The sequence below is a fragment of the Oncorhynchus mykiss genome, chromosome 2 (assembly GCF_057628025.1).
Source record: "Oncorhynchus mykiss isolate SJ-2025 chromosome 2, ASM5762802v1, whole genome shotgun sequence".
Lineage (NCBI taxonomy): Eukaryota > Metazoa > Chordata > Actinopteri > Salmoniformes > Salmonidae > Oncorhynchus > Oncorhynchus mykiss.
In genome coordinates, this window is record NC_143023.1 from 71,373,863 (window position 1) to 71,445,951 (window position 72,089).

Consider the following 72,089-nt stretch of genomic DNA (forward strand, 5'->3'; position numbering starts at 1 on the left):
AACAAAATTGTGCCAGTCAGAGATTTAAAAGGAGATTTATTGAACGATTTTGAGAGAAGGGGATAAATGTTCTAAAATAAAAAACATCTGTAATAACATTGTGAGTATTCTTGTCTTTGTCTTTCAGCTCGTGGGGTTGGAGCATTGTGTTCCAATTTCCATGTGTGAATATTACTGCTGAGTTGATCGATGAAAATAATGACAAATGTTCAGCAGATTGAAAGAGAAAAATCTGAGGATGCTATAATGTCACCCAGGCAGCATTACAAAAGAATTCTGATCAAAATATCAATATTAAGTCACATGCTATGACAAGGGTCAGGGTCCATGTCTCCATCTTTACATCTGGCATGATAGGTCCTGCCAAGAGACTCCTACTAGTGTAATGGGCCTCCGGGCCTGTCATCTTCTAATAGACCTGTCAACCAATGCCACTTCCTCTTGTTGGGGCATATTTGGTGTGTCGAGGGCGTATTATAGCCAGTATCATATAGGCCTGTAAACTATTTGGAGAACGAAAAAAGGAGCATGGTATTTCCTTTTTCGAACTGCTATTTGAATTGTAATAATATGATAATTATTCAACTCTTAACGATATGTAATCATGTAGACTACAACATTCATAAAACGTTAAATGCTTATAACAGTGTCATGTCGAGAGCATTGTCTTGGGAATGTTTAGATATAGGACCTGTAACTGTCTAATAATTTCACTGCTAATTCAAGTAACATGGCGCTTTGGCTAATCGTTTTTCCAAATATGTATTTATTTCTGTGACAACGCAATAGTTTGTCCCGTTATCATATGAAAACGCAATTTACAATTGGTAATTAATTTTAAGTAAAGAGGCGGCTGATTTTCCTCTGTTATCAATATGTTGAAATTAACTTTAGGCCTAACCGTTTTGGGAAACAGCGTTAATGTATCCCTTTGTTGTGAAATGACATAGGCTACAATCAAATTAATAGGTACTCAAAACAATTACAATCGGAAAACATTTGAGTTTTGAGATTGCTTCATGGTTGTATCTCCCAAAAGTTCACTAGAAGAGGTTATAGAACTGCATATTGTTAATTTATCTTGTAGACGTGATTATACTGTTATTGTCGCATTATTACAATCTTTTGATATTAAACTTAATTTGAGTTAACTATTACAGGCATGTCCTGGTCTTAGAGGGGAAAAAATAACTCCAATGCGGACAATATAATACATTTACTTCGTTTTGGTTCTTCGAATTGTTTTCCAGATAATATTAATAAAAGTGATGAAAGACTAATGGCAACGCCAGAAGCTGGTCATAAATCAAAGAAAGAGGTGTACTAGTACCACTCGCGTCTCCTAATCTCCCTCAATTCTAACTGATGCTAAACTAAATTACAGGGTTCTGAAATTTCACTGATATGTCTTACGGCTTTTGGTTCCATTAAAACATTTTTGGAACATTAACCTACACAATATGTTTCCTTACATATATAACTATTTATTAGTTAAAAATGCTGAATATGTACACAAAGATAGAACTATGAATTGGTTGGAAATGGGTTATTCAATTGGTTGATATTAACTGGAATGCAGAACATCTTTTGTGTACCAGAGTACTGCTAACGGATGTGTAATGTGCCATTCAAGTAGTAGGCCTATACAGTAGCCTGTTAATTACTGAGCCTCTTGTGGTCTTAGTTCTTGCTTGATGATCGTATTGCAAATCTATGCTTTTGAAACATTTATCCACAATAATTCAGTTAATAAACTATTGGTTTCGGTGTGAATCATTATTTAATTCTTAGGTACATGCCTCTTAGGAGGTATATAGAGCTGATTTTTCACACATTAAACACTCATACAGACACAAAGAGACATCATTAGAGACAGTGTAGATTTAATTGTGTGATCCATGTTTAAAAAGTAACAATGGTATCTTCTGTTCCACGCCTTCCTCTGAGGGATCAGGTAAAGGCTTGTCTGCTGTCTTCCCAAATCACTCTTCCCATGGCCATCCCAACATCACAATTCTCCAACCCCTGTTCTTTTTTTGTGATTCCACTCATCTGAGCTTGAAATGCGAAGGCAGCAAAGCACTAAGCCTTCAAACGTGTGATTTTTTCAAAAGATTTCTGGAAGCAATCTCAGCCTGGCTGACCCCTGACTGCTGTAGATCTCTTTATTTCTCTCTCTGCCGGCACTTCATTTGGTAGAAAAGCTCTCAGATTCACACCTCTGGCAGACAGCACAAGTGTTTATTATGTGCATACACACAGAATACCCCATAGTGCACACCACAAAACAAAAAAAACATGCAGCATGCAATCTTTAAATCATATCTATACTATGCTGTTTCACGATTCAACTGTACTACCCACCATCTCCTTGGATGCTCTCTTTTCTGTTACTGTCCTGTATTTTTCAAACGAATTCACCAATATTTCCATATAAACTGACTGTACGTGTATTCTGTGTGTGTCAAAGAAACTGCATGGAGACTCATACTTACTATTCTGTTCAGCCACCTTTAAGTAGACCTCTGATGCCGGCAATCCAGAAAGGGCAAGGAAATCTGGCCTCTCACTTTTTAGTGAACCATGAAGGAGAAAAGATGTAAGCATTGTTTTGCATTTTACACCCATATTTCTCACGCGAACTCCTGGGAAATAAAGAAAAAAAACTCAGCAGTTCCTCGTGGTGTCTTTTATTGAAAATCACATTGTTAATTTGTCAAAGATCTGAAAATCTACAAAGCATCACTGTTCCTCCACCAGTTAGACATTTGTTTTTAATGGCACTGTCATTTTTCCTTTGACTCACAAAAATGCACACAGGAAAGTATTTTGGTTTTAGGCCAATTGAAATGCACATGCTCACACTTACACTCAGAAAATACTGAGAAAGACACAAACACATAAACACTAACACACAACTCATTAACAATGAGATACTTGTTAATTTGCAGTTTGCCTTGATTTTATTTGAATGTCACTTTTCCCTCCCTCATTCTAGTAGTGTACGTGCTGTTAGTCCCTCCAGCTCTTGAAATGAGACTGCAGGCTCTATCATTAGATCGGATGGCAAGTCTTTATACAAAGTGTTTTGCATAATTACATACCAAAGCCAGAATAGCCACCCTCAAATTTTATGGGTCACAAAGCATCAACAATTGCCACATTATTGTCCACCAAAGTCCAGCCCCACCAATGACAAGGAATAAAAAAAAAAATCTACGTTTGGGAGATTGAATTTTCATTCCAATAAAAAGCAAAGAAGATTATTTCCAAACTGACAACTTGTTTACATATAGTTGTAGAGTTCAGAGGACTAGCTGAGACTTCAGGGGACACGATTAGAGGCTGCACACTCAGTCCTGCACATAATAAAGGAAGCATATAAAAGGCTAGATTTAAGTCCTCTTTGTCAGACCAGAGTCCAGTCTCTACCTTTGTGTCTAGGTAATTAAGATATTCTAGAATGGATAGAGTGCTTGTCTGGTAACTGAATCATATTATATTTGTACTGCATGTGATGATACACATTATATTTATGGTACCTCTAGACAATTTGTAAAACATAAACATGTCCAAAACTCCTATATATTGCATTGAAAGCATTGTAATATCAATAATCTGGCATTATTATTATTATTATTATTATTATTACAAAAACACATTTTCTAACTATGTATAGAAATTGCCATATATTTTGGAAATACATTTTTTCATCCATGAGTTCTAATTTAAATATTAAATTACATTTACAAAGTTTGAAATAGGTATCGTTGTTTATGCACATTAACTAAGCGTAAGTCGTTTTTATAATTTCAACTGCAACTTCTGTATCCCCATACTGTCGTCACTTTCCTTATTGAATTAACAATAATTTGTCTCAAGGCGAGTTCAATATTCAAATATTCAAAATTGCAGCAATGTTATAGAGATGTAGGTGACCGTTTCCTTTAATCAATTTTGACAGCTTTAAATTGGTGTACGTTTGGTCAAAGAAAGTTCTTATCGACTTGTGCACACAGGGAAGAACAGGTTTTTATATGAAAACAATGCTCCTCACATTTCCCTCTCAGCAAATGGACCTCTGGCTAAGAAATACAACTGCAGTGAAGTTTATTTGCTAGATTGTATGCATATATATATACCAAAGTTATGTAGTTTCCAGTCTCCTCCCAAAAAAATATATTCGTTCGATTGAAGTCCTTCAACTCCTAGAAAAAAAATACTTTATAGTCTACATACAGAAAAAACAAGCATGTGAAGAAAACCTATTGTTTTCGGATTTTAGATGCTATAGAATGTAATTCACTGTCACAGTTAGAGAATGGGGCATAAATACATATAAATAAATATAGGCCAGTATATTATTATTATTATTTAAATAAAAAGAGAATCCCAATCTTAGAATACGAAGATAATAAGAAAGACAAAATTACAAAAGTTCGTGTGATGATGCTCTTCAAACTACATGAACCCTGAAGAGATCATGCAAACCATTCTATGGCAATAAGAAGAGAAACGCGCTGCTTTGAATCAACGATGATGTTGCCTAATACGTGGAACTTTGAGGTACAGTATATATAAAGATGTGTGTCTGTGTCTTTGTGTGCGTGTATTTGGCACCGACAGGGAAATCGTGTTTGATTTACTTATTGGCATTTACTTTTTATTTCAAATACTAATATGGCTATGGGAACAATAAAGTATTACCTAGAAACAGGTTAGAATGAAACTTAAAAATGACTTAGGCCTATGCCACAATTTGAGCTGAATTGTCTTTCATTTTAATCCCCAAATAAAATACAACATAACATTGATTTTTGTAGGCTAATGTTGGACCACCACACAGACATTGTAGCCTATATAGAATATTTGAAATGAATAAAACATACAATTCTTAGCCTTCTAGTTAGTAGTAGTAGGGTAGTATTATAAGACATTATTCAAAATGCTGTCCTGGACTCTTCTGCTCCATAGTCTAAAATGTGTTGCCTTCGACACGAAAAGCGTTCGACAGTCCATATAATTTTTCTCAGGAGTAATGAATAGACAGTATTTTGAAAGTAGGCTACAGTGTATTATATCAACAACATTTAAGAAGTTATATTTCTATGTCATATTAACCTTTACTTAGATATTTAATTAGTATACATTTAAATATAAACGCATAATGACTTTGATCATCTTAGAAACAAAGAATTGGATTGGGATATGAAGTCCCCACCTACATGCATTGAGGTGGTTGGTGTGCAAAATAGCGCCATCTCGCTTTTGAAGTGAGAAATTCACTACAGTTTTGTGCTCAGTCCTTCATTGAAAACCCACCCCGTATGGTTTTAATATATACTCCATCTAAGGTTGGACAATAACCAACCCCTGTGATTGTATGCATTACACATTTGATGATACATAGTTTGGTTGAAATATGTGTGTATTTGAAAGGATGGTCGTTTATATCAAGGACCTAAGATAATTCAAATAAATGTTTTCAACAAATGCAGCTCAAGTTGTGTTCTTTTCATCTGTCTAAGTTTACCAATTTTACGTGTCATATATCCTAAAGCTGTAATTCCGATTTATTTTCACTTTATTTGCTGTATTCCCCTGGTCATTAAATATTCAATGTACAATGTACTGTAGGGCAATATACATTATTTACTACATTCACAGGACGTATAATTAAACATCTAGCCATTAGTTTACAAGCAGTTGCTTTCGACTTCACAGATGTCGGTGTGTAACTTTTCCGCAGCACTTGATAAGATTGGGCGGTGGCTAGTGAAGGAGCCTACCATAATCATCAGCATAACCACCTCAACATGTAGGCCTATGGCACGGAGGTTTGGGGGGAGAGTAGGGGGGCATCAGAGCGAACAACCATGTAAAGATGCTGAACATGTTGCTCGAGGGGCCTGCTAATGATTGCAGGATAAGAAAGGAGGAACCAACTGGGCTCAGATTTCAAATTCAACATCTATTTTACATTTGGTTGAGTTGTCAACTAACTTGAATTTAACGTGAAATTAATAAAACGTTCCACAATTTCATTGGATTTGGGTGAAAAAATACAAAATGCCCTTATGTTGATGTCTTTTTGCAAATCCAATTCGTTTTACACGTTGATTCAACATCATCACATGGATTTTAGGGTTGAAATGACCTAGAAACAACGTTGATTTGACCAGTTTTTGCATCCCTCGCTATCATTAAAGCAAATGCTTACTCCTTCAAAGTAGGCCATCAAACTGTACAACTCTCTGATGTTCAGGTACACTAGGGATATTATGTGTTGCTGTCGACATGGCTCTGCCCTCACGGAGCTGCCTCTTTGTTATCACAAAAGGGGATACAAGTCCTTCAGGGAATACTAGTTTTTTTTACCACTACAACTTGACCACTATACCAACACCACCACCACCAATAACTGCTACGTCATTATTATTATTACTAGTAGCAGTACTGGTAGGAGGAGGAGGCTACGATAAAGGTCCGTACAGTCAGGATGCTCACACTTCTCTAGGTTTTGCTTGAGTTTAACCCATTATATTTGGTTCCAAAGTTGTGAAACTGTCCTCCAAGTAAGTATTTAAATGTTCTTTGTCAAAAACAAATAGGCCTACATTAATTTGTGATATCTTTTTTTGTGTCTAAGAGATGCCGGGCATTACGTTTATTATAGCGTTTTTAATTGCCTTCTTACAGAATTAAACACATAGGCTACTCTATTTTAAGTTATGATAGGCCAATAAAATAACTAATAAAATATGTAGGGATAAAACGTGTAGACCTATAACCCTTCAAAAACCTTCACCACCATATTTTCTAAATAATAATGTATTAATCAATTAACTTGTCTTACCATCAATAATATAGCTACTATCAATGACATGTCATGGCATTCCTTATCTAAAACTAAAATAGCAATGTAACATACCTAATATAACCTAAATACTATTATTTGCACCATGCCTGACTAGTGTGCAGTGGATATGAAGGAGCATTGCCAAGTGCGCGTTTGACATCTCATGGTCGCGCGAAAGGTGTTCTTCAACCTCCGGGTTGTGGTGCGTATCTCAAGGAGGGGCCTAAATCGGCTTTGAGAGAGAGATGGAAAAACAACAGTTCGATCACAAGCAGTTGGGGACAAAGCTGTGTGTATTGGTGACGCCTCCATAAGAATACACGACGTTGAGCTGATCCGGTATAGGCCTACATGGCATTCCATCCGGTCTTTCTGAAAATAGGCTAATGAATAAGCGACAAGTGTTGAATTAGGCCTAGTTGATAACTGTTTATATGGACTCATGAGCAGCAGTGAGCTAAATTAGCTAATTTTGTGAGGTATGTCACGATCATTAGCTTATGCCACTTGTTAGTTACATTATCATCAACCTATTATTATCCTTATCATCATTGCTAGCGCGTCAGGTTTCTTAAATCATGTCGCAATGAAATGTATTGAATTTCATGCTGTGTGTATTTTAACTTGTCTCTATTAGCAAGATAACTTCATGTGCCTTTTCCCCAAAATCCAACAGATACAGATACAGTTCAAGGTCATTTGCAATTTCTAGCCATTACAACAAAGCAACAGTGCTCAGCACGCCTTTAGAAAATAGCGAATTCGCATTACTTCAAGCCTATATTAAAAGGGTAGTTGTAGATAGAGACATGATGTCCAAAGCGTAATAAAATCGTGATATTACATATTAGCTTGATGTAGTATAATATAATTTTTCTCTAACTTATTCTCTCCCAGAGTTCTCTCTCCCCTCTCCCCCCCCCCCCCTCTCTCTCTCTCGCTCTCTCGCACGCGCGCGCGCACACACACACACACACACACACACAGTCAGCTGGTAGTCCAACCTTGCATTACTTTAATGACTTCAATTTTAACGGCGTAATAAAAAGTCCAGTACACTGAACAATAATCACGAATAATAACAACAACAAAAACACACACAAGACAAATAAAAAAATCTAATCCAATTTTAGACTCGACCTTATAAGAGTTTATGGTTATTTATTATTCTCCAAATGTTTCGGGAGTCTATATGCGCGCAACACGAAGTAATAGGCTACACATCCATACATTCTTGTTGCTATGCTTAATTACACATGCCACGTGTTGTAATTCAGTGTAATAGCCTACAACATTTAAGCTATAACTTCGAATGTGATACATAGTGATTATTAGTTTAATTAAGTATGTTACCTATATCAAACGTTTTTATAAACGAATACATATCAATACATTATCAATAAATAATCCATAAAATATCCATACACTTTTATTGTAAGACAATATAAAGAAGGTGAGCTAGTTTGAGGATGCTGTAGCCTATATGCTACATTTCGAACACCATAGATGTGACCTTTGCATTCTCTTTTTGTATGTTGATAAAATCGTCTCGGTCTGTTAACTTCATCTTACCACATGCCATTCCTCAGTGTAATCAGTGAGGCTCCAAGTCCCATCACTCTCCATTGGCTCCGCGCTAATTATACTTCATACTCAAATACTTTAGGAATGGTACATGCTTCGCTCTCTCCATAAAACGTTAAGGAAGTGCGTTTTCCGTCTTCTTGAAATAACAATATTCTGTGCTTACTTGTCCAGTTGTTTTCCGGTTTCCCGCACCCACTCTTGTTCCTACATTTGTTTGTTAGTCCTCTATTATATCAGTATAACGGCAAATAATGTTCTTGTGTTCAGTGTTCCATGTACAATAGCAAAGTTTCCCAGACCATGACCAAGAGCTTGTGCGTTGTCAGCACAAGCGCCTCAAATAACATCTTTAAAACACTCAAATATAGGCTATACAAAAAACACACTCTCACACTCCTACCTCAACTGCAGTTGTCGTTCTTTTCCCTCAATTCTATAATCACAAAGCCTTGTTCCCCTTTGTAAGTCGGTGCAGTTTTTTCGAGATGAACTTTGCCATTTTGGTGTCGACTGGCCCCTTTTTTTGCATTTGCTCTGAGAACTCACTTTTAGTGCGGGGAATAGGATTTCGTGCAGAAGTGAGTTTATAAAAAGTTCAGAGAAACACGTTTACAATATTACTAACAGGACTGATTTGCAACATAGCCTGCAACTATGTAATGTATCCTGGTGTTAGTACTGTATCCACGTCGTTGAAGGACAAGCTACATTGTCATTCAGCTATCAAGTGTAAATTAGGCATGTGTCACTTCACAGCTTACATTGGCAGTTAAAACTGGAGAATATGCCAGTGATTGTCAGGTAGACCTATAAGGTGCAGCACAGAGCTCGACGTACGTGTAAAATAAATGCGTAGAAATTAACCAATTCGTTAAACATGTTGGGTGTCAGTCAACATTGCGAGAAAGAGATAGTGTGAGAGAGATCTTATACATCAAGTCTGATAGCGTTAGAACAATAAAAACACTAGATGTTCAATGTTATTTAAAGTTGTTCATTGCAATCGAGGGGATGGTATAAAGCGAAGCCTCTCATCAGCCTCGTTGGTCTCTCTCTCCCTTTGTGTTAAAGTTGTCTCGAGGTCTCGGGAGGGCCTGGAAGTGACAGTTCTGTGAATAGCGGGTAGATGGCACAATTTTCTAACATTTAGAGCAGGAACGCAGGAAGCCGGGAGCACCAAGTCGATTTAAAAGCACTTTATTAAAAATAATAAAGATAGCTGAGAGGCAGTCGAAATACACAATTCTCTATGCAAGATTTTAGAGAATAAGCCTAATTATAGTTTTGTTTAGTACAAAAGTAAGTGCATGTTTAAAGCGGAGTTGATTTGGAACAAATATTATTTAGAAAAGAGCATAGGTATATACGTAATTGTAATCTCAATAGGCACAGGTCTGAAGATAAGACTATAATAATAATAATAACAATAATAATAATAATAATAGCCTAATACTTTCCATGTCTAACTGTATTAAAGTTTATTTGACATTTATTATATTAGCATAGGCCTACTATCAACAGGATGGTGACAGGTTTACCAAGGTTTGTATGTTCACCGCTTGAATGGAGACGATTTCAAATTTCTTTGGGCCGCACAGGCTCTGAATGACTGGGGATCAGTCCTAGGCTCAAATTCTGGATGGACGATAGCCCCTCAAATGGCCAGAGGAGCAGTATAGTAAATGACACAGTACTTACAGAAATGTAACAAACATTTTAGATGGACCTATTTGTCATCAAGGCCTATCTCTGAGCCTGATTCATAATCAAGTCAGTGGCAGATATAGGCTAGGTTACAAGCTCTCTCTCTGGGGGTCAAAATAGTGGGTTGCCGGTCGTGCCGGGCCACCACATTATGTATAGGCTACTTTATCAATTGGCCTGCAATCTAAAGAAAAGTCAAAACAAACAACAGTATAAAATAGAGGGACGAGCATGATTATGAAATCATCAGCTAACTATTGTCTCGACCTTTCACATTTTGTCCAGGAGCGTTTTGGAACTGGACCGTTGCTTTGTAGATGTGGACTAAGGTTTATGAGCAGCACATTGATAACACCGTGATAGTGATAATAATAGTACGAAACACAGTTAAGTCTATAAATCATGCTGTAATTTGACTTTAAGCGCGGTCATCATTTGGGTACTTTGCCTTTGACGTAGGCCTAATGTTCCCACGTTTTTCATCACAAACATGACATTTTTACATATAAACGATACACATGCACACGCCTTGCTCGCACGCAAGCACACAAGTACGCACAGCACGCACACATGCAAATACTTAGCTAGGCCTACACACAGCCTATGCAAACAGAGAAACATATAACATACAAACATACACATATGCTACATACATAGACTACAGGCATACATATACTGAAGAAGAAGAAAAAACGTTAGGAATCTCACAATCAATGAGATTACAAAGCAGTGTTGGTTGTTCGTTTGCAGAGCTCATGCAGTGTTTGCAGTGCTCGTGCAGGACACAGGCATATCACAGGCATATTGACTGACTTTCAGGAGACTGTTGTAGGCTTGGCCTACGTGGAGCCCACCGGAGTTGGATGTTGACCTGACGCCAGCCTCTGTTCAAGACCTTTGTTCAGCCCAATAACTATATATACATTGTTTTTTGTTTTGTTTTCAAGCGTCTTTGAGAATACATGTATAATGAAAGCGCTATATGAAATAAATATATTATTCTTAAATTCAAAATGTTTTGTTTTTTTCACGAGGAAATAAATAAAAGTGACATTGTACTGAGGGAGACCTCATTAGTTCGTTGTCCAACGCTAATAAATGAACAGAAGTGCAAATTATAGAGTTCAGCCTCAACACACGCTCTGTCAACTAAAATCAGTCCGGTGAAGCCATGATCCGAATTACTTAAAATGTATTCCTACCGGGCTATTATCGTAAAGCAATTCATTAAAAATCCAAAGAAAATAAGACAATTAATATTGCCCTTTTCATACGATTTCTGAGTTGTAGGCCTAATGACTTTAGACCTATTACATGTAGGCCTAAGATATTTAGTGACATAAAACGTGCAAGTACATACAGTATATTTCCTGTACTGTATCTAGGCCTATGGTCTCAGATCTCAAAAGGTTGCAAAGATACATTGACAGGTGGAATGTCTGCATCAAAAAAACGTAAAACATGTCGTATAAGGCCAATCATAAACAATCCTTTCATTGTAGTCACAATTTAGTAACACTAACAGGGACAAACACAAACTGCATGGAATTACAGCATAATTAGATTTAGTTCACTTTCACCATTAATTAGACAGAAGCATGGTGGGATGCCTTTGCAATCTGAGAAATAGTAAAGTCGTCTGAAATTTGATTTATTTACACAAATAAATCCTGACACTGTGTTGCACAGTGTGGTTTAGGCTACACTTTTATGTCCTTTATCTGGTGCTGTATATTTATTGTAGTAGTAATCTGTAGGCTAGTAGTAGTAGTAGTGGTAGTAGTAGGACTAGTGGTAGTAGTAGTGGTAGTAGTAGGTCTAGTGGTAGTAGTAGTGGTAGTAGTAGGTCTACTGGTGGTAGTAACACTACTAATAATAATCTCAAATGTAGTATTAATACAATAAAGAATAAAATATGATTTACCTATAGGCCATTTGTCTTGGATAATATGAAATAGCCTGTTGTTTACTATTTTTTCTTACAGAAATTGTACACAGAATAGGCATATTGAACTTAAAACGTATATATTTGAAGGTGCTGGGCATTAGTAAGTAATGAAATAATCATCAGGCTTTTGTCAAATTCTATCATGAAGACAACAATTCATAATTCACGATTTTGCAAGATACTCAGTGCTGGTTAGGCCTACTAATCATGGAAGATATAGTTGAATACCTCCGATAGTTTTATTGAGGCTCTGGGTCTCGATGAAGGGGGTCTATTTCTTAAGCAATGTGGTTTCTATTATGGAAAACTGCTTTGCTCCGGGGAGCCGTAGCATGCGTTGGATTGCAAGACGCCATATTGACTCAACTAATAGGACATCGAGTTAAAGTGCGCTTTAAGGCTGGGGGATCGCACGCTTGATCTCGCTTTACACACAACACAAATGTCACCTAATACGCAACTAGAGAGGTAGAGGTGGTACTAGTGTAGTAAAATCAAGCAAACGACAGCCTATATATTGTCTGCTGCTTCCGGTAAAAACATAGGGTAGCCTATAAATATAGCATTTCGGACATATTTTTAACGTCCACTGTAGCATTTTATTTATGAACTCAAGTCAGACCTGCCAGTACCTGCAGGGTTGCCTTATTCGGCGAGGTGTTATAAGTTCACTAAAGGAATTTTATATAATGTGCAAAAGCACCAAGGCTATGTACAAATATAAATGAAACCTACATACGAACAGTCCTCTCCTCTGCAATGGTACACATAGGCCAAGTTCACTTCAATTCGTGAGGCCAAAAATTGGCCATACCCAAAAGCCTTTCTCTCACTCTCTCTGTCTCGCTCTCTCTCGCGCTCTTTCTCTCTCTCTCTCACGCACACACGATTTTGACTGATTAGTAATAAGAAAACATGGAAATACGTATTTTTTTCAAATTCATAAATTATAATTTAATACCAAGAACAAATTTACAGCAGAATGCTTGTTTACAATAAGCTAACACAAACAAACAAGAATTGTGTTCAACTATAAACTTCCACACACACTCACATATATCACTTGCAATTAATAATCATAATAATCATAATCATTAAAAAAAAGTATCTATACGTTATCAATACCCTGCAGTCATATATTTTTATATATTTATATAAAAACGTGGGTCAGTTTAAACTGTTCATAATTACAATCATGTATCATTCTCTGGTCCATATGTGGCATGGAAACAGCCGAAGAGCACTGTTCAATCACCTACACAATATGATCCCTTTTTATCCAACCACAACATGGTGTCTCGTGTGTTGAAGAAAAGCCCCAAAAACAAGGACACATTTTTTTCACACACACTCTTACACACACTCTCTCTCTCTCTCACTCACCTATTCTCGCTCTCTCTCTCTCTCTCTCTCACACACACACACACACACACACACACACACACACACACACACACACACACACACACACACACACACACACACACACACACACACACACACACACACACACACACACACACACACACACGCACACAAGGCATTTGTCACAGACCAAAGGAGCAGAACACTAAGTCAAAATAGCTTTCCAGACCAGCTCACCCTGTTTAGTCTTAGCCTATTGTTGAACATTTTGTTTCTTTTTTAAATACAAGGGCTAGTGTACTGAATGCACAGATTATATCTATACAGTCAAAAACATTTACATTTATATATATCAAAGGTAAAATAGGTTAGCGACCTGTGGCCATGCATTCACAGTCTAAATACATGAAAAAGAAAACATTTTTGTCTTAATATGTATATACATTACAAACATAACTTTCAGTGATACTAGCTAAGTCTGCCACTGAATTGAAGACGTTGTATTACCGAAAAAATAGCAAACACAGTTTTTCTTAATCACATACTTTGTATAAAGGAAAATTCATTGAAATGAATTGACCTATATTTACAACAATACTGCCTCTAATTAACGTTTTTCAAGTGAAATACACAAGCATAAGACTGAAGTTTCAAATCTAATAGTGTTCCCAAAGTTGTATACTGAAACAACGTTTTGATTAGAAATTACTTCGCGCTTTTCAGGCACTTAATGCTTGCAGTGTATAGAGGGTGACATTTCAGGGATGTCATAATAATACTGCTATTAAACACTATTCCAGCTGTACTTAAAGGTATATGACCCTTGACCTTTCCAATTTCAAAATAAGGTATTGTATGGCTAGATGTTTTCATTGATGTTTAGGCCTACATTGCAAGACACAATGTTATATGCATTACCTGCCTAAATTAAAATAATAATTCATTTGCATCTACATTTACAAGCCACAATCACCCTTCAATAGCGAGGCTTCATACATTTTTTTTAACTGTCTTTAAATTGATGCAAAACATTTCGAGCTGGGTGCATGTGGGGATGCACAAAGTTGAAATGGGTTCATAAAGCATAGCCTACATACTGGTAACCGATATCACACACTGTTCAGCAATAGCTGTTTTGCCTTGAATCTTCTATGAAACGTTAAGAGCAGATGTGGTTCGACTGGCTCAACTAAGCAGTGACAAAACAGGGCAACCCTGGAACATAAAGTCTATACTCAATTGGAAAGAGCAATGATTTAGCTGGGTCAGAAAGTTGAACCTGAACTCCGAAAAAACACCCTTGTCCAGTTTATTGTGTGTCATTTTAAGAGTAAGTGCGTATGCAGCATTAAGCATGTAGTTATAAGCATTTTCCTATATTGCTGTGGATTTAGTTTTAATTCTTGAAGAACATTTTACATTACTTAACTGTTTCAAAAGAAGTCATGGTTTTAGAAAAGAACACCACTTGTACTACAGAATCACATAGGCCGGTTTGGAACCAGAAAGGAGGAACAAAAGAAAAGTACAAAAAACAGCTAGATACATGGACACAGGACAAGTAATTTGGAAAAAGAAAACGTACTTTTTTATTTTCTCCTAAGTTTTTCCAAATGTTCATTTTAAATGCACTTTATAGTTTCCATTTTCCTTTTGAGGATTACCAAAATCCTTTTCCTTATTTTTTTTCGTTTTCTTTTTTCTTAAAAATGGATAAGAAGCAAGTTGTTCCGAATGACACTGGGAGCTTTTATCTGCATTTTGAAAGTTCGCAGAATGTCTCAATTTTAAAATTCACAGTCATTTACAACAATGTCTTTCTTTGTGAAAGCAAGCTCTTGTAACAGCCGTTTTCCTTCAACAAAAGAAGCGCTAACCATTGTAGTCTTACCCCCTTTGTTCATTCCTTCTGCTTACTGAATTGACATGTAGGGCCAGTTAAAACTGCTCCCCGAAAGCAACATATCCCTGATGAGGGTTTCAATTGGGGTTTTACCTACCAATCGGACGAAAAACAATTGCTCTATGACCGATGAAGAGACTGTGCGCAGCGAAGGCAAGCGAAGTAACAACTTCCCAAATCGTGTAGGCTGGTTGGGATACTGGCTCCGAACATATTCCTCCAGGGCGCACTGTGACTTCTCTTGCAAACTTTCCACATGGGCCACATCTGAGAGGCCACAAGCATCTGAAAAAAAAAGCAAATTAACTAAAAATTCATCACACATTTATGACAGAACACTAATAGAAATGCTAAAGACCTCTCTCGTTGGCTATACGGTATATTACGTGACAGGTGCGCTTAAAAATGTTTGTAAATTTCAAGAAAACATCCCCCTTTTTCGGTGTTAAATTTGGTCGCTGAGGTGTATTACTGGCCTATAACATAACCTATTTTATGTTGATTAAACAATAAAAACCAATCAAACTGCATGTGATTACCATAATCAAACAGCAAGTTATGGCCACTAATATCGCCAACACTAACATATTCAGTAGGCCTACATTGTTTTATTGTTAAAGAAGACACCCATCTGTTTGCGAACATAGGCTATATTTTGTTGAATTTACATTGCATGTACCACGTTTTCTTGAGAAACTGTCTCATAATCAATAGCCTATATCATGTGATTATTAATGTCACTCTAGCGAAGTGTATAAGAGCAGGCAATTATCTGTTGCCTTATATTTGGAAACTGTAGGCTATTGTTCAAAAGAAACTGGACAGGCACTGAACTTAATTACAAATACTTACATTTGAATAGGAGTTTGGGTTAACACACACACACACACACACACACACACACACACACACGAATGCACGCAGAGAGGGAAAGAGAGTTGTGACATGGTGAAATCTGTATTGCGTTTTGATTTGGCTTGAAGAAGGGCTAGAACCCGAAGCTATCCCTAACATGGATAGTACTAACCAAGTCACCTTAATAACCAAGAAAAATGGCGGTCAATGATATGTAGCAGTGCAAACTCTAAATATTCATTGAATACATTGAATACATTTACTACACGCAATATAATTAACATATATTGTTTAAACCGCCCAGGTATTTTTGTAGAATAGGCGAGGCCTAAACCAATAGCCTAGTTTGTAAAATGTTGGCTATATAAAATAAGACAATGTTGTAGGCCTATTGTAAAAACAACTTATCAATTAGACAAGTCATTGCCTAATTCTGCATAGGTCTGTATTTTCACAGACCTATGTAATGTAATCATATAGCAGGGAAGTCTAGGTCATGACCCAGTTTTGGAAGAAGTCCAAAAAATGCATTGGATCCCTAGATCTCCCTAACAGAACAGAGGGGAATAGAAAAGTATTTTCCCACAATAACTGAAATGTCCGTCATGTGATCAGGCTAAATGTGGTAGAACGGCAAATTGTTGTTATTCTATTAATCAAACCGTCAATAAAATAAACTATTCCGTACAATTCCTGGCCCTCCCTGGCGTGAATAGGTTACGTTGTATGCTGTATGCCGTGGTTTAACAAATGGAGCATTAGGCCCGTCTTTCCTTTGCTATACCCCACCCCCTTAGAGCGTGACATCATTAATATCTGTCAATGCATTATAAATACAAACAAGTGAATCCACATAGAATATACAATATATCTTAAAGGTATGTAAATTATTCTCAAAATTTAATTTTCAATCAAATATCGACAGTTTGTTTGTGATGGCATGTCTTTGCTGAAATACTAGTTTAGTGACTTTTATGATGTGGGTCAAAGTTATCTTTCAGAGCAGCCTATTTTGTTGACAGCGTGTACTCAGAATGTAAATTGAATCAAGTGTGTGGCTATGCCTGACCAATCAGTAAAGGCAAATGATTGGCCATTTTATGACTAATGCCCAACAGTGCATTGATATAGGCCTACAGGCGGTTAGTTGAAAGCTTATATGCTCTATGGGATTTTAAGACAGGCCAGGCATTTGCAAACTTTGCTCATTTTATATATTTCATTGCATGCCTAGCCTATATTGTTTTCAAACCGTGAAAGTTCAAGCACACGTGACCTAAACACATTCTCATACTGCATAACTGGAAATGTAATATTCTGATGCAATTTGGAGTTTACCTGATGTGAAGAGCACAATTGCCTTTAAGCAGCTGTATTCAGCAGAGTCAACGTGCAAAGCTTTCAGCTTTTCCACTTGTTCTTGGAAGATCCTAATGTGGTCCATAAATGCGACCACTCTGTCCGCAGACATGGGGGAGGCATGTAGGCCAGCCGCCGCCAGAAGTGGAGCCACATGGAGAGGCATGGAGCACTGTGCGGCGTTGAGCACAAATAACTCACTCCAGGTCAACCGCAGAAGAGCCACCTGGTCAGTAATCTGAAGGTCTGGAAAGAAGGGGATATTCCTGGCCCACTCCACGGCGCTGAACAGCATCCTGGCCGCCAGTTCACATATGTTCTCGATGCCCATGATGTTGTTGGGTTGCATGCATTGACTGCCATACCGGGACGTTGGGTAGGGCTCCGCTCTCAGCAGTAGAGAGATATATCCGGATAAGTAGGAATGGCAGTGGAGTGGGTCCCCATTTGTCAAGGCGAACTGGCCATGGTGTGGCTGTGTGGGTGGCATCCGTCCCCGTTGCACCGCTGCAGTAAAAAGAGAAACTGCAGATATTGATGCCTGAATTCTACACATCAAGAGACATGTAACCCTTCTGACAGGACGCTATGGCAAATATTGTTACACTATAGCAGTTCGAGGAATACACATACTGAATACGAGTTTAGACATTGCTTTTGCTATTCAACTGCTATGATGAAATCTATGGATCCAACATTATAAACAAAAACAATACGCCTACATAGGTTACAACAATTATAGCCTAATATGAAGTAGGCTATGCAAACAATGACTTTCAATTACTGTAGAGATCGATACAAGCATATTGCCCGGAAAAGTCATGATGCTCTATGGAACATTTTAGAAGTACAAATCTGTATTTAACATTCTCATTTTGTTGTTGGACTACAACAACATGAGCTAACTGAATAGAAGCACAAAGGCAAGGCAGTTATTGCATGTTGTAACCCTTAACCTACTTAGCAATCTATTCAGCTAATTTTATTTTGACTAATATTTTCGACTGATCATTGAATAGAACAATTGTAAAGATACACATATGCCCTTTTCTATGTACAGCTCCGTTTTTTGGTCAAGATTAACACGACACATAGTGTGGGATCTAAACACGCTGTCTCTTCACTCCACACTCGCCATAATAGCGCTGTAGCCTCTATGTGCTTGTATTCAAATACAGACGCATATCCATTTTGTCTCTTCCAAGGGGACGGGTCAGCTCTAATAATCTACATCCAAACTCGTATGACTATTGTTTCTGAAGGCCACATTATTAATAGGGAGCTCAAGAAATATAACTCTTTAATCGAACGCGAAAATGGAGGTTTGTTAAGCTCGGTGTAGAGCACTAAATGCAGGCGGCTCTATTGCGTGCTTCGGCCGCACAGCCTTGGGAAGAAGAGTCGGGGAGAGAATATGGGAGACGGCCACACATACAATTATTAATTAAGATAATAAATTCATCGCACGACATACAGGACAAATACATCAATAAGAAAATAAAAATTCCAATACCTTCCCGTCTCATGCCAACTTTCAGGCATTTTTTGAGGCGGCAGTACTGACACTGATTGCGATGGTGCTGGTCAATGGGACAATTCCTGTTGGCACGGCATGTGTAACTGAGGTTCCTTCGTACGCTCCGTTTGAAGAAGCTTTTGCACCCCTCGCAAGTAAACTGGCCATAGTGTTTACCACTAGATTTATCCCCGCAAACCACGCATTCTATGTGCTGTGGCTGCTGTTTCTCCGACTGCGTCGTCTGGTTTGTCGGCGTAGACTGTACAGTGTTGTTCGGGGGTCCTTGGACTGGTGTCTGAGGGGTCGGAGGGGCGACCTGAGAGCCTGACAGATTCAACTGAGGGGTCGGAAGGGATAGTCCTCCTTGAGATTGCGAAGAAAGGGTACCTTGGGTCTCAGCCACATCGTCCTGGGAGCCTCTCCACACTACCATTGCCATATCTATCAGTCAACGTAAGGAAACTTTTTGTCTGCCGTTTTTGGTTTCGCCGTGCTTGTTCTCTCAAAAGAATGCAGCACGCTGTAATCAAAATTAATAGTCAAATAAATAAATGACAAAAGCTTACTGATGTCGATTGTCCGTTGAATCTGGCGAAAATGTCAAATTGTATTGCTGTTATAGACGATGCTAAGCACACGTTTTAAAACTGATGTGATGGCGAGCTGATTCGCAGCATTGCGCTTAGAGGCCAAGTCCAGGGGCGCTTGCAGTCAGCCATTCAGGAGACTCGAAATGGAGAAAAAAAAGAGCAAATGATTGCAATAATGAAATGAGGTAGCCTATTCAAGAAACGAAGCAGTAAGTTGAACGTATAGGCGACGTGACAGCAGCATAAAACACACAATTGATGTAGGCTACACACTAGCAGCAGAGCGCTATCAAGTTCCAGCTCAAGTCATGAAGAAAATCATCAACTGGTAAAAAAAATATTGCTGCTTCTCCCTTTTCTTGTGAGGTGGTGCGAGCAGCAGCGCGCAGCTGAAGCCAATGCTATGAAGTCAACTCTCCGACAAGCAAGTGATAATAAAACAAAAAGATCACAACTTATAGAACCTCCTTCATGCAGGAAAAATCGTTTGAAAAAGAGCAGAGAATCAAAGTGATCAAATATGTTAAAAAGGGTGAGGTTAGGAAGTGATTGCGAATTGTAGGAGCTGGGCTAGCAGAATGCTTTCTCTCTGATCAGCTCACTGAGCTCTCTATATAGTGAACTTTGACACGACTGCTGCAACTTAGCACACGTTACCATGGAGATGAGCTGCCATATAAGGAAAGTGACTGTGTTTGACTGGTCAGAGCTCACGGACCTCCCCCTGAACCCCATTGGCTAGTCGGCACTTGTGCTACTTGGTGCCTTGCCAAAGCAAGGATAGGTGTCGAGAAGATGCTTGGTCCTAAAAGGAGACATGTTAAAGGAGAGGACCATGCTCCCAATTCACCGATTTTCATGAAATACACATATAAAGTTCTAAATGTTCCATGATTACATTCTCTGACCACGTACTGTTTCTTGGTATGTGTTTGTAAGTTACTGAGTAGCCTAAAGTAAGTCGGTTGCCTAATAAATATTTGCCTGAAATGTAATAGTCTGAGAGATGTGAGGATGGTATTTTTGCGTCTGATATATGTCTGATATTGCCTCTGATATAGCCTATGTCTGATATATATCAGACACCAAAATATCACCCTGACCTCTCTCAGGTGTAGCCTATATATTGCGTCTGATAAAGGCTTTCATGAGATGCAGTAGCATATAGTGCTCCTGCATTTAACTCAAACTTTTGTATCTAGCCTACCATTACATTAGAAATAGCCGAATGCAATAGAAGTAGCCTATCAGAAGTTAAAATGAACCATTATTATAGGTTATGGCATTTCACAAAATAAATGATGAACAATTACGGCATACAATTGAATGCAGGATATGCATCTGTAAGTGAAAATGATTGTTAAACCTTATTGAAAATTGTAAGTCCTCTCGTTGCAACACATTTGTATATATGCTACATAGGCTTTCTAAATCTATCGTGAGCTGTATGAAAGGTGCTATACAAATAAAGTTAGGACTATTATTATTATTGTATTAGGCTGATTCAGGCATATTATCAGACAACTTAGCCTATGTTCAATCACAGTGTTGGGATGGTCATTTTTCTTACAATATAATCTTATTCCCGAACAGGCTACATCACGGTTTCTTTCAGTCAATTTAGTCAAATGCCTATTAGTAGACTATTTCTGACTGACAAGATAGTTGTTGATACTTCTGGTTATGATAATTATGAATATGTGTAGCCTTCACATTTGCAAGTATATGATAAAATTGCTTTTCATAGAGCTACAGTAAAGGAAACCCAAGCACGAGGGATTTTAATCATGAATATATAAAATATAACATAGGCTATCCTATATGAGAGTTGAGACCTCTCTCGTAATTTAGAAAATCCCGAGCTATGATGAGCTATTGTTTTATTTATTGGTTCATGATTCTAGGCTATAACAACATTCATGGACTGTATTGCAAATTGTTAAACTATATCACGATAGTATAGGTCTAAATTAAATGTTTCTGCCCCAAAAATAAAAACTCAATGCACTTTAATTATAGGTATATCCTAATCTACAATTTGTACATAATATCACAAATGCCTGAGTGAATGGTGTTTCATTTGAAGACAAAGCATATCTATGAAGTATATAGCCTAAAGTGGCCCCTATGTGCTCCTAGAAGTTTCTAGTCTGAGCATTTTTAGCTGGTACTTTCAAAATCACCAGGGTCTGTCAAAGTTGGGTCCTGTGAAAAATGTACACAGCTAAATGGAGCATATGCTGTCAATACAGCAGACAGGATCTATTACAGTATCTGAGTGCCCCCTAGCGTATGTATCGTTTCTGCCTCAAATCAACATTCAATTCGGAGGAGCCTTCCGACATGGAAACTGCCTGGGTCTCTCGTCTCTCACAGTGACCAAAGTAGCGTGCGCCCATTTCTAACTGATTCATATTTAAGAAAATGTCTTCTTATTGACTTGGACGTCATCGAGGTATGCGTGTTGATCACTGTTTCGCCTTTTCATAAACATAGCCTGAGCTCCGTAGGCACAGGGATTTTTTGTATTTTGCTTTTAATCATTGATTGATATAGGCTGATAATTGGTCTTGAGCGTAACACTTTCATTCTAAAGCAAACTGCATGGTCTAAATTATATCACTGTCTGCAGTTTATTGTATCGTTTTATTGTGGATTCTACTTGACCACTCCATTGGTGAGTATGAACAGTTTGGCATATTTGTTTCATGAATGAAATGTTTGAATGTGAAAACATGCTTGGCATTAGGCAATTGTTTCGGTCGTAAATAGAACGACTATCAAAATGGATACATCAAAAAGCTGTTTAGTCATAAAACACATTTCTAGCATAAAATATCACAAACACCTCATGAACCTTACCAGGCGCAGGCATAAAGATACTATAACGCATAACATGCTAATTATTGTCTAATTAAATGTTAATGGGAATACATATTGAGCAGAAACACATTATGTATACGCCTAAAGGCACCTATATGTGTTAAAAAATATATATTGTGAGATTATTGTAGACAAAAATGTATAGGCTATTCTCACAAACGTACCAAATGCATAGGTCGATTCGTCCGCAGCATGATGCATCTTCTGTCTTATCAGAATATACTAGTCTTCTCTTTCTTTTCGATATAATGTCGAGAATAGACGGGAAGGTGTACTTTCCACCAGATGGAATGAATCACAAAAATACTTGAGTTTATTTGAAGAACAATAAGCAAAAAACGTAAGACTGACAAAGGATTAATCACAGTCACTACATTTTTAAACTTATGTGCTGAACTTCAACCTTGTAATGTAAATTGTCTTGTCTTCATAACATAAGTAGCGGTTGTTATGGCTGTCTTTAAAAATGACAAAAGTAAAACAGTAAGAAAATGCTCCTGTGCGTCTTTCCTTTCTGTCCTACTGTAGGCTAGGCTATGGGTTAAAACGCGCCTGTATGCCGCTGCTTTTTGTGTGCTGGATGGGAGGGGTGAAGTCAGACTACACATAGTCAGACACCTGTCTGTTTGTATTGAAACTAGGGATGCTTTTATACATTATCACTTCATTTATGTTAGAATCATGAACGTAAAATTAATTTGACAACAATATATTATGAATCGATGAGCTGACAGAAGCGGATAACCAAAACTTGTAAAATGTGATATAGCAAAATGGCAATTAAACACATATGTTGAAAGCTAAATTAATTAATTAAATGAAACACAAATTAATATCAGTTTTAGATGGCAGATGCGGTGACACGAAAACTATTATTATTATTATTTTTAGGCTATAATTATTATTACAGCAATGATACCGGTAACAATTGCAATTATTGGTAGGCCAATTATTGCTGTTTTAATATTATGACTATTATTATTTTTGTTGCGGTTGACAAAACACTAACTGTTGTTATTGAACAGGGGAAGGAGAGGATTGCTTTCAAATGGGCGCATTTCAATTGACAGATATACCTTCTCTGATAGTAGGATCTCATCCTCATATGTCTACAAATGTACTTCCATTAACACACAGAGAGAAAGACAGGGAGGGAGGGGGAGAAAAGGGGGAAAGAGTGTGATGTGACATGACCTCTACAGAGAGAGAGAGAGAGAGAGAGAGAGAGAGAGAGAGAGGGAGAAAGAGAGAGAGACTAGATGGTTGTAGATATGCAGTTTTTGTTCCTAAAACTGTGAAGTTTACGTTTTCATATGGCCTTAATTGCCCTTCACGCTTCCATATATAAACCGTTACTTTTGTAGATCAGCCGGGTTAGGCCTATAGAGTCATGTCTGGACAACGAAAGTTGTAAAGAAATACAACTAGTGGGCCAACATTCTATGTGATGTTTTGTGAGTTGAAAAGTAAGCTACTAAAATCTTTGTCCTATCCTTTTTCACATTCTCTGGATAAATATAGGCCCTATGTCTATGAAGAATCAATGATAGAGTTACAAAAAGCATTTTCTTTATCTGTGCTGGTGCACTTCTTGGGGAAAATGCTCTCCTCAAGACAGAATCTCAAGCATAGGGGCACGGGAAGCCACTATACGCAATAGCGCACCTACATCGATTAGGACGAGACTCGAGGATGACGCTGACTCGCCACACTAAATAGTTACTGATCACACACAAATTGCAGGATCTTTAACGATTTGTCATGCTCATAGCACGGAAAAGCGGTAAATCACTTTATTATTGTTTGTAAAACAATGCGCGCACAGATGAGCGCAGTTCGATAGAGAGTGAATGGCCGAGTCAGTGGTTGAGATTCATGGTCGTCCTTTAAAAAACCTTTCACTCGTGTTACAGGTTAAACTAACAAATGAAAAACAGTACACCTTTTGTTCAACTAAAATCATGTGTAGTCAATGAATTGACGGACATTTTGAAAAATGTGTTGCCTACAGCCCTACTTGTTGACGGAGCTGCACTCAAACACAACAGTATATGCATTACCTCCCAACTTAACTATATTTTATAGAAAAGGGGAATCTATTCTGAATAATAATGTAGGCTTTAAGGAGTCGGCAATACTGGAATAGTGGGATCAGGCGGGGGCAGGTTAGCCTCCGTGCATTGGGGAGAGGCAGCAAGACAAGGATGAAAGTTCACTTTAATCTTATCTTTGCCTTCAGCAAGTCCTTCAGAGGGATACTGACCTGAAGGTCTCTTAGATCCCAGCCTGATTAACCCCTCCAGACCCGACTGGGTGCAAAGGTTAACCCGGCTAATCAAGTTGAAGAGGCTGATTGAATTAGATGACAAGGAGTCAAGGGGGAAACAACTGTCCTCCCCCAAAAAAGTCAGAGGCCAACCACTGGCAACACTTTAGTCTGTGTGAATCTCACTCTATAACCTATAGGCCTATCAGGAATCCCAAAATGGGAATAATCAAATGTCTAGTTGAATCTACACAACAATTATGCTAGTGTTGAAGTATTTACTTGTAAGTTATTAATAGTATAGTCATAGCTCTGTATTACAGAAACAAGTCATATTTTTTTGTAGATAGTGGAGTTATGTTCTCTTCACCTAATTTCTGAGCATACTAGCTCCTAGTGTCATTTTTAATGAAAATAGGCAAGTCAGTTATGAACAAATTCATATTTACAATGTATTACCTACACCATCCCAATTGTACACCGCCCTATGGGACACACAATCACAGCTGGTTGTGATACAGCCTGGATTTGAACCAGGGTATCTGCTGTGATGCCTCTAGCACTGAAATGTAGTGCCTTAGACCACTGCACCACTCGGGAGCCCTGTGTTCTAATGTAATTTGTCCTGGGATATAACTTGTATTTTTCCCTCGGCCCTCATTTCCTTCCAACAGAATTGACATTGATTCAATGGCTCTCTTCAGTGAAGCAGTTTGACAGGTGGACAGACAGCCCTCACAAATGAGCTCCAATAATCTGTGACAGGATAGGAGCTCTAGTGGCCCTGCCCTTTATTGGTCTTTCTTCTTGAGTGGCATGTCAACTGTCCTTAAAAACAAACATGTACATTTCTCAACTTTCTCTTAAAAACATAGTCATGCAGTGTCACATATGATTCTAATTCCACTATGATAAAGTTTATAATGGACCATTCAAGTGGGGACGTTAAGGTCAAATTCATGCTTCTCAGACTCATTTTCAGACTATTAACTTTGTAGATAAATTAGTACATGAAAACATGAAACATGAAGTCCTGATGCTTTTGTTATACGCAGAGTGCAGCATGAGAGCACATTGTTCTGTGAAGAACGGCTCTGCCTCCGTCTCCATAATTCCCAAAGCAGCAGAGTTGTCTTAATGCTGAAGGTAATGTTGTTGAACAAATTACAACATATTTGGGCATCAAGCCAGACTTCTTTGCGGATAAAAACATGATTTTATTTAATTTGGTTGTAACTGTATTATAGGCTTTTGAATAGTTACAAAGATTAGAGGAATTACTTTCAGGGATTCTTAGTGTGACTTTTACATATATACTGTAGAACTTGATGCTACTGTATTACTTTAAGGTAAACTTAGTCAATAGTATCAAACTATTATAATCTATACAAATAAGGTTGTAGTGTCTCATAATGCTATGTGACTTAAATTATTCATTGAAATGTTGCACTTATTTATTATGCATACGTGAGATACACAATCTACTTGCAGTGTCATTATATTTGTCCGGGTATCTACCATTTGTAAATGTTTTTCTGAGCATGATTACACATTATCATTTTGATTACATTGATTATGAACATGAGCACTTTGTTAAGGCATCTTGTGTGTGTAGCAATGTCATATCTACACCAACATCTTAAACATGACTGATCTTATGAATTCAGCATTAAAGCAATGTTTACTGCACCTCATAAATAGTTTGTTCTTGAATATTAATTGTTTAATAGTCAGCAGATTATTTGTCCATCTTTAATAAAACAAACCAGATTAAAGTATAATCTTCTGTTGCTTTTAGGTGAAAGAGGAGATTGTGGGTAAAACGCATGCCTAAATGGCAAAGAACTGGGCAAAATGAAAGGTAAATAACATAGCAGGCTACATGGGCCCCTGAAAGACCGCATTCGTTGACGTTGTAAGAAATCAGAACACGTAGTGGCTTAACATTACATTTGAGGAATGGTTAAATCTCATTTGGGGTAAGGGAGTGTAATTGAAAATAAAAATACAGTTGCAGTATATATTAAAATGAATGGGCAAAATGTCAACCACTTGGTGTGTTAACCATCACCAGCACACACACATAGTTTCCTCTTCGTATGTGATGTTTTGTAAAACATATTCTTCTTCAATGAACAAGTACTGTATATCACTAATGATTGACTCTGAAGTAATAAATTATCATGTTTAAAGAACTGCTCAATAAGCTGTGTGTAGAGTACAGTATATGTGTATGGGTGGAGGTGGGGGTGGGGGTGGGGGGGGGCGTTCTGGGTGTTTATGGAGTTCATTCAGCAGTGTAGACTACTCTCTTTGCTCTCTGTGTCTGTTTGCCCTGCGGGCCAATCTAAGAAGGCAGCAGTTTCAAGATAGCTCACAGAGTTCGATTTGCCAATGATGGATTACCGTGTCAATTTAAACAGCAATGGATTCATTTGTTTCAATGATCCCTCTTTAGGCGGATTGCCAGGGTGCTTTCTCTCCCATCCACTACATTTCCTATAAATGTTGGGTATAGTTGAAATCATGATGATTATGATGTATATAGCCAGGAAAAGAGTTAACCTGTTCAAGTGTTGTTATGGTCTTTGGGAGCCAACAACCAGCCATGCTCTTTTTCCATGCTACGACCATGATGCTATTACTGTGTAATAATAATATCTGAATTTTCTTTCTCTGACCAAATGAAAGCATCACATTTTTTGTTTCACCCAATGTACCCCCCCCCCCTCCCCCCTCGGTGACTGGTGACCTCCAGTTGACAGATCTGCTCCTGGCTTTCCTGAGAGTCAGACTGCTGAGACATGGTAGGGATGTGGCCACCTATTGAAATGTGATGGTGAAGATTAAAAGGATTTGTCGGGAAAAGTGTGCTTTGGTGTACATTCACTTTATGCCAAAAGAGATTGATTACAGTCATTGTTTTATTTGAAGGCCCAATGTGGCCATTGACTAAACTATTGACTCAACTTTTGACTAAACTAAACTAAATTCTGAAAATCATGTTAATTGATGAACTGAATGATTCTAGATGACCTGGTGTAAATAGCGTACACTTGATGACCTTTTGCAAAACTATATCACAGATAATAGATTAAGATGTAAAGATTTGTAAAACCATTAGAAATTGCTTTATTGCAGATCTTATGTTGTCATGTTTTAACATAATTTATAGATTTACACCAATACTAATGAATAATACTATCTTTAAATTGTGGATCACAAATTTTAAGACATTAATAAAATCTACAAAGCAACTTACTTCAGCTGTATTTGTCTCGTAATGTTGAATTGATACACAATTATTCTCATTCTCATGTCTGTCGTGAAGGCCAGATGGAATTGGCGACATTAACAAACAATGAAAAATGCCTTCTTTTGTCATGACTTGCACAATTTATGTTTATCTTTAACATGAAACAATAGTGTAAAATTCTTTAAAAAATGGTTTGTACAAGCTTTCAATATCTATTTATTACACAGCTGAAACTGACATTTTTATAGCATACATTGCAAGGTTCTATTTGGAGGCAAATGTGAGCACATACAGAAAATACAATGTTTTCGCTGCCTTCACCGTCTGAGTCTGGACTTAATCATGGGCCATTGGACTAAACTCAAGTTATTAGGAAATATAAATATTTTCTGAAGTAATCAAAGAGTGAGGGAAGGAGAGAGATTGATTTGGCGTGTGGATTGTACTCTAATTGGAAGCAGGTTGTTTTCTATTGAGGACCGCTTGGAGACATGGACTGAGGTTTGATTCGTCCTGTCCCTGGACAGTCTTTCAGCAGGTTGTAATTGTATATACCTGTCTGCCTTTTACCTTTTTCCTACCAAAAGTCCACTCTAGTGAGTTTGATCTTTTTTTAAATTTTCGCCTAAAATTACATACCCAAATCTAACTGCCTGTAGCTCAGGCCTTGAAGCAAGGATATGCATTTTCTTGGTACCATTTGAAAGGAAACTCTTTGAAGTTTGTGGAAATGTGAAAGGAATGTAGGAGAATATAACACATTAGATCTGGTAAAAGATAATACATTTTTTTTGGTACCATAATCTTTTAAATGCAAGAGAAAGGTCATAATGTATTATTCCAGCCCAGTTGCAATTTAGATATTGGCCACTAGATGGCAGCAGTGTATGTGCAAAGCTTTGGACTGATCCAAAGAACCATTGCATTTCTGTTCAAAATTGTGTGTCAGGACTGCCCAAATGTGCCTAATTTGTTTATTAATAACTTTTCATGTTCAAAACTGTGCACTCTCCTCAAACAATATAATGGTATTATTTCACTGTAATAGCTACTGTAAATTGGACAGTGCAGTTAGATTAACAAGAATTTAAGCTTTCTGCCAATGACATATATGTCTATGTCCTGGGAAATGTTCTTGTTACTTACAACCTCATTCTAATCGCATTAGCCTATGTTAGCTCAACCGTCCCGCAGGGTCTAAGTTTTAAACTGTAGACTTCTTTTCAGAATCTGAAAATATTAATACAATACATTATTGTATCAATGGGCTTTTGAGGTAACTGGTATTGCATGTAAATAAACCTAACATTTCAGTCATGACACTATAAAATGCTCCCTTTCACCCTTTGACACTTTCCTTACAGAAGAAGACCATCCTGCTGACTCAGGATCCACCTCAACACAGAGGTCCCTCTTTGGCCTTCAGCTCATCAATTCAATTAATATGTTCATTTCAATAAAGCCAAAATGGAAAATTATCCATTTAAAAGTAAGGCACTTTCCATTGAAACAAGGGAAACCCCACATTTGTGTGGTTGAGCCATGAATCATCATATGGCATGTGTGGCGATTGCATTTAGAGAGTGATCAGAGACAGTACCAAAGACTGGAAACATCCCATACTCGGCACTAGATTTAATGAGTGCTGAGTTGTAGTATTTACAACAGTGCCAAAAAGGCTCAGCTATGTTCAGGAAGCATGTGAAGTGTCTGCAATAAAAAACATTGTCAAACAAGATTTGGGAACAATTACATGGACAGATAGTGTAATGTTTATATGATCCCTCCAAACCAGAGCAGCTGCAGTAACCAGACCAGCAACATAACCATGCCCCATGTGACTAGGTCTTTCATCTAGTTGAGAGGCCAGTAGTTTGTTAATTTTACATCAGTTCTCACAATTTATCATGCCTACACTGTGAAACATTTCAACAATTGTACTTACCTTGTGGCCAAACGTCTTGAACTTCAGATGAACAATTTGACATTGCTTGTCGTTGACTAGGGTAATCACTAGCTACCATGCAGGCAGCTTTGGCTATTATGTGTCATTGCTATTTTAGAAGTAACCACTGTAAGTTTCTCATTGCTAGGTATTTGAACTAACATTAACGATAGTTTGTGACATCCAACCTTTATGGGTGTGATGTGATATACTAAATACATTGGACATGAATGCGTATAATTTTGTATCCGGAACAAAACATTATTGTGATGGTATCAGCTGTGCATGCCGGAGAACTTTCCACAACACAGTTGTTGGCAAAAATTTGGGTTTTACACGTCATAATTATCACCTATAACAGTTGAAGTAGCAGAAATGTGGACAAATCTAGGATGAAGTTGAATATCAAAATAATTTACTGTACCAGGCATTGGAAAGGTAATATATTGTAAGTAACTAAAGGTATGTAAAGGTAAAGCTACAAAATAACAATATTTTAAACTGTCTAGCCACCCTTGAAACTCCCACACATCTTGTTCGAAATGGCAGCTCTATCAAGATAATCATCTGAATGAATCTGTTACACCACGACCTATCAGGCTTGTAATTATTCATTGAGACCCTTCAGGCTAAACCAAAGTAGTGAATGACCAGGAAGTCACCTTATTGTCTATACAACTCATCATATCAGGTCATATACTGGCTAATGCTTCAGGTCATATGCTTTTCTTGTTGTAACATTTGTTAACGTTAGCACCGCTGAGCACATGAGTAGCAGCAGATTGCATAGCTTTTGTCCAAACCATTTCCTTATTGTGCAAGAAATAATCCTTTATTCAATTTATGTCTGAGGAGGCTTTTTAAAACATATTTTCACAAGATCAGTAGACTGTTCAAGAGTGTTAACTAATACGGCCACTTGGCCCTCTATGGTCTAGATTTTCCTTCACGGATGAAACATTAGCAGAGCTCACTGCTGAGAAGGGTGTGGCTGTGGCTATATCCCTGGGAGAAGGGCACAGCTCCTGACAGAAAGGTAATGCTGTTGATACCCTCATGTCTAGGTCTCAGCACTACCAGACCATGGACCGCTTGCTCCCCATTTATCCCTCTGTCAATCATGTAAAATCAAACTGAAACTGCTGTGAGAAATGTCTCAATATATTTAATCCCTGACTGAAATTACAAGTCAGGTTGGTTTCTCTAATGAAATCTTACTCTACATAATGAACACAGTGGAAGTCAGCATTCTCACCATAGGTAAACATCCCAATGACCTTATTATACATTTTGACTTTGTCAGCTTCCTTTTTTAATGAACTTAGTGTCAATGACTAATGTAAACTAAGGGCATGAATAGGAATATCAACAGTACACAAATAGGATTCATTACAGGATTTGGGTCACACTGCTCATAGACTTAGGGCTCTATTCAATCCGCATCGCAGAAGTTCAGCTTTACAGCGTGAATGAAATTTAAAGGCAATGTTCCCGCCTCAGCGGAGACTGCTTTCACAGTAAACACTGCATCAATCAGAAATTACCTTTACATTTCTATTGCGGAATCTGTAGTGCTTCAGCCTTACATATTCAATAGAGCCCTTAGGCTGTTACTTGTTCAAAATGTACAAATCAGGTCACGCTTGAAAAATGTCTTTAAACAAAGAGAAATGCTGAACTTTGTCAAGCACCATGTGTAGGCTACAATACCCATTCTGACATAGCAGTTGTATTCTGCAATTGCGTAAATTATGTTGACCTGTAGATGAACAAAGAGATATGAAAAAACTTTGTACAGAATTCCTGTGCAATGAGTCACCTTCTCTCATGTAATTGTTTCCATATTAGACCCCACTCACCCCTTCTTGCAAGCACATCCCTTCCAAAGGAATACTTGTGTTATGATTTGTTTACAATCACTCTATCCAATTCCACCTGCTGACAAGAGGTACCTCAGGGTACAGTGTTGTTACCCTTACTATTTGTTTACCCACAGCAGAACTCAGACACATTCTGGATATGAACAAATAGGTGTTTTCCATATATACAGCTATAGTTACAGAGTGATCGCTAGAAATAGACAGCAATTTCAGATTCTGAAAAGGTCCCGAGAACAATTATATATGCCTTCCTCTGTGCTCACCAAAAAAAAAGAAAAACGACTGCCCAGCACTAGGAATTAACTCTTGATGCTCAGAGCTGGAGCTTAATTGCAGTTCACATAGATAACCAAAAAACACAGATGGCGATTTCCAGAAGTTAAAAAAAAGTTCAGAGAACATTGATATATGCCACCTTCTGCGCTCACCCAAGAAATTAAAAATGATTGCCCAGCATTAGAAGCGAATTTGTGATGCTCGGAGGAGAAGCCTGCTGCTTAAACCACTGCGCTACGCAATTCACAAAGCTCAGCAAGCCACGGGAATACTGAGAATACGGATTATACCTGATGGTAATAGCGCGTCATTTTACATTAATTGGTTTTAAGCCTTCCCCAAACCATAGCCCTGACCTTAACCACTCGGGATTAATACCTAAACTTCACCCTTTGAGTTGTTTCTGTTTCGATCCTGTAACGCGCAAAAATAGATGTTCATACATATTACGTTGAATTTAAAAGGGAAACTAGAAGATCTTGTTGAGAGTTAGGTCTGTATCTGGAGGGGATAATCTTATTTGTGGTCTCACTGAGTCATTCCTCTTTGTTGTAATGACTAAGGTGTTGGATTGACAATCTCAGAGACCCAGGTTCAAGTCCCAGTAGGGCTACCACTGAATTAGCTATATTGTTGTCAGAAGTGGGTTGGCACTGCTGGGAGAGCCATTGGTACGGGAGCAAGAAACTTGTGCAAATTAAGCACAGGAAAGCACTTTCTGAAGGAAAGGCGTAGTGTAACAACCTTAGTACAACACCTACTGACTTTGTTAATTGTTGTACAAGATCTACCAACTTCGTCGGTTGTTGTACAATACAACACCTACCAACTTCGCCAATTGTTGTTTGACAATATTTTCCACATAATTGTAGAAACCACTCAGCACCTAGGAACAGGACAGCTCTTATAATAAAACTGTTATGTTTTGTTTGTGAGTCCTGTAACAAAAAAATATTCCAGGCCTCAGCATTACTTACACAAGGCTGTTAAAAAGGTCTTTGTCACTTTGGCACACTGCACCTACACAGTATTTGCCAGCAGCACCACCATCATCATAGGATCTACTTTCTTACTTTCTTTCTTTCTTTCTTTCTTTCTTTCTTTCTGTTTCTTCAAGTTTGCATTGTTCATTGACTGTGCTGGTCATGAGCTTGTGTCAGCCAATGCAGGACAAAGCCCCCATAAACTATAACACCACTTCCTGTATGGCTCAAGGTGAAACAGTAGCATAAACTATCAGACACTTCATTATAATATCGGTTTACGTATCCAGGACACTAAAAAGTAGGGGCCATTTCATCAAGCTAATTGCCTGTTTGTAAGAGGGAGCAAACTTTTTCACCATCAGTCTATTATGGAGCCTGTTTCTTAATCACAAATAGAGCCTTTGTATCCCAGAGGGACTTGCATTCTAATGTATAATTGAACCAAAGACCAAAGCTATCAATCTTTCACAGACACTTTAGTTATTTTTCTCCTCCTTGGTATAATTGTGGTGACATACAGTAACAACAAACACTGTGAAAAGGCTGCTTCCTTGTTTATTATGTACAGTGCTTGCATTGTAGAGTGGAACCAGATACCCTATCAATAATAAAGATTAAGGTGTCCAGACCTCTGTATGACCAACTTTAAACTTTAAAAGGACAGGAACTTTGGCCTTTGGAATCCAAGAGCAGCAATCACTCATCTAAGGATCTCTAAGGGAGAGAGAATGTTCTCTTTTGCATGGTCAAAATTAAGTAATGGTGCTGTAATACATGTGGTACCGCAAAAAAAAAAAATATATATATATGTGATCGGGATTTTGGAGAAGCTTTACTATTCTGGTGTGCAGACCAGTGTCTGATGACATGAAAATAGCTGAGTTGACAACGTAGACCAACAAGACCTGTAACTGCCCCCAGGGATTATTAAAGTCTCCATCAGGGTGCAGGAGGGCCATGGTCACATTCCTCACTGCAGTGTCACCGCCCCTGCACAACGCCTATGGTCCCCTTGATGCCTTTAATGATGAGTCTTGCCGTTAATGAGTTAATGCAAAAACTCTCAATGTCATCGGTAAAGATAAGAGAGAAGAAAGCAGAGCATTGTACACATAATGACAGGCTCCCCGCCTGCCTCTGAGATGTCACGGGTCAGCCATGTTAAGAATGTGTGTGCCCAATCATCTAGTGATCTTTATCTAGCTAGCCTGTAGCTAAGCAAGACATGGGCCCAATCAGGGGTGCTGATGAATGAACAATGAGGCCCTTGAATTGTTCTGCCTGCCACATGACTGCTTCTATACTAACACATGATGACATTAACAATCAATATACCGATTACTGAACTTATGGAGGATCTCTTCAAGCCATCGTTTGTGCTACAAGTGTTTTGTACTCATGTACATAATGCAGATATGCTCTATTTGACCTGATCCACATGATCCTTCCAGGATCCAAACAAAGAGTAACCAAATTCTGTTTAATTTCATGGTGGGCCACAGATATTGCTATACAGACTTCTGTTTGAAAATCATCTGAAAAAGCACAAGGCCATTGCAGAGCTCACTCTGTAGTTTATGTTTCCTCTCTGGCCCTAACAGTTGTTTGTTTTTGTTTTGGAGGAGCGAGGGAGCCTCATTTTGGAGGACCGAGGGAGTATCTTTGCAGGTGCAAATTCAAAGAAGTGCAACAGGTGAAAAGATTGGCATATTATCGAGCAATGTTTATGTTCGGGTTTTGTATCAGTAGTGATTGTGTTTGTTGCGCAACCACAGGGGAAACTACAGAGTTCTCCTTAGATGGGTCCTGATGAATGATGGTGTACAAAATTACAAATTAGGATCTTAGATGGCTTTTCGTGGCGTAATGAGATGGAATTTTAAAGGTTAAGGGGATGAATTTCAGCTGTCACAAACATCATAAAACCTGACAAATTGTATTATAACAGTCAGTGAATTCCACACTGCACTGCCGTTTTCTTCTCTTCAAGCACTCACTGACATAGACTGTCTCAGATTCAGGTCTCCAACTCCAGCCAGGCTCAGACAAAGGGCCCCTGCCAGTCCAGTGGCATTTGTCTCGTTCAACATTATCTGAAATCAAATGCTCTATTCTACTCCCACGATTCCTCATGGAACGGTCAGCCCAGCCCTAATGTGGGAATGTCTGTAATCCTCACAAAAGGACACTGACATTTATACCCACCAGAAATGAATTATAAAAGACAAGGCCAGGATTCTTCCAGCGGCTTTGTGCAGGGTACACAAGACTGTGGGCGTATAGATAATGACTCTTTATTGTAGAGTCACTACTGCAGGTAGTGATGACAAAAAGGCAGATCCAGTCACATGGACAGCTGTGAGACAGGTGACCCAGCATGTTAACACAAATAGGGAATGAGTATTAAGGGAGAAATATATTCAATGAAGCCCGAGGGACTGATCCACAAGAGCTGGTGCCATCAAGACGTTGCCAAGGTTGACACATCGTAATCCTAGTGAGAGGGAATAGGCCTAATTGTTGCATTTGTCATAAGGATAACAAAGTGAATACATTACAACAAAAGGACAAGATAAAAAAAAACTGCCTTGGATATTCCATGTCATAGACTTCCTCTTGGCCATTGTCTATGGGCTCCCGAGTGGCGCAGTGGTCTAAGGCACTGCATCTCAGTGCTAGAGGGGTCATTACAGACCCTGGCTTGATTCAAGGCTGTATCACAACCGTTAGTGATTGGGAGTCCCATAGGACGGCGCACAATTGGCTCAGCATCGTCGGGGTTAGGGTTTGGTTAGATTAAAATAAAAAATGATGAGGGTGTAAGCGTATTTCGTAGCACTAGAAATTGTTAGGATATTCAGACTGTTATCTAACACCTTGTCACAGGGCCAGCCGTTTACCCCATGAGATAATAGGCTTCAGTAAATCCTATAACATGAGATTAGGCCCTTTGACCTCACTGACGAGAAAATGACATTAGCTAATGTCTGAACACTACACAACCTCTGTGTGACAGACACACGATGTCACTTTATAGGTGCACCTTCAGCATGCTTAAGTCTACTTCAGTATCTGATTAAGTTTTAAACTGTTAACATTCATCAATACACTGTGATCTAAAGAGAGCTCCCTTTTCATCCTGGATCTTGTGTGGGAGTTATTCAGTGTCTTTCTGCTCAGAAAAAAAGCCATTTACCTGACAAGGTAAAACGACAAGGCAAAACAATTATGCCAAATGATTGTGCAACATGTTCTAAGGAACTCCTTTCTCAGAGTACATCATGTGGGACAATGTTTGCTGTTTTAAAAGTGTCAGTGTAACAGGCATTGGTGTGTTTAAGTTTTCACGGTTTGTTGTGGCATCAGCATAACTCAGTTGACTTAGCTTGTTGTCTTACAGGGTAATATCTTTGACTAAGTTAAATTATCATCAAGAGTGGTGTAAAATGTTACCCCCTTAAAATTTAAAGTAGCCTAATACAAACACATGCCAGGATTCGTTAGATTTGGCTGACCATGAGCCCAATGCCATGCCAATCAGTGTGTTTCTTCTTATTTTGTTTTATTCAACTAACTATCTACTAGCCCTTACCATCACCCTAGTTTGTCAAATTGCTGAAAATCAACATGGCTGTATATCAACATAGCTGTATATCAACATAGCTGTATATCAACATAGCTAGCTGTATATCAGCATAGCTGTATATCAGCATAGCTGTATATCAACATAGCTGTATATCAACATAGCTGTATATCAACATAGCTGTGTATCATAATTTATGTTTATCAACATAGCTGTATATCAACATAGCTGCATATCATAATTGCTGTATATCAACATAGCTGTATATCAACACAGTTGTATATCAACATAGCTGTACATCAACATAGCTGTGCATCATAATTGCTGTAGGTCAACATTGCTGTATATCAACATAGCTGTATATCATAATTGCTGTATATGTACATAGCTGTATATCAACATAGTTGCAAATGTTGCACCTATATACTATAAATAGGCGACAATCTGTATAAAGCAGGGTAAAATGCTATAGGTAAATATTTAATTGTAACATTCAATCTAATATTGTTTGTTGTTAGATATATTTAGAAGTAATTACAATTATAAGAGGCTTAAACTTTGAAAAGTGTTCTCACTCCACAATTAGAGAAAGCCCAAACAAGTTTAAAGGTAAACAAAGAGTGAAATTCCCTCAGCCATTGAACTCTGTGACCTGTGCGTTTTCCATGTGACCTCACCAATAAGAAATGCCTTTGGTAATTTGAATCAAATGGAGGTGTCAAATGGAGGTGTGCTCCCCTGGGCAGATGCATGTATTTAAAAAAATATATATATATATTTACAAGAGTAGAAGCTGATCGTTGCAGGTGCGAGGCTGACACAGGGGCTGGCTTGCAGGCCTACACAGAGAGGATATCCAGTGCCTGTGTTTAATCAAAGCCAGTGGGATGGGATGGGATTCATTGCTCTTTGATGGAGAAACTGTTATGAAGATGGACAGTCACTTTCCTCTCTAAGTGAAACCATCGTTTAGCCTCAATTCCCAGAGAAAAGGCCCATTTGTTATCCACAAGGAAGAGCAGAAGGAGTGGTGGTGCTGGGTGGGTACTGCATGCATTTTCCCAATTACATTGCTCAGGCATACATTTTTGGTAGTAGAAAACGGACTTTCCCAACCCAGTGTCCAGATAGGGTACACAGTTTAACTCCTTAGCATCATACAACTGGATATTGTGGTAAATATGCCCCCCATTTCTGAATAGAAAATCCTAGACATGTGGGTTTTGTATCAAAGATATCAATGGGCATATCATTATCTTTATACGTAAACATAGACGTGAATAGGACTGATGAAACATAGAAAGTTGGGACTGCACACCAAAGCTCATTCAAACTTTTGGCAGTTGCCTGATGATATGTGTCAATGTTGAGGAAGAAATCCAATTCCCTTGTCCAGTTTAGATAGGGGTTCCATGGGAGCTTAAAGAGAGTTCACCTTTCTTTCAAATTTTAGCTTATTTTCAACTTCCTAGGGTGTTGTTGTTTACGCCAAACTATTTTAGCATTTGTTTGGTTATTTAGGAACATCCAGAATAATCTGTTTATCTTTTTTTGGAGAATATAGCAATGCTAGTGGAAACTGATTGTATCAGTTAGAAGTGCAGTCAAAATCATTGGGGAAAGGATTGGGTTAGGTCTCCCTCCATCCACTGTGGAGGCATAAAGTACTCTCTATAAAAGCCTACATTAATACTAACGTTAATTCCACCATCAACCTTTTAATTGACTATACAAACCGAGCTCTTGTCTAATGTACACTTATAGTCAAGTCGTTAACACCCACATGGCAGAGATTGAGATGGTTAGAGGCTGCATAACTAACTACAAAAGAATGAACTCTGCCAAAGCCACGACATGGTGAGGAAGGCAAGTGTATCTGTACTCCTAATTCCTAACCCAATCATCTCAGGAGATGGGAATTGCATTCTGACAAGACAGCCTGCTACATCCTTGCTCATGGAATTTGACAGCGATTCCAATATGCTAAATTGGGGATTGTCAAGAAGGTTAATATAAGAAAAACCTCCTTAAAGTACCAACATGTCAAGCCAACGGGAAGAATTGCTATTATAATGACTTTAACTAATCAAAATGCAAAAGGAATCAATTAGTGTAATTAAACCTTGTGTTGCTCAATTTTTTAAAAGTGGAATGACCAACTAGTAATCCCTATCATAGCATAATGCATACACACATCCACTTCACACGCAAGAACGCACATACACATGTTTAAATCCAATCGTTTTTTGTTTCACGACATCTTGACTGTTATGCTACTGTATCTGTGACTGGATTTAAAACTATTACAACAAAGAAACTTGCAATTTCTTATTTTTGATATTAAAATATTTCTAAAATATTATCATCACTACTTTCTAGCTAGGTGACATGCTAACCTTTGTTGGGGATTGAAGCTAAAACAGCCATTCAGTAGACCACACGTTGTAGTGTCAAGGAATGAGCCTTGGCCAAAATAAAGATACTCTCTGGCATAAAAAAAGCTCATATCAAAACACCTTGAAGGGATCACTTTCCTGTTTTGTTTATCAATTCCTTTTTAACACAGCTTGATAAGCTCACTGTGAACTCATCTCATGGAGTATGGTATTAGAGTAAATGGAGCACTTCACACTTATTTTGCCCTGTCTCAGCTATCACTGTGTTGAATTTAATGATATCTCCAGCTTTGGATGACTGATACCAGCCTGAGCGGTCAGAGTGTTAGCACTCCCCCAATATCTATTACAATTAGTTTTTGATTAAGGGACCCAGCGCGTCTGTTTGAAGCCTTTAATGTTGTGTCAACTGGATGATGATAGAGAGAGCAGCATGGACACCTCCCAGTAACAAAGAGGCTGGTAAAATACTCCCAGTGAACCATTTTATCTTAGTGGAAACCAGATGACCCTTGCTTTTTTCTCATTTTTAAATGTTACACTATTTGCTGGGGTGATATATACTTGTACAACCCTCCCACTTGTGTAGTTTATGCCAGTGTTTTATTTCCTCACTCCTACAAAATAAGGTTTCCTCCACTTTTTGCCTATTGTCGGGTTTATGATACCAATCTAGGTCTTGGGGGGCTTAATAACAATGAAAACATCACATTTTTTGATTAACACAGACTTGAGTTACTAAGATTATGATCTTTTAGAATACCACAAAATGATTTGTATGTCATCCTATCTCAGCTTGACCCAGGTTTACCAAATTGGAAAGATATGCAGTGGTCACACAGGAATGTGACATTAGGTAAAGTCATATTCCACATAAATGTAGTTTCATGTCCGAGAGACTATACAGGAGTACTGCACTGGTTGAAGGAAAGTTAGATCCGATTTATTGATATGGTACTATAATAAGGTATATTTAGTTGAAACTACATAAAAGCAATCTAGCCAACATTTGCAAGAGTGCAGTTATCTGAAATAAATCAACACCATTTCAACCAGTAGTATAACAGGTAATAATTGTTACTTACTTGGTGTTCTTGATTTTTTTGTTGTTGAATTACTCTATAAAAATATATTATAGATTAGCTTCACGCCATTAATTTTGGACAAATTACACCACCCATACAGAAACACCTTACAAGCACCAACCTGACCTGACATCAACCTGGCCTGACACCAACCTGGCCTGACATCAACCTGGCCTGACATTGAGCAACTATTGACAGAAAACTGGCAAACCTTCACACTTTCAACAGTAGCTGTATCTCCAATCCCGTCTGATGGAGAGTTGAAGTGCATGAAATTTAAAGCACTCTAAAACATTTCACAGTTTATTTCCTAATTTTAGGGTAATGAAAAAGGAAAAAACATGTACACAAATATGGAGGTTTTATGCATATGTTCCTATGGTGTTTATGGATGATCAACTGTTGAAATGGTTCATACAGAAGAAGTAATGTCTCCATGCCCTGACACATTATTCAAGTGTCAGAAGCATGGTGGCGAACAATGAGGAAACGCTTCACATTTCCACAAAATCATCAACAGATTTTCATGAGGGCAAAAAGATGGTGAATTCCATTGATGCCTATGATTACCCTCATGTTTCTCCTGGACCCTCAAGGACTGACGAGTGTACACTGTGAAAGGACAGTACTTACAGCCTCGTCACTGAATCACTAGCCTTGAAGTAGCCTTCAATTCTCCTCTTTCACTAGCTTGACATTTCATTGAACAAGGTAACCACATTTTTATATTAAAAAATAAAAATGACCATGGACAAACAAAAGGGGACACTTTCTTTTATTTCATGGCACACAAAAATGTTTTTTTTTCAAGGACTTTAAATGTTGGGGTTCAAAACCCAATTTAAATGTTTTTATCAAGTATGTGTATCATGTCCTTTCCGCAATAAATAAATACAACTCTTGTATTGTATTAATTTACAAAGCAGAAATGTGTGAATTGTTATCTTGCTGATGTTGAATACTTGTGCTGAGGACAGTAAGCTCACTGTTTTGTTTTCAAAAACATTCACACTCACAAAAGTGAGAAAACAAGAAAAAAACTCTGGCATGCAGGCGGCTTGATAAGTTGCAGCTTGTGCAGTTTCGCTCAGTTTACTTTATCCCTGGGCTGGAAGTGACCTTGTGAACTTGAGAGTGCTTTTTGTCTTCATTTTTACAATGAACAGCCAACAACCCACCCACTATACAATACCTGCATAAGAGTTCTGATGGCTTTCAACAGGCATATTTTACTGCTGTCCCTGCGATCAAGTGTCTGTGTGGCTCCCCAATTTTCTAAAGTGCTCCAGAGGTACCCTCTAAAACTACTGCTTTCACACATCACAAGTCAAAGATCCCTGTCCTAAAACAATTACATTCGCTCCTTAGCGCCGGCATGAACCTGCTTTCGCCCAACATGCTTTTGTGCACACATGGCCTATAACCTAACCAACCTTGGCTTAATCATTACCTTGACCTGTTTATCTGGTCGTCATGCAGGTAACCATTAACAGGTGTTTACTTTCCGATGACCTCCGCAAATGTGCATGGAGCCTTTGCCCCATAAATGTCAACACTGTCAGAGGGTTTGGCCTGATTTTTTTGTTCTTTGCAACACAGCTGTGGTCTTGAACTATTCAGGCATCAGGTAACTTTGATAAAGTTAAAGATCCTGTTGCCCTGTCGGTTTTACAATCATACGGAAACAGGGTGAAACATCCCCCATCATTTGCAATGAACTATCAAATAGAATAATTTTAGCAAACACACCTGGTAACACTTTATTTAAATAGTCCATCAGTAACATTTCAACTAACTATCTACTAACCTTAACCCTAGCCCTAACCTTAACCCTTATCCTCACCCTAAACTTAACCCCTACCCCAACCTTAATCCTTATCCTAACCCTTATTCTAAACCTAGCCATAACTGTAACCTTAGCAAGCAGTTGCTTATCAACAGATAGTTTGTTGATAGTATGATTATCTGTAGAGCATCTACAGATGGACTATCTGGACTACTCAAATAAAGTGTGACGCAAACACCTTGTTTGAATGATCAAGGATGTACTTCATTCTGCTTGTAGGCATACCTGGCAGGTTACCTAATATAACTTACTAAAATGAAAATGCTTACTAACTCTGTGTGACCTCTGAAAATAGTGATATGCATATTTATAAAGCATTTATGCAAATACCGGAAAATGTGTAAAGCGCCATGTTTTGAGATAGATGTGTCTCCCGCTCTGTATTAAGCTCATGAAGAATGATAAGTAATCTCTTGTCTTCCTCTGTGAAGCGGGTAATATATAGCTGTGAGGTGTCCTGACATAGATATATCTGTTGGTGTCCTAGAAAAGACAAGGAGACTCAATTAGAACACCTTTAAGAATGTCAACTCCCAGTGAGACGGCTGTGATAAATAACACCTGACCTCACACCAGGCGGTAGTTTCTCAGCAGCACCCTACAACGAGCATGGACTAAGAAATTAGAACTCAAGATGAAGCAGGAGGAGCTGTAGGAGAAAGGTGAGGTTCATAGTGCAAAAGGACAGGGGACATCTGAAGATGAAATACAAGGATACAGGCAAACATGTCTAGCCATCGTTTGTACCATTGCTCTACTGAAGGGTGGGCCACAGTGTTTTAGAAATATGAGACTTTTTCACAGGCGCTGGCCCTGCTGCTGTTCATACCCTGTTCTGACAGGAAAAATAAACCTGCATCCATTCCCGCACATGCTCTGTTCATCCACATGAGTCAGGGAGCAGCATGTTGGGTTGCCAGGAGCTCCCACTGTGCTCCTCTGAGAGTAATCTCTGTTGGCAGAAAGCAAGTGTGGATATCAGGTCACTCTTACACAGCACACACTACAGTAAGTAGTAATGCACTCTGCAGTGCCTCTCAGTTCAGCAAAGTGAGTACTCATATTATTGATACTCTAAGTGTAGGGACCTTCCCCACATGGTTTTGACCAGACTGACCCTATCAGGGTTGACTGTGCCCCCCCCCAGAGTCACTGTCTGCTGTGGCAGGGTTAGGGGAGGCACCAGGGCCAGGGTGAGAGTGTGTGGAGGGAGGTAGGGCAGACAGGGGCATGCGGGGGAGTCCCAGGGCTCATGCTAGACGCGCTGACTGAGAGGAGGAAGGAATGAGCAACAGGCAGACACAAGGGCACAAGCAGTTGTGTGCAAGGATAGATGAGGAGATAAATCACTGCCTGTCTGGGCCCAAGGCATTTGCATTCCTGAAATGAAGCTCCAAGGAGGAACACTGCTGTACAGTCAACTCTGACACCTCAAAGGAAGGAATTCCAGCCAAATGTAAACTATGCTGTAGAATCAAAGGAGGTTGTCTTAATTCAATTCTAGGGACAAGCTCAAGGCTGACCTTCCTCTAGTAGACAAAACTCCACTCCATGGTGAAGGAAGTTCCTAATGAACTTCACCAACAGTGTGGAGCCGAGACCAGGCTTTGTGGAATCCAGTTCCAACTACATCGATTTGTCCAAGAAAACGGCCACCTTGTTTGTCCTCCGCAGTTGCGTGCCTTTCTTTATGTGCTGAAATCCATACTTTTTCAATTTAACGTTAATCAAATACAACCACCGGCTGTTTGTTCATTGTTGTTTCTCTAAGATGGCAACGCAGAGCAAATGGTTGTTGTATTTTATTAACGTTCATTGAAAAAGTATGGATTTCAGCAAACAAAGAAAGGCACGCAACTACAGATGAGAAACATGGGAACAAGGTGGGCATTTCATAATTATATATTTTTTTAAGTATTGACCTTGGGCAAATCAATGTAGTCGGAGCTAGACTCCACAAAGCCTTGTCTCGGCTCCACGCCGTTGGTGAAGTTCATCAGAAACTTCCTTCACCATGGAGTCCGCTAACCATGGAGTCCACTAACCATGGAGTCCGCTAACCATGGAGTCCACTAACCATGGAGTCCACTAACCATGGAGTCCACTAACCATGGAGTCCGCTAACCATGGAGTCCGCTAACCATGGAGTCCACTAACCATGGAGTCCACTAACCATGGAGTCCGCTAACCATGGAGTCCACTAACCATGGAGTCCGCTAACCATGGAGTCCGCTAACCTTCCTCATGTGTTAGTGTGGTAAACCATACCTCTGTAAACAGAAGAGAGCTCTATCCAACATTCCGAAGCAGTACTACCGCCCCCTATTGATTGATTGTTGATCATACAATCACACGCGATCTTCATAAAATTGACAAATTCTGGTTACAATTTTCTGTACTGGCTAATAAAAACATAAAAAGATCTAAAGGATCTGTGTATTTCAAAACCTGAATCCCTGTGCCTGATAGGTCTCAAACTATTCAACATTTGGTCGGGGAAAAAATGCACATGGCTTATTTTAGGCAGCCTGTGGGATGTATGGAGTAAATGTCCTGGGCTGGTTCAATGCCATATGGCAGGACAGGCTCTCCTTCTGGGAACTGAGCATTCCTTATCAGAGGCCGATGTCCATGTCACTGAATGGAAAGCAGAAGAGAAGGAAGGCTAAGAAACACACACCATATACAGACGAACATGTGTCAAAACAATATGGAATCAAAATGAGATCTTACATATAAATATCCGAACTTGACATTTGTAGTGTTTACTTACAAATGATAGTGTAAAAGAGACCCAAGATGCCTTTTCTTGAACTACATACCAGCCCGTGCACCTCATTATGATAAATGATTTACTAGATCTATAAGCTCTTCTCTTCCTGGATGAACACTTCACCCTTAACTTATGGGAGATTGGCTTTCTCACGAGCAGAGCAAGGGAGAGTCCCGGAGCCCTCATGGTGGGAGGTTCTGAGAGTGTGGGAGGGAACAGGGTGGGGAAACTGTCAACAGGAATTCCTTGTCTGGCAGCCCAAGAAGTGTTGAGTAACTAATGAGCATGTTTTACAAGTGAAATGTATCATGGTTGAAGAGACACAGCTGGATATGCATCCCACGCAATGACAGATCCAGCTAAAACATGTCATTGTCTTAAATGTAATCCCCCTGTATAAATGACCTGTTTTCCCTTAGCTCATTTGGGGGAGTTTGTGAGATGTACTACATAAAGTGTGTGTGGTGTGTGTGTGTGTGTGTGTGTGTGTGTGTGTGAGAGAGAGAGAGAAAGAGAGGGAGAGGGAGAAGGGGAGAGAGAATGAAAGGAAGAAAGAGAAAGAGAATGAGGGAGAAAGAGAGAGAGAATGAGAGGGAGAAAGAGAGAGAGAATGAGAGGGTGTGTTTGCAAGAGAGACAAGGGGAAACAGCTGGGTTTATCAAGCCGCAAGGGTGGTTGTGGTTGGGAGATGAGAGAGCTACTCTTTGTACTGTAGCTATAGTGGGCTGGGAAGACAGAACCTAGCAGGAAGACAGTCTCTGGGTTGCAAATCCTGAGAGAGAGAGAGAGAGAGAGAGAGAGAGTAGACAAGGGCTGGATCAGACACCACACATTATGAATGACTAATAATGAAAAAGAGTTACATAAATGTATTTGAAAGACACAAAGCAGAATGCATTTTTGAGATGAGATGGACTGAATCGGATGGAAAACATTTCAAGGACGTCTTTGAAACAGAATATGTCACCTGTGGAAAGAAATCATGGAAAAAGTCAGAAAACGATTCATAAATCATCCCTCAGTTATAGTCTCCCCTACTTTGTTCTCATTTTTGCACAATTTATTGTGAAGGAAATTGGTTCCATTGAAATGAATGTCTCCCTGATAGGTTGGAATAGGAAGTAGTGAAAATGTGGGATATAGGCACATGTTCTCAACTAGTCCGACAATTATTTTACCTCAGATTTACTGTTGTTCTTAATTAAAGAGCCGTTTGGCAACAAACAATAACATGTGTAGAGATGCTGCGGTGGAGCCAAGTTGTTCATATTATAACTCCAGCACTCCTGGCCTGACCAGGGCTCATGCTGTTTTGTTTTCTCCTCAACAGCGTATTCATAAGTCATTACACATGCCAAGTTTCTGTTTGCCGATAATGAGGTAGAAAAATCCCCCACCATCATACAAGGGCCATACTAGTGTTGCAGTGTTGAACTCTACTGTTTCTGCTACTCAGAGTTCTTTACCCAATATAATCCATCTAATGAGCCGTTACTCCAACTACCATTTATGGCCTCTCTGTATTCCAAGATGTGTATTCACATGTTGTCCAAAGTCATCATTAAAACATATTAAGATATTTTAACAAAGCATGAATTGGTATTTTCGATCCGTTCTTGAATAAACTATCGCAAACAAATGGTTTGTTGTTGAAAGAAGCATACACCAAGAACTTTGGTGGGGTAATCTTGTCAAACAAAGTGCTTGGTGCATCATTTGTCCAACAACATTACCCACAAGTTAATTTAGCGGTGTGCTCCCTCCATGTGTGCTTACACCACATGATTACATGATGACAGCCCATGTTTCAGGAAGTAATTAAGGTTTAGGGAATATCTGAGGCTACTCTAAACGGAAGTCACATATTTCAATTTGACCATCCAAGCTGTTTTAAGACACTTAAATGTGCGCAATTCGATACAGTGTTTGCAAACCGTTTACTTGTGACCTGTGCTCTCACATTCCTTAAGCCATCCACACGGCCAGGGGAATTGAAGTGCCTTTTAAGGCCCTGAGTATTGCCAGAGTCTTCCTTATATTACTGATGATATCTCTCCCAAGGAGTTCACTGACAAGAGCCCAAGGATCAGAAATGGCCATAAAGCAGATGGGAAATTACATCTTATCCCAACATATGCTGTAATGGCCTGTCTGTTGATGGAGCAGGCTTGTGATGTCTTTAAACAGAGATTTAGCCTCCGAGCCCACCTCCCCAACCCTAGAGGAAAATGGCTCTTGTCATGGAAGTCCATTGCATCACAAGTCAATCACTTCAGCTAGCTAGACTGGTGAGAGTACTGTAAGTGTCAAACAAGAATACCAGAGTGCCCCGATTCTGAGAGAGAGAGAGAGAGAGAGAGAGAGAGAGAGAGAGAGAGAGAGAGAGAGAGAAAGAGAGAGAGAGAGAGAGAGAGAGGGGAGCATTAATCCGTTAAGCCCTGCAGTGATGGCCCCTGACCAGGCCATATGAGATCCACTACCCTCCTCTACTAATCTGCTCCAAACAGTGAGTAACCCAGAAAGTGGCTCTTGCATTTAACAAACTGTCTACAGCAGGATTATCCCGTTTGTCGTAATGCAAAGTTCAGAAATCACACAGTAATCCCCGACTCTCGATGACACACGTGGTTCTATGCAGAACAATGGTGTTTATCCACTCGTCAGGGTCCTTCCCTGACCTTGGGTAGAGATGCTGATTAACTTTAACTCTCCACCTGCACAGAGACAACTGACTTGGGGTTTTCAGTACCAATCTGATGGGATGGTTGTGGTACAAGCTACTAGGCACCTAGGCATCTCGCATCTGAGCCCTGTTGAATGGAATATTTTGTGTTGGACAGAACGATTAAAAATCTGTGGTAAAAAAAGTGCATGTTTGTTTGGAGGGGGAAGCAGGAAATTAGATTCAAGTAAGGAGTTATATTATGTTAGTGTCATGTTTTTGTTTGCTAATGTTTGCTACCCTTAGCCTTAAAAACCTTAACCCAAACCTCAACCAGTTGCTAGCGTGCCAAACCCTAATCCCAATCCCTAACCCTAACCCTTCGAGTTAACAGCTAGCATCAAGATGGGAAGCTGACTGGTCAGATAGTATACTTCAAATTAGCTGTGGCAATTCTTGCCTTGTGAAAGTGTAAACATTTTTTATAGACTACCTTCACTGGTGACAGCACATATTTCGTAACATTGCTACAAGATTGTATAAAATGTAAGAATTTCAGTTGAAGTCAGAAGTTTACATGCACTTAGTTTGGAGTCATTAAAACTAGTTTTCCTACCACAAATTTATTTTTAACAAACTATAGTTTTGGCAAGTCGGTTAGGACATCTACTGTGCATGACAGAAGTAATATTTCCAACAATTGTTTACAGACAGATTATTTCACTCATAATTCACTGTATCACAATTTCAGTGGGTCAGAAGTTTACATACACTAAGTTGACTGTGCCTTTAATCAGCATGAAAAATTCCAGAAAAGTATGTCATGGCTTTAGAAGCTTCTGATTGGCTAGTTGACATAATTTGAGTCAATTGGAGGTGTACATGTGGATTTATTTCAAGGCCTACCTTCAAACTCAGTGCCTCTTTGCTTGACATTATGGAACAATTTAAAGAAATCAACCAAGACCTCAGGAAAAAAGTTGTAGACCTCCAAAAGTCTGGTTCATCCTTGGGAACAATTTCCAAATGCCTGAAAGTACCACGTTCATCTGTACACACACTAGTACGCAAGTATTAACACCATGGGACCACACAGCCGTCATACCGCTCAGGAAGGATACATGTTCTGTCTCCTGGAGATGAACGTACTTTGGTGCGAAAAGTGCAAATCAATCCCAGGACAACAGCAAAGGACCGTGTGAAGATGCTGGAGGAAACCGGTGCAAAGATATCTATATCCACAGTAAAACAAGTCCTATATGGACATAACCTGAAAGGCCACTCAGCAAAGAAGACGCCACTGCTCCAAAACAGCCATAAAAAAGCCAGACTACGGTTTGCAACTGCACATGGGGACAACGATCATACTTTTTGGAGAAATGTCCTCTGGTCTAATGAAACAAAAATATAACTGTTTTGCCATAATGACCATCATTATGTTTGGAGGAAAAAAGGGGAGGCTTGCAAGCCGAAGAACACCATCCCAACTGTGAAGCACGGGGGTGGCAGAATCATGTTGTGGGGGTGCTTTGCTGCAGGTGCACTTCACAAAATAGATGGCATCATGTGGACGAAAATTATGTGGATATATTGAATCAAATGGGTCTTCCAAATGGACAATGACCCCAAGCATACCTCCAAAGTTGTGGCAAAAGGGCTTAAGGACAACAAAGTCAAGGTATTCGAGTAGCCATCACAAAGCCCTGACCTCAATTCTATAGAAAATGTATGGGCAGAACCCAAAATGCATGTGTAAGCAAGGAGGCCAACAAACCTGACTCAGTTACACCAGCTCTGTCAGGAGGAAGGGGTCAAAACTACCCAACTTATTGTGGGAAGCTGGTGGAAGAATTCCAGAAACATTTGACCCAAGTTAAACAATTTAACGGTAATGCTACCAAATATTAATTGAGTGTATGTAAACTTCTGACCCACTGGGAATGTGATGAAAGAAATAATAGCTGAAGTAAATAATTCTCTCTACTATTATTCTGACATTTCACATTCTTAAAATAAATTGGTGATCCTAACTGACCTAAGACAGGGAATATTTACTAGGGCTAAATGTCAGGAATTGTGAAAAACTGAGTTTAAATGAATTTGGCTAAGGTGTATATGAACTTCCGACTTAAGCTGCTTATGTGGCAGTTCTTTACAAGAGCAATTCACCAATGTATTTGTTTATAGCAATATGACTAATCACATTTCTAAATGTTCCAGTTGCCAGAATAAGAAAATCTGTAGGTGAAGAAACATTCAGTTAGATTTTTATTCTTTGGGATACCTGGGGAAGTCTGCTGTCATATAAATGATCAAGGTCAGACCTGTAAAGCCTGAAGTGTTCTGTTGCGTTCAAAATGTTTCTTTACAAATGTGATAGTGCAGACCCAGTTAAAACCTTGAACGTTTTGAGGCCGCACTCTGCCACCGCCAAATTCAATGGTACTTATTAATAAGCTTCTCAGAAAAAATGATAGAACCATTGAATTACACATTAATGTTCTATCCCATTTGTGGTAAGCGTTGCAGAAATTCTCAAATAGTGAAGAATGATATATTCAAGGATGTAAGGAGGTCTCTGTATACATGTGTGATTGGTTGGTAGGCTGTTTACCCATAGTTGATTGAGTTATATTAACAAAAAAATTAAAGAAAGTAAAATTTGCACGTTAATTTTTTTAATTTTAAATGTAACTTTACATTTTGTTGATTAAACACAACAACAACAAAAAGATTGTCAGCATTTGTTTTCTGAATACGTTGCATTGGTCTCACTATTGCTTTCCGTCGTTTAATTTCAGTGTGGAAGGCTAAGTGAGTGTAGAAAGGTCAGAATACAGTTATGCATCCTGCCAGGTGCCAAAGGCTTTTTCTGACATATTTTTATCTGCCTTTGTTCAGATGTGGACCAGGAAATCTACAGGATTTTCTCTCCATGTAACTAATGTAACTATTCATGTCCAGTGTGACCAAAATCAGCATCCTTAACATTCACACCTGATTGCACATTCACAGGAGAAAATTCAAAAGAAAGTATCCTTAACGAATTCAAATCAGAAACAACTTAAGAGGTTTTAAGAGGATGGAAAGATTTGCAAGCTAACAAAGTTTCCAGTTTACCATATAACCTTCAAAGACAGGCTTCTATGTCCAAGTACTATATACTCCCTTAGCTTCCCTATTGAGGTACCCTACCCCCACCATGCAAACACACACACACACACACACACACACACACACACACACACACACACACACACACACACACACACACACACACACACACACACACACACACACACACACACACACACAAAACAAAAAGTTTTATTCTGGTTGGCTAGGAACCAGACACAGCTGAAAGAAAAATCTCCCTTCTTTCCATCCTGATAGAGACCATTGAGTCAGAGACCCCACACAATGACTAATAGCAATGGGAATCAGCTGAAAATATGCGACATAATCACATTAGTGTCTTAAAGGACACAAAGCGCTTAGTCAACTTCCCTTGATCAAGGCACATCTGGAGGAGCGAGGGACTTGAAACATAGTCCTGGCTTTCTCCTACTGAAATTAAAACAAGCTGTTGTGCCATGCTTCCAGGCCGGAGCAGAACAAGAACTTTGACACAATAATGGATTGCTCCGGCAGCAGTGCAGTTAAATGTGGGGCTTGTGAAAAAAGGATGGATCTTAAAAGGTTTGGGAATAACGCCCACAGCTTTCCCAGGGAGTTTGAACTCTGACCTGGAAGACAAAGCGTTTATATCTAGATCTTTGTTATTCCCTCCAGATATCAGTGTACAACACATTGCAATACATTTTTGTTTGTCAATATGTACTACACTTTGTGATTCCAGTAAAGGAAAACATGTGACAATTTAAGGCCAGGCACCACACCCTAATAGGGATTGTTTTCCTTTAATCATATCGCCAGTTGAATGTAGATACAAATGTAATACTTTTTTGTATTAGTTTTCTGAAATATTGTATACAAATATAGAAATGAGGCTATATTGCTTTAAATATGCACATATTTGCAAATCCCACAAAGTCCCTACATGTTTTTATATAATTTTGTGAAGACACTCCAGGACGGGACTTACTCAGAGACGACCGTGGATGAATATTTTTTTCATCTTTCTATCTGTCAAATATTAAAGACATACGTAAAATGCATATTTGGCAAATTGTTATCAATACAAAATGTAACAACAAATCAACAATTCCCTCTGAGCAAGTCTGGAGAGTATATCGAAGGATAACCACACAAAAGCTGGTGAATGTAGACGCTTCTGAAGCTGAGGAAAATGACGCCAAACACTTATTTAGACCCAATCACCATATCTTCAAAGTAAGTTACTACACAAAGTCCAGTTTGTTACATTCTCTATGCAATGGTCTTTTAAATGATGTACAATTCAATGTAGTGAGCTTTGAAATGTATGGCTGCATGTACACTTTAAAGTGGTTAAAATTCATAAAGTTTTGATGATGGCAACATAATAAACTAAAGAAAATATACATTTATCCAGATGTTTACATTTTTATGTTTACTTTTTGAAAATACTAATATTACTGGACCAAAATACCAACGAATCTCAAAATTGATAAGTAGGGTTAGGGTGTCAAAAATGTAATTTCAGTCTGTGGTGCCTGGTCTTAACTACAAATGGGTGTGTTTTTAGGGATCAACAGTACTGTAATAGCATAATGCTGATACCTAAAATTCATAAAACCCAAATTAATTCCACGATAATAAAAAATAATGAGAAACTATACCACGACATTGAGTTGGATATTTCATGGAAAGGGGTTCTGCATCATTTCCAAAATAGCCCAGAAATTGCAAATACCAGGTTCCTAAAGGGTTTCCAACTCCACACTTTAGAGGTGACAGTCATTATAACTGCCTTCAGTTTCACTCAATTTGAGCTTTCTTTTTTACTGTGAATGCCTGTTCATATTTTCCAGAGGACCTTCTACACACGTTCTAGCAGCTTTTTGTCTTTTTCCTGTCCAGGGAACAAAGCCCGGATTCTGTTTCTGCTCTCAGCCTGCTGTGAGAAAGAGGGCCTGGTCGTCTCATTATCACCCACAGGCACCTGGGAACCCAATACAAATCAATGAGGGAGCTAATTACAAACACTGGCTGGGCTTAAAAACCTCTTAAAGACAGCAAACAAAAAGAGAGAGAAAGATAGAAATAAAGAGAGGGGGAGAGAAGGGAGAGATAGAGTGAGAGAGGGGAAGAGAGAGAGAGAGCGAGAGAGTGAGAGAACTGACATAAAGTAAAAGAGGCCAAGGGAATGAAGAGGGGGGAACCCGAAGAGGCTTATGAATCCATAGGAAGCTCCACCCCACTCCTCTGACATGACATACACACTCCCATTCAGAACAGAGGGAAGCTTAAAGAATGTTCTGCCTTTGTCTCTTCTCTAATTCCTCAAGAGGAGATGTGACGTGAAAGGTATGTGTGCGTGTGTGTGGTTTAGGGGATTACACAGCATCTATCCCCAAGGGCTCAAAATCAATAAAGTAGAAGATAATGAAGTAAACAAACATTTTTGGAATAAAATGACCATTTCATTTAAATGTTTGTAAATGTTTACCTGCATGAGTGCATCTAAGTGTGTATGTCATTTATTGCATATTATTTGCAATGATTACATTGTAAAACAATGTCCCACAAGGCCTGGGTCCAAGCCTTAAGCCCCGTTTCCCTTACTGTCCTATAGCCTTGATTAGATCTGTTGTCTTACCCTGAAGCTCACAATCCAGTTGTTATATAGATAAAGCAGGAATCTATGAAGTTCTTATGATTCAAAACAGTTGTTCCTTCACCACAATGTTTGGAGTGGGTTTGTAGAAAACCACAGGTTGAGTGCAGAGAGCTTTGAAAACAGTTGATCAGTTGTTTCTGATTAGTGATGCTTCAAGTTTGCATCCAGACAATTCCTTCATTCAGATTACGAATGTAGAAGCCTCTATGCAAATTTAAAAGTATATTTTTAACAGATTAAATCATCACAATACTTGAAAAACAAAACATTTAAAATGTCAGACTTTTGTAATCAGATCTACTATTTTTGACAATGGTTTTTGTTTGCCTACTGTACATTGTAAGATCCTCCCACATGGTCTCATTCAGAAATGCCACGATGACATTCACCCCAAGCTGTGGTTACAGAAGTAGCTCCCACGTCATTTGCTCTAATCAAGTCCTGTGCGTAGACGCCTCAGGCACTGAGATTGAACTGATCTCAAAGTGTGCCATCAACCACAAATTACTGGCTTTGATTTTAGTTTAGCTACATGCCACTCCTCTAAGAACAACAGTGACAGTTGCAGAACTTATGTAGGAACCACCTGTAATAGAACATAAGCAAGACACATCTCAGAATAAACACACAAATAGTATCACTTATTTAGATTTTATTGATAGATCAGCAGGCATGCAAAGAGGACAACCTTTTTGGCAAATGGAGTTATGGATTAAAAACAGTGTGTGAATACTTTGGTAACATATACTGTACATGAAGGATTTCATTCTAAATGGCTATATATCCACTTTCAGAAATGTTAAATGAGCTTTTAATGTTTAAAGAAATTATGAAAGAGATTGGTGTTTTTTTCACCATATAATCGAGGCATAGGGTTGTTCAATGACAGGCAGGTATTTGTTTATAGTTTCATTTCCGAGGCAAATAATCATGTTTTTTTTCCAAACTGCTATACATCCACCTCACTCGCAGAGAAATAAGTTGTACTGCTAGGTTTTACACAGTCAAATGTAACCAATAAATACATTTTTAATAAAGAACTGTACATTTGTGACATCAATATTTGAATAATATTAAATGCAGAGATCTGAGATCTGATAATATGAGATCTGTATGTATGTACATTTTAGTAATTTAGCAGGTGCTCTTATCCAGAGCGACTTACAGTAAGTGCATTCATATTAAGATGGCTCGGTGAGACAATCGCATACCACAGTCAAATATACAGGGTACAAACATTCCATTCCAGCTAACCAATGGATATATAGCGTTTTGCAAAAAAAAAAGATTTTCATGCACATCTAAAATCTCTGAATTAAAAATCTGAGAACAGTAATATTTTACACACACATGAAGGAACCCATATGCAATCATTTCTGATGAAAAAACACATGAAAAATAGGTGGATATAGCATTTTAGAAATAAACTCTTATATTTATGCACTTTGACTGCACATACAGAACCAATAACCAACCCAAAGTGTATTTTAAGGCACATGTATAACAGCTCAATACTACTTCTAGTCTTTAATTGACTAAAAGCTACAGATGCCTTCATAATACATTACACAAGGCCAGTAATAGGTATTCTAAAACATAACCGTTTATAATAGCTCTTTATTGTAGGCTACAATACACTTTAAATCATAGATGCAAAGAGAGAGCTTTTATGCATTTATTGTGTGTTTTAGGGATAAACACAGGCTCCGTTTATGAAATAGCATCTTGTTTATGGTGGATTGCAAAGCTGGAGCTAAAAATTGCCTTTACAGATAGATAGAAAACAGGCTCTCCTCTACCACTTTGTTTTAACAATACTGCTCATTGTCTATAACTGCATAGCAGATTTACAATATTTCACTTTTAGTGAACACAGTATAAGAATACTTAATATTGGCTGTCATGTTAATAGAACAAATGTATTCTATGGAAAGTTGTGGATCTGTTCCTTGCACACTTGATATTTGAACCCTTAACACAGGTTAAGACACAGCATAATGACCAGTATGAGCTTCAAATCCGTCAAAATATGTGAATGCCAATGTCAAGCTTGAAGGAATATGTGACATTCCGAACATTTGTACACGTTATAGAGTATTATTGTGTTCGAACATGTGTTGTAGCGTTTTGAGAGACAGAGAGAGCGAGAGAGAAAGATAAAGATAGAGGAAGCAAGAGTGCAAAAGAGCGAGAGGGAGAGAGGCTGTAAAGTTCAATACAAACTAACCTAAGCATAATCTTCTAATTTTGTATGTATGAGGTCATCTGAGGTGAAGCTACTTGTTCAGCAGTTTAGAGTAATGACATTTGGGGGGTTGACCAAGCAGTTAAAGCGCATGTGTCAGTAGTCTCAAAATGAGATTCTTTAACAACCTGCACTCCACACTATATGTTAAGCTTTCCAAAGTCTGCGCAAGTTGCTTGTCCAAGGCAAATTCCAACTAAACTATACCGTAAAAAATAAAGACAGAGTAAAATATTTTATTTCATCTGGCTGGGGCTTTTATTATGAGACTTTTTTGGCAGGTAAGCAGGTCGAGCTGGTGGTAAGTGAAGGAAAGTGAGTGGCAGGCTGAAGTCCCTGGCACAATCATAATCCAAGGGGCACCACCACATTAATGGCGTCATTGTTTTATTTGTATTTTTCATACTGCTGTGAACTTGGTCAGTGTCCATGGGTCCCACGTCATAAAGCTGTGCAGACAGTTTCCATTGTAGCTGACACCTCTCAAGAACGCTTTTAGTCCTCTGCAAGGCATGTGGTGGAAGGGTAGGGTACAGCACAAACATTTGTTCTCTGTTTGGCTGCAGTTATCACTAGCATGTCCCAAATGTGTCCCTTGTATTGGCTTAGAGGCTGTGTGTGCCAGTCCAGTTCATGTGACGTGTGGGCAGGCTGCTAGGAGTAAGTGTCTTCCCACTGTTCATCGACAATAAATGTACTGCCTCATTCCATATTGCTGTTATATTGTATAAACAAGTTTAATGCCCCTTTTAATTGAGCACCTGGTGACAGAACGTGACCTTGCTATGGGTGGCTGTTACTTGGACAGGAGCATCCAGGGATTGGTTAGTGATGGTTTCACTGAGATATGCATCCACCTATAGATATCCTCCAACTGTAGTTGTGCCCAATAACCTAAACATATGGTTTGAATTGCACATTTGATATTCATTTAGGTTGAGTACGTAGCATAATTCATATTATTGAAGGAAAAATAAAACGTGTAAAATGACCATGTTGAAGACAGCAAACACATTCTAATTATTCCTTCGAGTTGAGCCCACATACTGTATATACCCCTAATTTCACCTTACTTTGAGGTCTGTCTTTTTTTAATGTCTTTAAAATGTAAAGCCCTCTTTTTGTTACCTCAAAAGAGGGCTTGCCGCTAATTGAGCGTTGTAGCCAGATCATTGGGCCCGAGGACCTATCCACATGGAGAGGGTGACCCTTCTAACCTGGTCCTGAAAAATAGACAAAACAAGGAGGAGGAGTAATGTGAGTTAAGAGATTCTCAGCAGCTCTTGTGAGAGCTTGTTTCACATACACCACGCAAAGTGGGGCTAATAACTTAACACGCTGGTGTGTTTTCCCTCTTGAAGAGTCTTTTCCCTGGGATCTAGAACGTTCTCCCAGATCCCTCAGTAAGGACTCTTGAGAGACTTTCTTGCCAAACTCTTTACAAAGACACACACACATAACACACATTAATTATCTGCTATTCAACAGGACTTGGACACTTGAGAATTGTGGTGACCGCACTCTGTTGTAGAGGGTACTCGCAGTTGTAGTTTTTCAACAAGTATGGAGGCCTCTCTTTGTGGCTGGCAATGAAGTATAACTCCCCAACTAAAAGCTATTTTTTTTACTGGCGTAATTATGGTTTGCAGAGGTAGTTTTCTTGAACAAAATATGTATTTTGTAGACAACAGAACATGTCTTGTATGAGTTGGTGTAAGGGATTTCCTCCTCTTCTTCCGAAGAGTAGAGGCGAGAAGGATCGGAGGACCAATATGCGGCGTGGTAAGTGTCCATGGTTCTTTTAATAAGAAATAGTACACATGAACAACTGAATACAATAAACGTGGAATGACCGAAACCCAAAACAGTACCGTGTGGTGAAAAAACACAGACATGGAAACAAACACCCACACATGCACAGTGAAACCCAGGCTACCTAAGTATGATTCTCAATCAGAGACAACTAATGACACCTGCCTCTGATTGAGAACCATACTAGGCCGAAACATAGAAATCCCCAAATCATAGAAAAACAAACATAGACTGCCCACCCCAACTCACGCCCTGACCATACTAAATAATGACAAAACAAAGGAAATAAAGCTCAGAACGTGACATTTGAAGCATTCTGTCATACGTGAAACAAAGGCTCCAGATTCCCTGATAAACAGAGGGCTTAGCCAGGCTCACTCAATGTTGTATAGACAAAATTGACACTTTTATTTTGCTTTAAAATAAAGATCATGACATTTTAAGTGACTTTATGGAGTCAGACAGAGAGGACTCTGTTGACATAAATGGCTGTCTTATGCTTTACATAAGGTTTCTAAACACACATGAATATAAATAAATCAGGAAATATGTTTATGAAAGACTGCATCCCTTCTGTTTTATGTGATAAACTGCATTATTGGAGAGTTATCATTGTGTTGCAGATAGGCTGTGTTGAACAATAATGTAGCAGTGTTAATGAGGCCCTCAATGCTCTCGCCCACACATACGCACACACGCGTGCGCGCGCGCACACACACACACACACACACACACACACACACACACACACACACTCCTCTATCAACAGGACATGCCATCCTGCCCTTGACTCAACCCCTCCTCCAGTGGTACCCCTGCTCTCTCTCCCCCAGTGACAGTTTTGCACCAGCTGGCCTCCAGTTCCTATCTGGGCTGCTTTTTACTATCCCAGGCCTGATGACAGGAGCTTCAATTCATTATAAGCAAGAGGCTTTCTATACGCTGTGTCCCAGCTACTGTACCTGCCAACCAAGTGTATGCATTCAGTCGTTCATTTTCCTTGTCAGTCCACTGGATGACCGGTGAAACAGAAGTATTTAAAGGGAGAGGGATGAAGAAGTGGTCCTGTAGTGTTTCACCTGGTGAAAAAGAGTGTTCTTCGTAAAAATGAAAAGAAAAACAGCTATTATGTGTAATTCATGATTGTGATGGAATCGTACAAACTTTGCTGCTAAACGACCAGATGTCCTTTTCTTTGCATTTCATGTTGGCTGTGATCTCAAAAGAGCAGCATCTCAGTCTGGTTGTAACTTAACCCTGCCCCTTCCATTACAGTTCTTTGTTTACCAGTCATTCTCAAAGGTAAATATACTTGTACCATATTGCACAGAACCCTAAACATTCAAACTCGGATGTAACGATATGAAAATGAGACTTGGTTGAGACATGGATTTTATTATGACTTGAAAGTTCAGCAGAAATGGGCATCATGGTTTTGCCCATTGAGAAGCTCAGCAGACGTGAAAACTATGATCTGATGGAGGATTTGGATGCCCATCAACTGCCTATCATGCTAAAATGCTACATGTTTTTCCCTTTTCTGGGTAACCATAGAGCTACAGGGAAACAATATGCAACTATATTCCGTATTCAACACAAGGTATACTTGGGTGAGGTTGGGTAAAAAGGCCTCTGGTAACAGGCCACAGTTCCACACATGGGAAATGATGAAAGAAGACATATAACATTACATAATTACTGTTTGTCTATGTTGTATGTACTCTGAATATCAAATGGCATTCTATTGATGATGAACTGTGTGTCAACTCTGGGATGAGGTCCAAATATCTCTGAAAGGTCAAAGATTTGCTCTGTCTATACAAATAGTTTACAATTACTCTTCAGTGCACAAGGAAATGAATACAGATCCAGTGTCTCCAGGGATTGACCCTGAGGGATTGATTTAATGCGCCAAAACAAATATGACACAGTGTACTCTAAACCCCAAGAAATAGACAGTAATGACACTTAAATCTCTACTTCCTAGGAATGTGGAAATAAACTTTGACTATAAAAATACTGGACATGCATGACATAATGTTTGACCAATCAATTGCCAGTACAGTTACAATGACTCTAGTTCTAATGTTTTAGTGTGACAAGTTGGGGTGTCAAGTTCCAGTACAATCAAAGTACAAAACATACAGTATCACTGTATATCATAGTAAAGTCTAGAGATGTTCCTTACCACACGGCCTGACCAAGAACAACTCTCAGGGTTGGAAAAAAAATCCTTCCCCTATCATCATGTCATGTAAGCATTTATAAGACAAAGTTATTTGAATTCCCCCCGAAATAGTGCTTTTAAGAATGAACACAGAGTAAATGTTGCTGTCTCTTTGATTCTCCCATAGCTGTGTATCTGACTCACATGGTTAAATACTTTAGATGGTATGGGGAGACCAATGGCAGCGGTTAAACCACAGTAGCAGAAAGGTTAATACGCTCAGCACATGTTGCCTCTTACAACAGGTGGTGCGCAGCAATCGGCGGCTCCCAGAATTTCCAGCTTCTCCATGCCGGTGGCCCCTGGTATTCTGGGATTTACACTGCCTCCCCTCCTTCCAACCACAGAGGCCTGACTGACAAGCTAATCGTTAGGCTGGGATCCCCTCAGCTATTGATTCCACTGCAACACAACACCTCCCAGTCAATGAAACTGCAATATAATGCTTGAGCTGAGAAGAAAAGGGGAGGATTAGCGTGTGGAGCAACTGGAAGAAATTTGCTGCTGCCGCCTCCACTGCTCACTCCTTCTTGCAGCTGCTGGTATGTAGAAACAGAGCGGCACAAAAAAAGTGGGGGAAAAATGTGTCTCAAGGGGGAGGAGCTTGGAGAGGCAGGTTATTAAAAGCCACAAAGTGGAGCTCATGCTGTGCAGAGAGAAATAGCTGCAGCGCTGTGAAGACACAATTTTAAAAAAGGGGGTCCCTTTCTAAATTGTTCTAATCCTCTGAGTGTTTTATTTCCTTGGGTTTTGTAGTTTAGCAACATGGCCTTGGCCTGTGCATATGCTTCACCTCAGCGATTACAGGTCCAAAAAGACAGTGGTTGTGGGACCCAGCAGGGCCATATGTTGATATGAAATGATAATAGATATTTATAAAATATGTAATAATTTGCAACTCAAGCAGATAAGCAAGATGTTTATAGCACAACGACATATTTTGTCCTATATATTTTCAGAAGGGTTGACATGCATCCTTACAATTATGTTAAACAACCTGCAACAGCTATGCTCATCTCTCTGATAAAGCTTGACAAGCCGTGTTCAGTTTTTTTGAAACACTATACCACGCTTCTCTAAGTATTGATCCAAAAGGCACAGTAGCTAAAACAGAGATTGCAATTAGTAGTATTATTGTTGGTTTCAGTCATTTAGTCAAGTATCCAATTTCCATGCTGTGTGCACACTTAATTAAAACAAATGTGTTACATATATCAGGGATCAACAGCCTTCAAAAAGCCGCTTGTAGCTTAGTGAGTCAATGCAACAAGGAGGATGACAAATCAATGTATTTGGTCGCTTTATGCCACAGGGATTGAATTAAACACTTGAGTATCGACAACTGTCCCCTGGACACTGAAATAGTTTAACTCCCCAAATGGAGTTATAGTTCAATTAAAGCATCATTTCTCAGGAATTTTTCCTCCTTCAAAATACTTTTCTAAAAGATAATAAAATATGTTGATGCTGCAGGGAGGGGAGAGAGGACAGTTAACATTTTATTACATTTTAAAATAAATACCAAACACTTGACCTTTTGGCTCTCCTCCCTTAACTCTTTGTGATACTTAAAAATATTCTTCAAACTGAGCTATAGTATCATGTCAGGTCAGAACACAACACATTTTCAGCGACATCTATTGCGTCCACGTTTGTTTGTTATGATAGTCAATGCCACCTCATGTTTTTTTATGAAGCAACCAGTAGATTCCCCATATGTAATTAAATTAGATTTCCCATATGTAATACTCCCTCTGCCTGCCATCTACTGCTGAAAGTCAAGTAAGATATGTAGTTATTGTTCTGTCACTGTGACCTCTGCAGATATTTGTCACCTATTCATCTTTGGTCCTTAATATGTCAAGATAATTGGCTGGATCATATTTAGATGCAGCGAGGGCTTAGTTGTTTGTTTCATGGTGTCCCACACAGAGGGTATATTGATAATGCAGAGAAATAGCTAAACTGTACTGACAGAGGTCAGCGGGAGGACTCTATCTCACTCACTACTGTAAGTCGCTCTGGATAAGACCGTGTGCTAAATGACTAAAATGTAACTGTAAAATGTATATTTGGTCAGTGACATTAAAACAGTGACATTTGGAACTTGATACCCCATACACATCCAGACTAGTATTGGCAGAGGAGGCTCAGTGTAAAAATAGCCGACTTGTGTCAAAGCAAATGTCAAAGGTTTACAGCACATTCCACAGCTAAGGCAACGCAATAACCAATGGATGAGTGCCACGTCACCGGCTGTGTCATTGACTGACACATTTCTGTAACATATAATGTGGTTAGCTGATACTTAAAATACCTATCCGAGTGTTGTAAGATCTGCCAGGCGTCAACAACGTCTAAGTATAGGTACGCGCCCTTAACCTCTCTTACCCTCAACATTGACTTCAAACCCTGAAGCCTACTGACCAACCGCGAGAAGCCGGCTGCAGACATGGCTGCCTCTGATTGGTCTAGAGGCCACTGTATAGACTAACATGCAAATTAGTAATGAAATAATATGTATGATCTTTCTATAAAATGGAATGGAAGTTATTAATATGCAGCAACAAATTTGCCAACAGTTTTTTGGAAACTGATCAAATTTTTTTTACATTTTTTATTTTTTATTTCACCTTTATTTAACCAGGTAGGCAAGTTGAGAACAAGTTCTCATTTACAATTGCGACCTGGCCAAGATAAAGCAAAGCAGTTCGACACATACAACGACACAGAGTTACACATGGAGTAAAACAAACATACAGTCAATAATACAGTATAAACAAGTCTATATACGATGTGAGCAAATGAGGTGAGATAAGGGAGGTAAAGGCAAAAAGGCCATGGTGGCAAAGTGAATACAATATAGCAAGTAAAACACTGGAATGGTAGATTTGCAATGGGAGAATGTGCAAAGTAGAAATAAAAATGATGGGGTGCAAAGGAGCAAAATAAATAAATAAATAAAATACAGTAGGGAAAGAGGTAGTTGTTTGGGCTAAATTATAGGTGGGCTATGTACAGGTGCAGTAATCTGTGAGCTGCTCTGACAGTTGGTGCTTAAAGCTAGTGAGGGGGATAAGTGTTTCCAGTTTCAGAGATTTTTGTAGTTCGTTCCAGTCATTGGCAGCAGAGAACTGGAAGGAGAGGCGGCCAAAGAAATAATTGGTTTTGGGGGTGACTAGAGAGATATACCTGCTGGAGCGTGTGCTACAGGTGGGAGATGCAATGGTGACCAGCGAGCTGAGATAAGGGGGGACTTTACCTAGCAGGGTCTTGTAGATGACATGGAGCCAGTGGGTTTGGCGATGAGTATGAAGCAAGGGACAGCCAACGAGAGCGTACAGGTCGCAATGGTGGGTAGTATATGGGGCTTTGGTGACAAAACGGATTGCACTGTGATAGACTGCATCCAATTTGTTGAGTAGGGTATTGGAGGCTATTTTGTAAATGACATCGCCAAAGTCGAGGATTGGTAGGATGGTCAGTTTTACAAGGGTATGTTTGGCAGCATGAGTGAAGGATGCTTTGTTGCGAAATAGGAAGCCAATTCTAGATTTAACTTTGGATTGGATATGTTTGATATGGGTCTGGAAGGAGAGTTTACAGTCTAACCAGACACCTAAGTATTTGTAGTTGTCCACGTATTCTAAGTCAGAGCCGTCCAGAGTAGTAATGTTGGACAGGCGGGTAGGTACAGGTAGCGATCGGTTGAAGAGCATGCATTTAGTTTTACTTGTATTTAAGAGCAATTGGAGGCCACGGAAGGAGAGTTGTATGGCATTGAAGCTTGCCTGGAGGGTTGTTAACACAGTGTCCAAAGAAGGGCCAGAAGTATACAGAATGGTGTCGTCTGCGTAGAGGTGGATCAGAGACTCACCAGCAGCAAGAGCGACCTCATTGATGTATACAGAGAAGAGAGTCGGTCCAAGAATTGAACCCTGTGGCACCCCCATAGAGACTGCCAGAGGTCCAGACAGCAGACCCTCCGATTTGACACACTGAACTCTATCAGAGAAGTAGTTGGTGAACCAGGCGAGGCAATCATTTGAGAAACCAAGGCTGTCGAGTCTGCCGATGAGGATGTGGTGATTGACAGAGTCGAAAGCCTTGGCCAGATCAATGAATACGGCTGCACAGTAATGTTTCTTATCGATGGCGGTTAAGATATCATTTAGGACCTTGAGCGTGGCTGAGGTGCACCCATGACCAGCTCTGAAACCAGATTGCATAGCATAGAAGGTATGGTGAGATTCGAAATGGTCGGTAAACTGTTTGTTGACTTGGCTTTCGAAGACCTTAGAAAGGCATGGTAGGATAGATATAGGTCTGTAGCAGTTTGGGTCAAGAGTGTCACCCCCTTTGAAGAGGGGGATGACCGCAGCTGCTTTCCAATCTTTGGGAATCTCAGACGACACGAAAGAGAGGTTGAACAGGCTAGTAATATGGGTGGCAACAATTTTGGCAGATAATTTTAGAAAGAAAGGGTCCAGATTGTCTAGCCCGGCTGATTTGTAGGGGTCCAGATTTTGCAGCTCATTCAGAACATCAGCTGAGCAGATTTGGGAGAAGGAGAAATGGGGAAGGCTTGGGCGAGTTGTTGTGGGGGGTGCAGTACTGTTGACCGGGGTAGGAGTAGCCAGGTGGAAAGCATGGCCAGCCGTAGAAAAATGCTTATTGAAATTCTCAATTGTGGTGGATTTATCAGTGGTGACAGTGTTTCCTATCTTCAGTGCAGTGGGCAGCTGGGAGGAGGTGTTCTTATTCTCCATGGACTTTACAGTGTCCCAGAACTTTTTTGAGTTAGTGTTGCAGGAAGCAAATTTCTGCTTGAAAAAGCTAGCCTTGGCTTTTCTAACTGCCTGTGTATAATGGTTTCTAGCTTCCCTGAACAGCTGCATATCACTGGGGCTGTTCGATGCTAATGCAGAACGCCATAGGATGTTTTTGTGTTGGTTAAGGGCAGTCAGGTCTGGGGAGAACCAAGGGCTATATCTGTTCCTGGTTCTAAATTTCTTGAATGGGGCATGTTTATTTAAGATGGTTAGGAAGGCAATTTTTAAAAATATCCAGGCATCCTCTACTGACGGGATGAGATCAATATCCTTCCAGGATACCCCGGCCAGGTCGATTAGAAAGGCCTGCTCGCTGAAGTGTTTCAGGGAGCGTTTTACAGTGATGAGTGGAGGTCGTTTGACCGCTGACCCATTACCGATGCAGGCAATGAGGCAGTGATCGCTGAGATCTTGGTTGAAAACAGCAGAGGTGTATTTAGAGGGCAAGTTGGTTAGGATGATATCTATGAGGGTGCCCGTGTTTAAGGCTTTGGGGAGGTACCTGGTAGGTTCATTGATAATTTGTGTGAGGTTGAGGGCATCAAGTTTAGATTGTAGGATGGCTGGGGTGTTAAGCATGTTCCAGTTTAGGTCGCCTAGCAGCACAAGCTCTGAAGATAGATGGGGGGCAATCAGTTCACATATGATGTCCAGAGCACAGCTGGGGGCAGAGGGTGGTCTATAGCAGGCGGCAACGGTGAGAGACTTGTTTTTAGAGAGGTGGATTTTTAAAAGTAGAAGTTCAAATTGTTTGGGTACAGACCTGGATAGTAGGACAGAACTCTGCAGGCTATCTTTGCAGTAGATTGCAACACCGCCCCCTTTGGCAGTTCTATCTTGTCTGAAAATGTTGTAGTTTGGAATTAAAATGTCTGAATTTTTGGTGGTCTTCCTAAGCCAGGATTCAGACACAGCTAGAACATCCGGTTTGGCAGAGTGTGCTAAAGCAGTGAATAGAACAAACTTAGGGAGGAGGCTTCTAATGTTAACATGCATGAAACCAAGGCTATTACGGTTACAGAAGTCGTCAAAAGAGAGCGCCTGGGGAATAGGAGTGGAGCTAGGCACTGCAGGGCCTGGATTCACCTCTACATCGCCAGAGGAACAGAGTAGGAGTAGAATAAGGGTGCGGCTAAAAGCAATAAGAATTGGTCGTTTAGAACGTCTGGAACAGAGAGTAAAAGGAGGTTTCTGGGAGCGATAAAATAGCATCAAGGTATAATGTACAGACAAAGGTAAGGTAGGATGTGAATACAGTGGAGGTAAACCTAGGTATTGAGTGATGAAGAGAGAGATATTGTCTCTAGAAACATCATTGAAACCAGGAGATGTCATTGCATGTGTGGGTGGTGGAACTAATAGGTTGGATAAGGTATAATGAGCAGGACTAGAGGCTCTACAGTGAAATAAGCCAATAAACACTAACCAGAACAGCAATGGACAAGGCATATTGACATTAAGGAGAGGCATGCTCAGTCGAGTGATCAAAAGGGTCCAGTGAGTGGAGAGGTTGGTTGGGGGTCACGGCGATTTAGACAGCTAAATCGGTAGCAAGCTAGCATAGGAGCAAGCTAGCATAGAATGGAGGTCTGTTATTAGCCAACTCTTGCATTCCGTCAGTAGATTAGTGGGTTTCCGTGTGGTAGAGGGGATTAATCCAAATCACACAACAACAACAAAAATAAAAACAATAGATATAGTTATAGAGGCCCAAGAAGAAAAATAAATAAATAAAAATAAAATAAAATAAAAATTGTCCGATTGTCTATTCAGATAGCAGCCGATAAGATAGCCAACGGCTAGCAGGCCGCAGATGGGCGCCCAGGCAACGTTGCGCCGGAGGAGCCAGCCGGACAATTCCCTCGGGTAGACAACGTCGGCAGTCCAACTGTGAAGGCCCGGTGGGGCTCCGCGTAGGCATCAAAACGGGTCCGGATAGGTGACTGCAGCCCAGGAGTGATTGATGGAACTCTTCAGCTGGCTAGCTCCGGAACAATTGATGTTAGCTCCGGAATCGACGAAAGCCGATAGTCACACGGATAGCAGCTAGCTAGCTGTGAGATCCAGGTATGGATGTCCAGAGCCAGCGGCCGAAATCCGATATGTTCCGTTCCGAGCCGCGCTGCGCTGCACCGCACTGTACAAAACTGGCGATAGATTCTCGAGCCAAAGGACAGCCGATGACCACAAACCGTGGTTAGCTGAGTACTAACGATTAGAAAATACACTGAACAAAAATATAAACGCAACATGTAAAGTGTTGGTCCCATTTCATACATAAAGCTTATTTCTCACAAATTTCGTTCACAAATTTCTTTACGTCCCTGTTAGTGACCATTTCTCCATTGCCAAGATAAGTGACCATCCACCTGACAGGTGTGGCATCACTGTTAGTGACCATTTCTCCTTTTTCCAAGAGAAGTGACCATCCACCTGACAGGTGTGGCATCCCTGTTAGTGACCATTTCTCCTTTGCCAAGATAAGTGACCATCGACCTGACAAGTGTGGCATCCCTGTTAGTGACCATTTCTCCTTTGCCAAGATAAGTGACCATCCACCTGACAGGTGTGGCATCCCTGTTAGTGACCATTTCTCATTTGCCAAGATAAGTGACCATCCACCTGACAGGTGTGGCATCCCTGTTAGTGACCATTTCTCCTTTGCCAAGATAAGTGACCATCCACCTGACAGGTGTGGCATCCCTGTTAGTGACCATTTCTCCTTTGCCAAGATAAGTGACCATCCACCTGACAGGTGTGGCATATTAAGAAGCTGATTAAACGGCATTATAATTACACACGTGCACCTTGTGCTAGGGACAATAAAAGGGTGCTCTAAAATGTACAATTTTGTTACACAACACAATGCCACAGATGTCTCAAGTTTTGAGGGAGCGTGCAATTGGCATGCTGACCTCAGGAATGTCAACCATACTATAGCTGTTGTCAGATAATTGAATGTTCATTCCTCTACCATAAGCCGCCACCAATGTTGTTTTAGAGAATTTGGCAGTACCTCCAACCAGCCTCACAACCGCAGACAACGTGTATGGTGTTGTGTAGACGAGCAGTTTGCTCCTGTCAATGTTGTGAACAGAGTGCCCCATGGTGGCACTGGGGTTATGGTATGGGCAAGCATAAGCTATGGACACGAACACAATTGCATTTTATCGATGGCAATTTGAATGCACAGAGATACCGTGACGAGGTCCTGAGGCCCATTGTGAGGTCCATTTCTTTAAATGACCAACAGATGCATATCTGTGTTCCCAGTCATGTGAAATCTATAGATTTGGCCTAATTAATTAATTTATTCCAATTGACTGATTTCCTGATATGAACTGTAACTCAGTAAAATAAAAAAAATTGTTGCGTGTTGGGTTTATATTTTTGTTCCGTTTAAAATAAATTGTTATTCGCCACATGCTTTATAAACAACAGGTGTAGACCAACAGTGAAACACTTACAGACGGGCCCTTCCCAACAATGCAGAGGGAAAGAAAATAGAGAAATGTAATACTAAATACACAATCAGTAACGATAACTTGGCTATATACACGTTGTACCAGTACCGAGTCGATGTGCAGGGGTACAAGATAACTGAGGTACAGTACGCACGTATAACTAGGAATAAAGTGACTACTGTAGGCAACAGGATAGATAATAAACAGTAGCAGCAGCAAATATGATGAGTCAAAAAAGTTTGCGCAAAAAGGGTCAATGCAGATAGTCCAGGTAGCTATTTGGTTAACTATTTAACTATTAAGCAGTCTTATGACTTAGGGGCAGAAGCCGTTCATGGTCCTGTTGGTTCCAGACTAGCGCATCGGTATCGCTTGCCGTGTGGTAGCAGAGAGAACTATCTATGACTTGGTTGGCTTTAGTCTTTGACCATATTTGGGGCCTTCCTCTGACACGGCCTGGTATAGATTGAATGAAAATTGTTTTGATATTTATTGACAATATATTTAGCTGAGCCCTATCCCATCTGAGTTTGCTTATTTTTGTCCCTGCAACAAGAAAGAAAGTACTATGGTGAAACCTTTATATAACGAGAGGGTGCAGTGGAAATGTGGGCCTGAATTTCTGGAGCCGTTTAATTTGCTCACCTCTCTGCTGTGAAAAACTTCATTCACACCAAATTACCCCCCCCCCCCCCCCCCCCACTCACATGAGAGTGAGCCCTCCTTACTCCACCTCTAATGAATATATCAGCAGGCAGGCCGGGTACCCTTTATGGGCCAAATATTCACATTATAACCTGATGATTTGCCAGATTAAAATAAGGCTTAACAAGGTCAGAAGATAGTCCCGACCAGGGTTTGAACCTGGTTGCTAGGTGTAGGGATAAGATTGCTACACTAGCCCCTTCCTTCAGTGAGCGCATCCTCAAGCTTCATTCTTTCAAGTTCCTTATGCCTGATCACAGTCTCAATCTCTGCATACGCGGTGGCACAATTCTGACCAATGTAGCGAAGTCAGGGGGTAGTCCCAACTGGGGCTTGAATCCGGAACCATGCTACTGTCAACTAAACACCATAGCTGATAGGCTAAGAGATCCGAAACCTATAGACGAGGTTGCTAGGTGTTGGGTTAAGGTAGCTTCAAACGTTTTCTGCCTTATCAATCTGATCGACATTAGAAATATTGTTTAACATTTTCAATTGTGGTTTTGATTCAATAAAACCCATATTACAATATTACGCCGCTCTGTAAATAACGTGTTGCATTGTTGGATCGATAAGGGGCTACATACTAGTAAGCACTAGTAAACTTGTTTGCAGCTAGTTAGTAATTAGGCTCTTTCTGCGAACACTGGTATCTAATGTAAGCAATAACTCATTAAGTCTACAAAAACTGCACACAACAGCTCACTTTAAACATTCTCAACACTGAGTGTGCAAAACATTCTGATCACTTGCTCTTTCCATGACATAGACTGACCAGGTGAATGAATCCAGGTGAACGTTATTGATCCATTATTGATGTCAACTGTTAAATCCACTTCGATCAGTGTAGATAATGGGGAGGAGACAGGTTAAAGAAGGATTTGTAAGCCTTTAGACAACTGAGACATGGATTGTGTATGTGTGCCATCAATGGATGAATGTGCAAGACAAAATATTTGTGCCTTTGAGCAGGGTAGGGTAGTAGGTGCACGCGCACCAGTTTGAGTGTGTCAAGAACTGCAACCCTGCTGGATTTATCACGCTCACCCGCTGGACCACCACTCATAGGGCATCTAGCCAATGGCAGGCCAGTGTTTGAAAACAGGTCATTGATGAAAGAGGACAAAGGAGGCTGACACAAATTATGCAGAGCAATTGACAGGCTACTGTTAGTCAACTGACAGTCCAGTACAACATTGGTGCCCAAAGACCCATAAAAGAATGCACAACTCATCGTACCTTGATGAAATATAGAGATCTACTTCTTTCAGCAAAACACAATAAACTGCGGTTGCAGTGCAGGAACGAAAAATCTGGACCCTGGAGAATTGGAAAAACATTGTCTGGTCTGATGAATCCCAGTTTTCATGACACACACTGGGCCCCTTGATAAAAGTTTGAATGCCACAGGATATCTGAACATCATTGCAAATCAGGAGCATCTATTCATGGCAGCAGTGTAGCCATCTGCGAAAGGATTTTGTCAACAGGATAATGCCCCATACCATAAGACTAGGATTGTCCAGGAATGGTTCCACAAACATGACAGTGAATTCAGCTTACTGTAGTGGACCAAACACCAGCCACCAGATCTCAATCCAATTGAGCATGGGAGTCAAAATGGGTCAGCATCCATTTGGAACGCTTTCGATACCTTGTAAAGTCCATGCCCCAATGAATTGAGGCTATAGTGAGGGCAAAACGGGGTGCAACTCAATATTAGGAAGCTGTTCCTAATGTTTTGTACACTCAGCGTATGTTAGCTAGCAAACATTTACAGCCGTCAACCAGCAAATTGATGGTTATTTGTCACGCCCTGGCCATAGAGAGGCTTTCATTCTCTATTTTGGTTAGACCAGGGTGTGACTAGGGTGGGCATTCTAGTTTAGTCATTTCTATGTTTTGGCCGGGTATGGTTCTCAATCAGGGACAGCTGTTTATCGTTGTCTCTGATTGGGAATCATACTTAGGCAGCCTTTTTCCCACCTGTGTTTTGTGGTTAGGTGTTTTCTGTATAGTTTATGCACCCTACAGAACTGTTTCGGTTTTCCCTCTTGTTGATTTTGTTTGAGTGTTTTGTGATCAAATAAAATCATGAACACATACCAAGCTGCGCTTTGGTCCGATCCTCATTACGACGAGAGCCGTGACATTATTAGGTAGAATTCGATTGGGAACTGTACACTGGCCTTGTTCTTAATCTTAGCTATACCTGCACTTCAGTTTTGCTCAAGACGACCTCCACTGCCTAGATTTGTTCTCAATACATTTGCATGGGCCGTGAGATGAGAAGCAACTAAGGATGTATCAAAGGGATAAAAAAGGTTTAGGTGCTCCTCTAGGACCCTCAAAGCTTATAACTCTCAAACAGAGTGCCTGGGTCAGTCAATAAAGGCCAATAAAGCCCAAGTGCAGGCACAAAGAGGCCGTCTTCTCCCTGAAAATAGGCAGTTTAGCGATAAAGCTGAAGACAGTTATTACATGGTGACTTTTAATGCAGACGCGATTTGTGGCCGCTAAAGCCCAGGCCTGCCGGAGGCGAGCCTCAAGCAGCAGTGTTCTAATGGGACCAGTTCGTTGACTGTCAAGATAATAGAGAAATCAGTAGCAGACGGCCAGCGCACCGTAAATAGCAAAGGTAATTAGAGAGCCTGTCAAAAGCCGAGTATGGGTGGATGTTTCTGGTTACAGAAAGTGTAGCAGGTACAAGAACTGATGACACAAATTCAAGGTTAAGAGGCGAATCCCGGCTGTATTAGGTGGCTACTGACAATTGGTGACATGCAGTATAAGTGCAGTTTCATGTTGTGGGATTTTGCTGTGTCCTGAAAATGGTTCAGTAAGGTAAGAAAGAACCTGCTTTACGGCATTTGAAGATTAAACTGGGGGATTATTTGTTTAGCATGTCCTCTTTATCAATGAGAAACATACTGTATTAAACATAATTTTCCATTACATGTGGGCACAAACCTTTACTGTCCTCTTGGTGTTATGTTGTTGACATATTGGATCACTGTAGCCTGGAAATAAATAAAAACGTTCATATTACTGCTAATGATTGGCTATGATCTTTTTTATGTTGCATGCAATCAGTACAAAGAATACATGTGTGGAAATGCTTTGCATTCATGTGAAAAGGAACTCCCTGCGATGTTTACACATATGCGTTTCTATGTTACACATTTACTATGGATGGTGATTGTGATAGGACTATTGCAATTCCTTTGAGATATATCCCATATGTGACATTAGAGCATATAACCTTATAACTCCAGGTTATGGACATTTTAAGATTGGTCAGTTGGTTATTTATTCCAGGTAATACACGTTTTGCTCCACGACTAACATGCATCATCATGAAAGGAATGAGGGTGGAATCATGCCTGTCTGTACATGTTTAAGCTAATATTATCCCTGTTTTAAATGTGGGGATAAAAAGACAAGCAAGGTTGAGGATGCTGTTCTGGGATTCAGAGATGTGATGATTATAATTGAA

General features: G+C 39.5%; 1 protein-coding gene and 1 long non-coding RNA gene across 4 annotated transcripts; one reads left to right on the forward strand and one right to left on the reverse strand.

Annotated features, from left to right (window-relative positions):
* Positions 1-13,026: 13,026 nt before the first annotated feature.
* Positions 13,027-23,196, reverse strand: LOC110495486 (COUP transcription factor 2). 3 transcript variants are annotated; one of them, XM_021570783.3, is made up of 3 exons: positions 22,737-23,196; positions 17,560-18,087; positions 13,027-15,651 (listed from the first exon to the last, which is right to left on the reverse strand). In XM_021570783.3, exons 1-3 carry the CDS (start codon positions 22,771-22,773, stop codon positions 15,377-15,379), a joined length of 840 nt encoding a protein of 279 aa, XP_021426458.1. In that variant the 5' UTR covers positions 22,774-23,196; the 3' UTR covers positions 13,027-15,376. The 3 variants fall into 3 exon arrangements, with proteins under 3 accessions (XP_021426458.1, XP_021426447.1, XP_021426439.1); XM_021570772.3 differs by having other exon boundaries at positions 19,094-23,092; XM_021570764.3 differs by lacking the exon at positions 22,737-23,196 and adding an exon at positions 19,094-20,365 and having other exon boundaries at positions 17,560-18,105.
* On the forward strand, positions 22,008-32,198 carry LOC110495497 (uncharacterized). The gene is made up of 6 exons (XR_002469432.3): positions 22,008-22,144; positions 22,322-22,366; positions 25,894-25,984; positions 26,637-26,699; positions 27,597-27,645; positions 29,459-32,198. It is a non-coding gene; the product is annotated as an uncharacterized LOC110495497 (long non-coding RNA).
* The last annotated feature ends 39,891 nt before the right edge of the window (positions 32,199-72,089 follow it).

Bases quoted from the DNA above. Each gene is read 5' to 3' on its own strand.
- LOC110495486 (XM_021570764.3), bottom strand. From the start codon at position 19,538: ATGGCAATGGTAGTGTGGAGAGGCTCCCAGGACGATGTGGCTGAGACC. The intron at 18,106-19,093 runs GTATTGGAATTT...CAATATCTGCAG, and splicing joins AGTTGGCATGAGACGGGAAG to TTTCTCTTTTTACTGCAGCG. The intron at 15,652-17,559 runs GTAAACTCCAAA...TTTTTTTTTCAG, and splicing joins AATTGTGCTCTTCACATCAG to ATGCTTGTGGCCTCTCAGAT.